Here is a 63,840-nt window from a genome sequence, read left to right on the forward strand (position 1 = left end):
ATAACAAATAGACATATGACTTGTAAACAAATTCAACTATATAGGTATGTAGTGTATATTTTATGCAATGATAACAGTGTGTGTATATATATATTCATATCTTTGCAATTTTAAAACATTATCTTGTAGTGACACAAATAAATATGGAAAGAAAAGGTGCAGTTTGTTGAGGGGCAGAATTTAGGGACCCCACCATTATTGGAAGTGACAAAGATTAAATAGAAGCAAGGATATGTTCTTAAAATCCCCACTTATTGGAAGATGGACCTTTACTTTGCTTGTCATTTTATATGCTAAATAGAATAAAACTTTTATATATATATATATATGTATATGTATGTATTGATGCTAATACTCTCATTACATGGTTTTGGATTAATGTACGTACCTTATTCATTGCCTGAAGATCCTGTACTAATCCAGCTTAATCAACACGGTGCTGATTTGACTGAGTGAGGATATATTATGCTGGTGATTAGTATATGCTTATACATATTTTAACATATGTTGTGTTATAAAATATTATATGCTAAGTTGTAATATGGTTCATAATAGTATCTTTAAAGATCCAACAATAAAGAGATTCTTGGGCGGTCATCAAGTTAAAAGAATGTTCTAATATCGAATTAGATGGCAAGGTTAGATGCTACAATACCCCCTAGAATAGTGGAAGGATCGGAAGCAGACGAATGAACGCTGTCTGTTTTGTAAAATATCTTAGTATATGTAAGATCATCTCCAATCTGAGTTTCGATAGGTTAACAGCAAAAATAAAAAATAAAGATTTTATTTAATTATTTTATATATAAATAATAAGAAATTAATTATTTTTAGATTCTTTTGGGTTTGTTTGCTTCTATTACAAATATATATATATATATATATACTCCTTCCATTCCAAATCAAATGGCTTATTTGATTTGGGATACTATTTTTAAGGTAAATGAGTTAATAATATTAAATTATGATATTATTTTATTATATTTTTATATGAATAATATTATTGGTAGTTTAAATATATATGATTAAAATAAATTTAGAATGCATATTTAAATATTTTAAATATTATATCTTAATAAAATATATGCAATATAATGTCATTTTATAGAGAATAAAATTTTAAATAATACATAATTAAAATAAAACTAATTTTATAAAAAAAATTAGAAGTTTTTAAATATAAATAAATATATTTGTTAGTTGAAAGATATAGAAATAAATGAGTTTTGAGTAGTCATACGTGATTGTGATTATGTTATATATTATTAAATTAATTAAGTTGATTTATATTTGTTAAGTATAAATATTTTCATTAAATTTTACAAAAAATAAAAACGTTTCAAAAGGACAAAAAAAAAAAAAAAATGAGGCAATTGAAATGAGGAGGAAGAGAGTACTATTTTTTTATAAAATACATTTAATAAAAATTTAAATTTAAATATAATCAAATGAATTTTAACATAAACATTTTAATATTATACATATATTTATAATATTTATTTTATATAAACATATTTTTTATTTTTTATTTTTTATCGAAAGGGCCTCTAAAGGGCCAAAAAAAATTTGGGGCCGACACTGTCTCCCCACAGTTGGTCATTCCAATTTATCGTGTAATTGTGTAGTTATCACTTTCTCATTTGAGAGGACGCTGTAGAATTCCCTTATTAAATTCTATCCGGGGACCCTCTCAATAAATAAATGTATTGTAAATCCTGCAAAACTGGTGATATGTTTAAGTAGAAAGAGGTTTCAACTATGAGGATGATGATGCATCCATTGTCTGGAATGAAACTAAGCTGCCTTTCATCAGCATCAGCAATGGAGAGATCTATTATCAGCAGTACTATCATAGTTCTAAGAGGATTTATTTTTACAAAGGATGGCAATGGATTTGAATAGATCCGAGACATCCAACCTATTTACTTGAAAACGGGTTTAATTATTCGGAGTTTTTGAAGTTCAAATGTAAATTATGTTCCACATTACCTATTTGTTTAAGTAGACTTAAACTATTTGTTTAAGATCGAGTTTAATTATTCAAGTATCGAGTCGGATATTGCATACTCTAATCAGGTTGAAGATGGATCTCAAGTTTCGTGGTAGATCTGACCCAGATCCGACCCAAATTATCGGGTTCGGATCCATTGGGTCTTATCGGGTATAACTCGGGTTAATTGGATCTGATTCGAATTTTAGTCTAATGTTGAACCCAACCCATTTCAATCCCATACATTTATGGCATAAATATTTGCTGTAGTCCCTATTGATTGATCTCCTCAAAGATCATTGAGACTTGGAAGCCCTGTCGATGTAGACGAATACTTCTAATGAATAATGATACCAAATGTAAAAAGGAAGTTTACCATTGGCAAGAGTATCAACTATCCTTTATTCTGCTATAAGTTCTTGACTCCTTTTGACATTTTTTTTATTCATATTCGATTCTTAATTTCCCCAAGATTTTGATGAAAAGGAGTTCTATCTACTTGGTCCCTTCCCCTCAAGGCCTCAACTATATCAATTATTATTAATTCCCTCTTCCCTCTTTATTCCATTTTGCAACTTTTTATTATGCCCTCAAGAGAATGACAGACATATAAGCTTCTTTATAGGTAATTATCATAAGATCATTTAGCAAATCAAACAAGACAACCATAATTTCTTACCAATTTACTTTCATGGACATTCTGATCAAAAAAATTAAGCATCTTGGGAGGGTTGAAGAACGAAAACAAAGGATAGATCCTTTCGGGTTTTCTAACATGTTATCACATAATCTCACCCCTTTTTCTAACATATACTGAAATACTAACATCATTAAAAATCCCGGGGTGCTTGGCAATTACCAGCCACAAGCGTAGCCGTTAATTTTTATTTCTAATGGTTAAGGTTGTGCACCATTGTGTCCCGTAATCATGCACAAACAACATGATTATAGAGACACTGCTTAAATCTGAACTGGTTATAAAACTGAATACTTGAAATATCTTCAAGATATCATATAGAAGCTACAACACATATAGGGAAGTGAAGTTTTACCAATCTAAGCTGATATTTCTTGATGTGTAGAGCCTGTCGATGTACTCGATCACTGGAGTTGAAGCATTGATGTATCTAACCATTTCCCTCTTAGCAGACTCACCTGTAACAAACAATAGCAATAGATACGACGAAATTACCAGAGACAATTCATACATTTTCAAGAATCATCAACAATTAATCCATTTAAAGAAATTGTGATTTCATGGATTTCAGCTTACTGGATTCGTTTAGCTTCAAAAGAAGTTGATCCCTCGTCGGAAGTGCATACATGCCGGCATAAGCTGCAGTCCTCACTGCCCATGTGTGGTATGGTGCACATGTTCTTCCGTATGCTTCTGAGGCTGCTTCCTTCAAACAGCTAACTCTGAAAGATGCGAGAACATGTTTTGAATCATGGAGAATCAGGGGATCAATTGAAGGAAAATCAGTGATTCCTACATACTCCGATGACAGGAAGTTGTGGAATAGAGCTCTGATTAGATCAAGGCCTTGCCTCACTCTTCGTAGATTACGAGTAAGACTTCCCTGCGTCTTCACCGAACCGTTCTGTAGATCACACTCGAGTATGCTGTTGAGCGTTTTGTACCTGTCTGATGCTTCTGCGAGATTACGCACCTGCAACGAATTGAAATGGTATGAACAGGTAATATGCTTCAGAAATTTTGAATCTATGAATATACATAAATGTATATTTGTAGAAACAGATCAGGTTGAATTCAAAAACCCTAGCAATTTGGGGAATTTTTTTTGGACAAAATTGCGACGAACCTTGTGTGAATACTCTAATTCGGCGAATTTGAAAGCGATTCCCAAACAACCGAAAAGAATTGAGACGAGAGAACACGCGTTGCAGAAGGTCTTCAAATCCAGATCGTAACCGTAACCGTTACTCTTCACCACTCTAGAAAGTTCCTCAAACGCGTCCGCAACCGCCGAGAGAGGCCTCAACTCACCCGCCGCCGTCGTCGCTTCCTCCTCCACAGAAATCTCCTTGCTCGTAGAAACTTTGGAAACCACAGAGGAGTCTTCGCTTCTCCTGAAAATCAACAACATGTTTGTTCTCATCCTCCATTGAACCAATCATCATGAAGACTCCTCCACCTCCTGAACCGCGGAAAAGTAATTGTGAAATTCGAATTAGACAGAGAAAAAATTCTTACTTTTCAGCGCAGGATCGTTCTGCTCGGGAAAAAAGCGAGTGGAATTTCATGGCCATGGATTGTCTTCTCGGCGGCGATCGTTGCGGGTTACCGGTTACCCTGCAACCAAATCAAATCGAAGAAAATTCTGGAGGAACCGATTCCTGCAACTACCTGTATCGATATTTATGCATTCAAATAATTCAAGCGGGGGACTTTTCGTGGAAACGTTTGTGGGACATTCGACCGATCGATCAATCGACTCGACGCTTCGTCTTTTATTGCTTTTCGGGCACACGTATTCTCTTCCAGATGTAAACTTCGTTCATATGTGTTTGGTTTATGTTTCGGTGGGAATTGAATAATCATATTTTTTTATTATATATATATATGAATGTAATAATTAAATTTAGGGTGTGTTTGTTCCGAACGATTTCGTCAAAAATTCACATCACTATCCATTCAATAATTTTTTTCCAAAACTTTTACATCAAACACTTATTTTTTATTTTTTATTATTTTAAATATTGATTTTACATTTGCATCAATACCTATTTATATCACATCATATAATTATTTTAATTCAAAAACTTTACTATTAAAATTTCAACTCAAAATTCAAACTTCCAAACAAATACACCCTTACCCTTGGAAGAAAAAAAATCTTAAAATTAGATAATCGCTTTTCTTTTGTTTACGAAATTCTTTTAGAAAATTATTTATTGTAATTTAAAATTAATTTCAAATTAAATATTTATTTAATTTTAATTTAAATAATATTTTGATATAATATTTATAAAATATAATACTCCCTCGATCCCAATAGAATAGTTTTATTTATCATTTTTGTCCGTCCCAAAAGAAAAATATCATTTTCATAAATAATCATATTATTATAAAATTATCCCTACTTTTTTATTATTATTATTATACAATTGCCACTATTTTTCACACTAATATACTAACAAAGGCAAAAAAATAATTTATTTTACTTTTTACCTATTACTACTATAATATTAATATTCTTTAAATATTTTAGAACGAAGAAGTAGAATATATATTTCTAAATTAAAAGTAATGTTTTTTATTTGTAATAAAAACAAAAACAAAAACAAACAAATAAATAAACAAATACTACTCCCTCTCCATCATGGGGCAATTTATAGTTAATATTATTTTTAAAAAATACAATTCAATACTAACATAAAATATTAATATATGAGTGAGTATATTCTATTTATTTATGAAAAAGAAAGTTAATAATTGATATTTTATATTATTGATATATTTTCTTATATTTAAAAAATACATCAAATTAAAAATACTTTAATAACAAGTTCCTACCAAAATAATTATTTAAAAATGAAGTGAGAACTAAATTATTGCTGACTATTACTCCCTCCGTCCACACGCAAAGTAAACAATTACTTTTGGTGCGATCTTTAAGAAATAATAGTATTTTAATTACAGTGGACAGTTAAAAGTAGTATAATGATATTTTTGTCCTTGTTTTTTGGTGTAAAAGTAATGATGTGACGTAATTTAAGAGTATTTGTGGAAAAAAATGAGGTATTTAATAAAATGTTTACTTTATAATTGGACATCCGAAAATAGAAATATATATCCTTTTTTAGTTGGACCGAAAAAGTATTTAATATAATAATAACTTAAAAAGATATTCACTGTGATATGAGAATCAAATGCTCCCTCCATCTTGATTTAAAATATTCATTCGATTTTTGTAATAAATTAAAAAATAGATAATATTTTATTGATTAGTCGATGTAATATAATTTTAACATTTTTCCTTTTCAATATTAGGTACAAACTAATTGTATATATAATACTCTTTCCGTCCCAAACACTCTGCAATATTTTTTTTTAATGTCCCAAACACCTTGCAACATTTCCAAAATAGGAAATAATTAATTATACTTAATATCTATCCCACACTTTATCCTCTCACATCATCCAAATAAAAAAAATAAAATATATATTTCTCTCTCCATCACATCACCTAATTTCTAAATTATCCTACTTAATACTATCCACCTAAAAACCCGTGCCAAAAGTAAATGTTGCACCTTGTTTGGGACTGAGGGAGTAATATATTTGTAATTTAAATAAAAAATAAAGATTATTTTAGTATTAGTACGTGATTATCTTATTATAATTTGTAAAAGATATTTTTTAGTTGAATAAAAGAAAATAGTAAAAAGTATAAGGAGTTGGACTAGAAGGAGTATTTGTTTGTTTTTATGTTTCAGTCATGTTTGAATGTACTAAATTTTGATACATTTGATTACAATTATATTTATTTTTTTTTTTTTTAAATGACATGAGAATCCGCAGCCGTTACAATTATATTTATTTTGCTAACATGTATTATTACTGTATGTTTAATATATTTTTTTACTGTATTGACCAGTGTTAAAATTTACAAATATACCGATGATGGTGATATATGTTCTCACTCCCGAATAAGGCCTCAAATGTAACTCTAATAGTCAACCAAAAATAAAGTGGAAGTTGTTGGTATGTTTCAGATGGATCAATTAGATCCGACCCGACATGATCCATCTTGAATAGTAACCGAGCCAATAAGCTCAGAGTTGAGATTAAAACCTCATCTTAAAAATCAAGTCGGACCTAATCTTTCCCCCTTTTTTAATGATCTTCACTTCTTCGACTCCATTCAAATTTGGTTTTATTTTTTATTCGTTATTCTTGCATTAGGTTGGTTGCTTTCCCTAGATTTAAATTATTTATCCAATCCATTTGTATATATATAGAGAGAAAGGTTGCGAACATGATGCTAATTCAATTAAATCAATATGAGTCTTGACATATATTATATCGTATCATAAATATATTATGATAGTATGTAATATATGTTCGATTATTTTTATCAGCATTATGTTGATTTTGATTGGGTCAGCTCTAACTAGAGCCAGCAATGGATTGACTCGTGTCGGGTTGGAGTTGACTCGTGTTGACCCGTATACATAATTAAGTATGTTAGTTTTTATTGGTTTAAGCGTAAATTAGATTTAATTATTTAAAATTGAATTTAATTTAAATTAATTTATGAAAAATTATTAAATTATAATTATTTTATATGTAATAAATATATTAATCAATATTAATATGTTATAATCAGATTGTCGTATCGGATTCGAGTTGAGAGTCTCAACCTTAACCGGACCCGTTTATTAGGATTCGAGTTGAGAGTCTCAACCTTAACCGGACCCGTTTATTACCGTGTCGAATTCGTGTCAACCCGTATACATAATCGGGTTGAAATCTTTGACCCAAACCCAATTATTTCGTGTCGGGTCAATTTTTGCCAGCTCCCGCGCTCGTATACATACATATATATTATAAACAAAAGTAAGAATAATCAGTCTTGTTTTCCAACTCAACTGCAAATCTCATTTGAAAGTTTGAAATGGCTTTTTACCAAGTCAAATGCAAGCTCAATCGAGCTGAATCTAATTTCATCTATTATATATTCACAGTATGAAGTATTTTTTCCGAGCCAAGATGTGAAGGAACTACTTATCCTTGAGAGTTGTCGTTCAAACCAAAACAGGCATAACTGGAGACAAATAAATCATCAATAATCAGTCCTTACCAAACATAAATCCTAGCTGATTGTTACCCGATCCCATCATCTTTCTATTCTGTCAGCAAATGGCATTTCCACCACAAACCGATTACTCGAGCTTACAGCCAACATTACATGAACTGCAGCACAATCAACCCCTACCTCCTTCGTAAGATTCAGATTGTCATCTTGACCATATGATAGTACGGGGAATTCTTATTAGCCTACAATCCCTATCCCTACTTACGGGACTGCTTTCAATTGGTCTAAAGATAAGGCAAGTTATACGACACATATGTCACTTTACTAATCGAATATCAGAGTAAAGGCTCTAAGCTTAAATGCTCTGAGATAGCAAATACTCTAATATTCCTCAATAGGGAAGAATCCTCGTAATTCATGCCCTAGTTCCAGACTTTCAAATTCTTCGTAGCTCGTTAAAGCACATAATGCTGCACCCAATGATTAGCAAGAAAGGAAGTAGTAAGTCAAGGCAGACGCTGAAATGTGATTTTAAGATGGATAATATAAACATCTAGTTGGATCTTGACATTAAATGGAAGCTAAAAAAAAAGGTAAAGTGCATTCTTAGTGCTATAAAATCCTCTGAAGTGGTGAAAAGGCTCACCATGTCCAAACAAGACAAGTCCAGTAATTAAAGAAGAGCACAGTCCAGGCAAGATAGGAAAGAACATATAATATTGTTCTAGGTTGAAGAAGCCTGAGGGGAAGAATTATCTTGAATTACTTCTTATTGTCCCTCCTCGAACTCGTGACCATGATCCAAGAGGTAGTTTGCTGCCAACTCCTCATTCTTGTTGCAAGCAAAGAACACCTCCAGCACGATAGATCGATCAAATCCCATTGCTTCGAGCTGATGAAGACGGGAGCAATGTCATTGCATGTTTACCATTTCATAATCAACGCTTACATTTATATATACGTATATAGAGGAGTAAAATTGCTTACTCTCTCAATGGCTTCCCGTTCCTCGACTGTAACTGTTAAGGTCTGTGGCATCCCCCCAGCAAGCTGCTCCAGTATGTTGCTGATGCATAGTTTAAACAGACGCAAGAAATTAGCACCCAATGTCTGTGAAAGGTAAATTACCGAAAAATAAAAAAATTAAAAAAAAAACTTTGATACCCTTCTCCTCCTTCAACAGGCTCATTAATGAGGCGAAGGAAATCCTCGTGATGATCCTGAATCATTCTCACCAATTGAGGGTTTTGTTTTCCTAGCTCCACAAGCATCGGCTGGCAACAGATACAAGCATAACACTCAGATCGTCATAATACAAATCATATATATGTGAGTTATATAAGACACGAGTGGCAATTACGATTATGGAAAAATACCTGCAGAATCTGTGGGTTGGCCTGTACCATCGCTCTTAATGCTTGGAACTGAAGCCAGAGGTTTAGAAAATAATTATTATTATTTTTTTCTGTTCAAATCTCATTATGTAGAAAGTAAAAGACAAGAAATAATATGAGAGGATGTGGTGAGGTGTACGCCTAGTCTGATTCATGAACTTTACCTGCGGACTGTTACGGAGGAAATCAAGGGGATTTGCACCACCAGCGTTTGAGCCAGGACTTGGAATCCCCTGGATGGGAACACCATATTTTCATCAGTGCAAGCTCTCTAAGGTGAGAGAAAAATTAAAAATAAGTTAATTGAGTACCTGTGGAAAAAGATCCAGGGGATTTGCATTTGGGCCACTAGAAGGTACAGATGCCGGTTGAGCAGGTTGCTGCGGCTGAGCTGCTGCAGTAGCAGCAGTCCCAGTTGGCACACTTTCAGACGCAGGTGGAGCTTCAGCTGATTCAGGGATGCCCTGAAGTGTATCAAAACGTTAATGGGGTTAGAGGAAATAACTGAAATTAATCACCAATTTATGAGAGTGATTATTGAAGCTCACAGTGTATAGATATTCAACTGCTCTCTCTGGATTGTTGTAAGCAGCGCGAAGGGCACGAACAACAGTGTCTCTATCCCAAGTTCCCCCACCCATATCAAGAATCTGCTGCACCGTTCCCTCAAGGTTGGTACCAGCAACAAGATTAGATGCCGCTTGGTCATAGACACCAGACCTGACGACAAAAAACAACCATCAAGAGAACAATGAGCCCCAAAGCTAATTTTCAGAAAGTAGATTTGTCAAAGTCAATGGATACTCACACATCAGCAGGAGCTGGAGCAGAAGCAGGAGCAGGAGTGGGTGCGGGTGCAGGCACAGGTGCAGGTGCAGCTGCCGCCCTGTAAACCCAAATAAAAGGGAGAAAAAATCATGCGAGTAAAGAAAAATTAATATCTGCATGTGTCATCACGCCCATGCACAGTAAGGGTGTGTTCGTTTGATGGATTTGGATTAAATTCCACTATTCATCCAAAATTTTCCCCCCAAAAACATCAAATCAAACACCTATTTTTCATTTTTTATATTATACTAAAAATCAATTTTACATTCAAAACATCACATCATCAACTATTTATATCACATCATACAACTATTCAAATTCAAAATTTTTACTATTCAAATCCCAACTCAAAATTCAAACCCCCAAACAAACACACCCTAAAGGAAAACATGGGCAAGGAGAAAGAACTAATATGTCATTAAGGCAAGCAGAAACTCACACTGAAGATGCCGGACTTGGCGCAGGTGAGACATTTGTTTGTGGGGCCTATAAGGAGCAACATCATTTAGATACATCTAATAATATTACAACATCATTTAGATACATCTAAACTTAATGTATAATTCACCATCAATAGACATAAACAGTCAACAGAACAAACAACAGGATTGCTCATTATTATATAAAACTTCATATCACACAGAAACCAATCGCATTAAGCCAGACATATACAAGTTATGCAATAGATCAATGATTTGATAGAATGAACAGACATAGTTAGAAGCTAGATACAAAATGGTAACATAATGGAAAAATGAGTAGCAAACCAACATCAGTGTTATCTTACCTTTACAGGAGGTGCACTTGATGTTGTCGAGCTTTCACCTGAAGATCCCTTATTCTGCAAGATACCATGGATAACTTTCTTAATATATATACAGATATAGAAGTAAATGAATAACAGAAAATACATGGTGAAGATGCATAATTTGCCACTAAAGTGACGGATGGATTTCAGCTTCTATGGGTTTATTTTGGCAATGTAAAGTCAATTACTTTAAAATGTCATTTCAACAACCTTCTGGTTGATGTTTTGTATGCTATAACAGTTCAAGATTTCGGAAGGTCAATATCATTCATGTTGAGGAACACTTAAATAATAAATAAATTTAATTAAAACAAGATGCATCTCCATAATCCCATCAATTATCATATTAAGCTTTTAGGGAGACATATATGTATATATGTATTCATATTTAATTAAAGTGCTTTTATAAAGAATTGAAATGAAACATGTCAGATCAGATAAAAAAGCCAATATGCGTAAATGGAATTAAGGTCTATTAAAGAGTTTCGAGAGGAGGGCATTACTGTGTTGAAGGGTACAGTAGATAGAATAGATGGGGAACAAGCTAAATGTATCCCATATTGAAATTTCTCTTAATAATTAAAGTCCAATATTTTTCGATAGTAGGGTTTAAAACAGTGGGGTATGAAAAGGATAAGAAAATAATACTAACTGTTGAGAGTAATTACAATATAAAGGATACAACTTTCATTATCTTTTCACACTTCTCACTACTGTCATTTCTTAAACAATAACACCATCAAACCTATACCCTAAATTCTATAATGCATCAGCCATAAACAATGTTTATTTAAGTTGGAAATATAATTAATTGAACACATAATCCGCAATAAGCAGTACACACCATTATGTACCTTTTCACAAATATCACAGTTATTAGAACATCAATATTTATTGTCTTATTCCATACAAGCGGCTATTCTCAAGGAAATTGAAAATGAAATCATCCGCTCATTGATCATAATGGAAACAATTCTCAAATAGAAATTAGATAAAAGGTATTAAGGTAAGGGATCCAAGAAAAAAAGAATGCAACAAAAGACGAGCAAATTACAAAATATATGAAAAGAAACTAGTTCTAGTCTCATATTACCCATAATTAAGTTATAAATATATAATTATAAGAATGGAAAACATATGAAACTGTTACCTTGGTCATCATCACAACAACAAAGCTATTATCGGCAACTTTATTTTCTTCTAGAGTTGTGCCATCTTTAAGAACTTTTCCTTGATGGATAAGCATCAGTTGAGCAGCAGGATAAATGTCGGTTCCCTGTGTACTCTCGATGGTTTTCTTCACATCTTCAACCTACCAAATTGTAAAAAGAATATATAGATGACAGTTTCCAGAATATCAATTTTGTTTCATCCACAGGAACAGGTGACTCAACTACACTAAATTTTATTCTAATCAAACATTTCACAACTAAGCATGTCCACCACATAATAATCATGCCTCTTTCTTCCAAACCTAAACCATTTTGGACTAACTCTCACATAGTTTTCCTTTACCATTAATAAATGTTTTCAGTTTGATTGAATATGTTCTTGTTTGCGCAGCATCCATCGACAAATTAACATCCAAACGATAGCATTTGTAGACACTAAATAGAAAACAATAACTACAAATAAAATCCTACACTCAAAATTACCAACAATTCTCAATCAAAATCATCCAACAAACTACAGCATAGCAATCTGAAAACCGCCATCGCAGAACAGAATCACAAAAAACAATCCGCACAATTGAATAAACGGCAAACCTATTAAAACGCCAGATATTACAGAGTCATGAGTCAACAAACTCACACTCTTGATCGAACGACGAAATCCCCCAAAATATAAAAACCCGACTGTAACCCGAAATTCACAAATTAAATCAAAAAAAAAAAACGCAGAATAAAAAAATCCAATTCAAAGAAACAAGCACCATCCCCCGCGGATTCGACAGGCAACAAGAATTCCCAATCGAAATTATGCAAACCAACCTTATCTTCGGGCTTCACTTCGATTTGAAAGTGTGTACCCTTAAGAGTCTTCACAGAAATCTTCATTTTTCTGCTTATTCCTCAGCTGAAATCAGCAACCACAATCTTCCCCAAAGATCTTGAAATTGGGATTATCAGCGAGAGAATTTTGAGAAGGCAGAAGAAGGGTACACAGAGCCCGGCGGAGCAAGTAAGGAATTATTCAATTTCCCTTTTCTAAAAATAAAAATATATTATATTTCCTGACGCGCTTTCACCTTCGTGAGAGTAACGCGCCTAATATGATTCGACCGTGAACTCCACGATCAGTAGGGCCAACCTAGAGTTTGGTAGGTGGCTAGAATAGATTTTTTGCTAGAATTTATCGTAAATTGTGGCAGCAGTTAAGCCCGGTATTTGTTCTTTTGGGCCGGCCCAAAATTAAAACTACATATAATTTAAGCCCAATACTTAGAAGCCCAAAACGTAAGCCAAAATTAAAAACCATTGGGCCGAAGAAAGTAATATTAAGCCCAATAGTAAGTTCATTAATTCCCTATGAGAATTATTTTTTCTTCCTCTAAAATTTCTAGTAAATAACTGTGTATTAGTATATAAAATATGAAATTTAAAATTTTCATTAATATTTATTATATTAATTCAAATTTTTTACTATTCTCTTCCTAATCTAAGATACCAAAATAGGAAATTTATTTAAAGATATACTTGTAAACAAATAAATAATACCATTTTGTTTGGGATAGAGGGAATATTAAATATAACCTTTGATTTGTTTTGATTTTGAATTGAAAATAATTTTTTATTTGAATTTTGATTCTAATAATATTTTTATATAATATTTTGTGAATAGATTTGTATGTTTAGTTGGAGAATTTTACTTAATTTTACTATTTTTTTTAACTGTATCAGATTAAATACTTTGTCCCTTTTCAAATGAGTTTATTGAGGTTTTGTAATATATTAAAAAATAATAATATTTTATTAGTCGGTAAAAGTGAAAGGTTTGACATTTTTACATTTTAATTTTATATATAAAATAAATAGTATGTGTAATAATATATTTGTAGTTTAAATAAAAATTTAAGGATATTTTGACACTAGTGTATGACTACCTTTTTAATAAAATAAATAGATATTTTTTAGCGGAACATACAAAAATAGTAAAAAAAATATTTTAAATTAGAACGAAGAGAGTATTTATTTTTTTATTATTATATTAAATAATAATTTTATATTTAAAATATTTCATTAACACGTATTTATATCATTATTCTACTTCCATTTTATTATTTTTACTTAAGAAGTATTTGGTACATAGAAACAAGAGATGTGAAAATGGAAATATCGATATTTCTCTTGTTTGATTGAAATAAAGAATCGAGAGTGATAAATTAATCATTTATCATTCTCTAGTTTTATTTTTCCCCATAGGAATAAAATTGAAAAAATGTAAGTGTGTTTTTTTTCCAATTTAAGTTTTAGAATTAAGTATGTATTTATTTACTTTCTTTTCCTATTATTTATTTTTTGCATTATTTCAATATCATAAAATATTACATCTAAATATTTATTAAAATAAAATATAAAACTAAAAAAAAATAATAATCAAATAAATACAATAATATTTCTCCTATCCAATTATTATTTTATAGTGATTGATTCATTTTGTATCTTTATACATATTGTTTTTAGTATTTCTCAGCTAAAATTTCTTGTTACAAAACAAGAGAATTCATTTTCTCTACTATATTATTATACTATGTCATCCATCTCAGCTAATTTGTCCCCTTTAGTTGGGACACATAGTATTAGATATTATGTAATCAGTAAGGACACATAGTATTAGATATTATGTAATCAGTAAGTAATTAAAAAGTGTATAAGTAAAAATAATTATGATAGAATAAAAATAATTATAGATTAAAATAACTAAATAGTTTAATTAAAATAAACAAATTATAAATTATAATTTTAAAATGTGATTAATATGTATAATTATATTTAGAAAATAATAATAATAATTTATATGAGATAAACAGATAAAAATAATAAACAAATTAAATGGAATAGAAAAAAATAATCATTTATTTATAATTTAATTCTCTATATCAAACTCATCCTTTGACACAATTTATAGCCAATAAAACTTTAGGTTGGATATGTTTGATTTTTGTATTATTAAATTATTTTTAAACTATCAAATTAAATAATTATTTTATATATATTAAAAGATAATTTTAAAACAAATATTATATCAATTATTGTTATTTATATCATTTCAAAAACTATATATTTAAATTTAGATTAAAATTTTAAATTTAAACCAAAATTCAAATACAAACAAGCAGACCATTGGATAATTTTTTAATTTAGTTTTACCCCATCTTTTGTTATGTTTTCCTAAACATTTTTGGAAGAAAATAAAAAATAAAAATGTATATATAAATCCAATTTTAAAATAAAAAATAAAAAATATATATGAATTTGGAGTTTAAATATGATTTCAAACAAAAATTATTAAAAAAATATAATAATTAAGTCAAAATAATTTTAAAAAACACATAAGAGGTATTATTTTGGACGATTTAAAATTATTATTCATTATTTTTTAAAATATACATATAAGTTAAATATTTATTTTTATTTTATATATTACCTAATAATTAATTTTATTTTTAAAATATTGTATCAATAATATTTATTTATATTGAATTATACCCACTATTTCCATTCAATAATATTCTTATTTAAATCTCAACTCCAAACCCCAAACATCACACTCGTGATTTACCGGAAGTTAAAAATATAAATTAAAAACACAAATATATTTCTTTATTCAAGAATATCTCTTTTCTTTTTTTTAATAAAAATGTCTCAATTTAGTTTTCAAATTACCTCTATGTTACACTATTTTATTACATATTTAATCTGTGTACAAAAATCAATTGAAAAATTTATTTTCAAATAAAAAAAATACTAATATATAAAAATCTATGAAAAAAAAAATATACTCTACTTAGCAGGAGAAGGAATTTATTTTCTTTACAAAAAGATCCAATGAATATTTTACTTTAGTTTATTTCTGTATTATAAGATATTTATTTTGAAATCAATATAATCCGTACGATTTCAATTCTAAAGATGTTAGAGAGAATCTACCAACACAAAATTTACCCACATCTATATATATATATATATATATATTTCCAATTGGGCTGTCTACTTCAAATAAAATAAAATAAACAAATAAACTATTAACAGTATTCCTCTTCTAAAGACTGAAAGTATCTGGCTAACATACATACGCACTACGCCGGCAAAGTTTCGGGCCTCGGCCCAACTCCACCGCCCGACCCGAATCCCATATCCGAATGATCAAACAACCCATCTAACGCCACGTATTCGCCGTTACCGCCGTTAGTAACCGTTTCCGTCTCCGTCACCCCAAAACCAAACCCGAAGGAGTCGTAGTCCGGGATCTCCCAGTACTCGCTTCCGAGTCCCGACGAGTCCGACTCAACTCGCTCCAAATCGTTCCTCAACTCACCGCTCGTCGGAGGCAGACCGAGCTCATCGTCGGACGCCTCCAGCAGGTACCCTAGATCCGGCCGAGAATCCGCAGATTCCGTCGCCGGATCCACCGCCTGGACAGAATCTCCGCCGCCACGGGGCGACGGCGATATCTCCTCTTCGAAGCTTTTCAACAACGAGTCGAGATCCTGACTCCCCGTGCAAAACTCCGCCTCGTCGTCCTCCAGCGTTTCCAGAAGATTCTCGCGCAACCGCTTCACCTCCGGCGAGTCGATCCCTAACTCCGACTCCGCCGATTCGTCTCGGCTCCTCTTCCGAGGCTCCACATCCGCCATCGCAATCGCACAACAATAATAACAACAACGAAACAGATCTAGAATCGAGAAATTTCAAAATCAGAGAGGAATAAAGACGCAAATTAGATGCGGATGGAGCGTGGAATGGTAGGGATTTGAAATTTATAGTGGTTGAAATGTGAAAGGAGGTGGAGGGTGGGGTAGGGTGGGGGCATGGGAAAAACATGGGGGCCAAATCACGGACGTCTCGGCAATTGTCGATCCTTTTCGAATGACGTGTCTGCTCATCCGCTGTCTCGTATTCTGTGTATTCTGTATCTTTTGTTTTTTATTTACTATTTTTTTAAAAAAAATTTGTGGAATTAAAAAAAATGGAAAAAAAAAAAGGATTAAATGAAATTGAATAAGAGTTTGGAGTCCGGGTCAGTGGAGTGGTCCCCACCTGACCGCATCATCGTCTATCACGACCCACGGCTGCTGTCGTTTCGTAATTATATATTTTTATTTTTATTTAATTTTAAATTTAGAAAAGTGGAAATTTCAAGTTGGCCCGTGGCCGTCGGCAACGCCGAGACCGGCTGTGACGGAGTTTATTACTCTATTCTTTTATTTTTAATGGTTGGAAGTTAGTATTAGGTTTGATGGTTTATTTTAGTATTTATTACTTTTTGTTATGTTAGGTTTCAATTTAAATATTTCTTCGAAATCTTAAAAGTTTGTTCAAAATTTTCTAGAGTGGATATTTTTAAAAATGTTGGGTTTTTTTAGTATTTTGATTTGAATTTTTTTTTTTTTTGTACGAAATATAGAAAATTGTATTTATAATATAAAAATAATATTTATATTAAATATTAATATTTTATAAAAATAAAATATAAGGTAAACTGTTTTTTTAGTCCCGTGACTGGACCCTTTATCATTTTAGTCTCGTAAGTGGAGTTTGTCGCAAACTAGTCCCATAAATGAAAAATTTTCGTTATTTTAGTCCTTCGGCGCCGGAGACGTCCGCGTGGCTCGCTGGAGGTAACGTGGATTTTTTATTTATTTTATTTTTTTAAAACTTTTTTTTAATTTATTTTTAATTTCATTTGTATTTTTTTAATTTTTTTATTTGGTCCAATTAAAAAAATTAAAAAAAAATAAAATAAATAAATAAAACCACGTGTTCGCCAGGTGTCGCTGATCCGGCGGGACACCTGGCGGACACGGTACCTCCGACGAGCCACGCGGGTATCTCCGGCGCCGGAGGATTAAAATAGCGAAAATTTTTCACTTATAGGACTAGTTTGCGATTTACTCCACTTACGGGACTAAAACGATGAGGGAGTCACTTACTAAACTGAAAAACAGTTTACCCTAAAATATATATATATATTTTTTGGATAAACAAACGGACTATTTTTGTTTGCCAAATATTTTTATTTTATTTTTTCTTCATTTGTTAACATCATTCTATTATTATATTTGATAAAATTAACAAATCAACGATTTTATTATTATTTTTTAATATTTATTTATAATAAATATCACTAATTTATTATATATATTTTTAATTTCTTGGTTTTTCGTGCATGACCGAAATGAACTATTTTTATAATAATATTAATTTACTTTTATACTTTTTTATAAAATTAATAATACTATCTTCGATTCCGGAAAAAATGGTACTCTCTCCGTATCATATCTATATATTCATTCGTTTTTTGCACGGAGTTTTATAAATATTAGGATAAAGTAGAAATAAAGGTAAAAAGACTAAATTAATCATATTAATATTGTATGATAGAAAGGTAATGACATTTGTATTCCCTCCGTCCCAGATACCGTGTCTGCTACACTGTAGACACGGTATTTTAGGAGGGGTGTAATTAGTAGATAATTAAGAATGTATTAGTGAAAATAATTATCCTATAATATAAATAATTATAAATTAAGATTAAGATAACTAATTAGTTTAATTAAAATTTAAAAAATAAAATTTAAAAATATAAAATGAGATTAAAATGTGTAATCATTTTCTAAAAAGGTAAAGTGACATGGTATGTGAGACGGACATAAACGGCAACGTGGACATGGTATCTGGGACGGAGGGAATATATTGTAAATTGAAAGGGTATTTGTAATGTTAGGTAGATAGTACAATTACTAAAAAAAAAATGAAATTGATACTTTGTTATGGGACGAACCAAAATGAAAAAATTGATAAATTATTATGGGACAGAAGGAGTATCATTTATTTTTTATATGTAGATTTTTTTAAATTTTAATATTATATTGATTTTTAGTAAAATAATAAAAATGTCATTATCAGTATTGTGTAATATAAAAGTAATGGTATTTGTATAATATTTTATATATTGTCAGAGTATTTATTATGTTAGGTAAGTAATACAATTATTAAATTAAAAAAATATTTTATTACAGATAAAAATAAAAAATAATATTCTTCTTACTGGAACGAGAAAATATGTAATTTTTGTATTAAAATAAAAAGTGTAAGAAATGTGTGAGATATGCCAATATTGTAAAAAGGATATATAAAAAAAAGTCTATATTCTATAAAAAGAAATACTCACACCCTCTTAAATATAACAATTTTTTTTACTTAGTGCACACTTTCAAGTAGCGACTGCGAATCTCCACGTTATAAAAAAAATATTATCTTGATAAAATTTACTTTTTTATCAAAAAAATAAATATTTTATAAAAACTAAGCGTGGTAATTTGATATTTATAGATAATTATTTTCATTATACTAGAACATTGATATTTTTTTTAGTAGGATAACATAAATTAGTAGAAAAAATTATATATATATATATATAAAAATATATTAGTAACAAGAGGTAGTGTTTGTGTTTTAATTTGATACTTATTTTTATAAAAGTTAATATAGTATAGTATAGTACTCTTTTGTCCGAAATATTGAAATTATTAAAAAAATAATAGTATTTTATTAATTAATGGAAGTATATAAGAATTTTTGATATTTTTATCATTTGATTTTATATATAGAGCATTTGTATATGTAATGATATATTTGTAATTTAAGTAAAAATTAAAATGTATTTTGATTTTAATGTATGATTATTATTTTTTTAAATAGAAAAGTGAATACTATAAAGTAAGTCAAACGAAAATAATAAAAGAATATTTTGAATTTGGACGGAGGGAGTATTCCATTGTCAGTGCAATTATGTCACATTTTTTTGTTTGTTAAACTTATGTTTAATTTATTTATAAGAAATCATTTTATTCAATTATAAATTTATTATACATAATTTAACTAATAATAACTAATTTATCCCTTCCTTTTCTATTATTCATATCACTAATTATTAAATTTTTAATAAATTTTTTATAATATCTCAACTTTACTTTTATCTACTTATTCTTATATTAAAATTTTATTATTTATTAGTTTTCTTTGCAAACAAAATAATAGAAGCATAATTAGCCTGAATAGATGTTCGGGTGTCTTTGTTTGGGGAATTGAATTTTAAATCTACTATTTATTCCATTTTTTCTTCCAAAAAAATCAAATCAAACACTTATTTTTATTTTTTATATTATATTAAAAATTAATTTTAAATTCAAAAAATCACATCAACACCTATTTATATTACATCATACATTTATTCAAATTCAAAATTTTTAGTATTCGAAGCCCAATTATAAATCCAAACCCCCAAACAAACACACCCTTCGATTTTAAAAATATTTTCTGAAAATATAAAAATTTTATAATAGTAAAATTTTAAAAATTGTTAAATGATGCACGGTACATATATGAAAGGAGTCATCCACCTTAAATAAAGTCACAATCAGTTTCAAAATATATTTGAATTTTTTTTTCGAAAGAAAAAAGATATTTTATTGATTTGAGGAAAAATAAAAAATTATTTGCCAGACAGAAATAAAGGAAAAATTCTAAACATCAACATCAATCAACATAAAATTTTATTTTTAATTATTTATATAGAATTGGATAATATAATGAACCACGCTTGACCCTTTTCATTTCCAATGTTAAAATATGTTTGTTCGGTGATGGGATTAGATTTTTACTATTTTTTTTTTTTTTTTATAAAAATATCAAATCAAACACCTATTTTTTATTTTTTATATAATATTAAAAATTAATTTTATATTCAAAACATCACATCAACATCTATTTATATCACATCATACAACTATTCAAATTCAAAATTTTTACTATTCAAATCCCAACTCAAAATCCAAACCTCCAAACAAACACACCCTACTTAAAATGTGTTAGACTGCGATTGGGTATAAGTGTTAAAAATTTTGAAAAATATTAAAAATAGTAAAAATTAAATACTTAGTATTTAATACTTTTTGTAAAAATATATATTTAATGCAGTATTTATTTTTTAAAAAATATCATTAATGAATAATATCAAAAAATAAATGGCAAAATAGCAAAAAATCTCCCTGTGATTTTTCGAATTCGTTGAAAACCGCGATTTTTAAAATTTCAAAAAAATCTACATGTGATTTACAAATTTTAGCGGATTTAAAATGAACAAAAAAAAAAGAATTGAGATTACACAAGAAGAAGAATAAGGAAGAAGAAGATGTCGTAAAAGTAGTCAGTCATCAGAGTATTTTAATAATTTTATATAAAAATATATCAGTGGACAAAAAATCGCATAGCATGCGCATAACATACAACCACCGTTAAATCATAACGGATGAGAGATTTTTTGCAATATTTTGAAAATCACAATGAGATTTTTTGGAGTTTTATAATCACATGGAAATTTTCAGCAAATTCGAAAAATTACATAGATTTTTTTTATTATTTTGCCAAAACAAATAAAAAAAAAACTATGTAAAGCAAAGTTTAAATTTTCATGTAAAAGTAGATAAATAAAAATATTAATTGAACGTTTCAAAAATGTTTTGTACTTGTTTCATTAAAAATATTCGTATTTATATTTCACACTACACAAAGAAACAAAAAAAAAAAAAAATCGATTATATATTATACATATTTATTATTTTTATATTATATACATAATTTTCTACAACATTCATTATTTTTAATATATATTTTAAAAAATATTGATAGTTTATTAAGAAGGATGTGATGAAATATTTAATTTTACACTTTAACGTTGTTAAATTAGTGAATTTGTGTGTCAATTTAGTTCTAAATAATAATATTGATATAATAATATTTTTAAAATAATGCTAATTTTACAATACTGTAAGGACCATGTGTACTTTTATACTAATTAGATAATATATTTTAAATAAAATGAAGATAGTAAAATAAAACCTCTCATACAGGACCAATGAAATATATAATATTAAATCTTGGTATAGACAATCTTAAATATTTTAATAATTGAGAGTTTATTTATTTTAGCTCATTATTTAATATCTATGGGTGTATTTATTTGATGATTATTATGTTTTTATTATTTTTAATAGTAGCTTTAGTACAATACTTTTTAAGAAAAAAAATATTTTTAATGTAAAATCACAATAATTGAATAATTAAAAAAAGGGTAAACTATTTTTTTAGTCCCGTAACTGACCCCCTTATCATTTTAGTCCTGTAAGTGGAGCCTATCGCAAATTAGCCCCATAAGTGGAAACTTTCGTTGTTTTAATCCTCCGGCGCCGGAGTTGTCCGCGTGGCTCGCCGGAGGTGACGTGTCCGCCAGGTCAGCGACACCTGACGGACACGTCACCTCCGATGAGCCACGCGGGCATCTCCGGTACCGGAAGACTAAAACAACGAAAATTTTTTACTTATGGGACTAGTTTACGACGTGTTCCACTTACGAGACTAAAATGATAAAGAGGTCTAGTTACGGGATTAAAAAAACAGTTTACCCTTAAAAATATATATATATAATTATCTAATAAGCATAGTCTATTTAGGGTGTGTTTGTTTGGAGGTTTGGATTTTGAGTTGGGATTTGAATAGTAAAAATTTTGAATTTGAATAGTTGTATGATGTGATATAAATAAGTGATGATGTGATATTTTGAATGTAAAATTGATTTTTGGTATAATATAAAAAATAAAAAATAAATGTTTGATTTGATATATTTGGAGGGAAAATTTTGGATGAATAGTGAAAATTTATCCAAATCCATCAAACGAACACACCCTTAAATACTCCTTTTGGCATCTTTATGCGACATTGTCCAAACAATAAAAATTTTAAAATAATAATATATTTATGTAAAAATATGTAGGTAAAAATTTCAAATCGTCTTACAAAATAAGTACTTTATAAAATTTTATAAATAACATAATAATAATAATAAATATGGGTAATATGTTAATTTTGTTTGAGATATGTATTTTTGGAAAATTATGTAAAAACACACTCTCAATTAGTTTAAATGTGATGTTTGATTCTAAATTCATACCTAATTATAGAAGTTTTATACAAATAAATAAAATAAAATAAAATATTTTAAATAATATTTTTTAATAAAATAAATAGCTAAATAATCTATCAACTATTCATTTAGTAGTTGTTTTAAGGATAAAGTGATATCTGATTTTTTTTTAAAATAAAAAAAATTAAATTATTAAATAAAAACTCAACCAATTATTTATTTATTTGTTTATTTATGTTATTTAAACAAAAGACTATTTAATATATTTTAGTTTTTTTTTTTATATATATAATTTACATAATTAGGTGTATATTTATAGCCAAATATAAACTCTGAATAAATAGGATATTTTGTACATATTTTAATTTTTAACAATTACACAATAAATAAAATACAAAATATTTTATACATTTAAACTAAAATATAAAAGAATATTATGCTATTCACCCAGTAAATTAAATTTTCTTTAAAAAAAAGGTGGAGGTGGATGGCGTTAGGTGCCCAATTTGGACTTTCGAGATGTTTGTATAATCAAACATGTAAAGCAATAAACGCAAAGTCATAAACAGGAAGAATAATAATAATAATAATAATAATAATAATAATAATAATAATAAATAAATAAATAAAATAAAAATGAACAATTGATGAATTAGTGGGCAATCTAGATGTATCCACCCATCCATGTAATGTTATGTTATGTAAGATGTAAGAATTGACTTAGATGTGGTCCGTATATCAAAGGATGAGCTGTCTATTTATTGTTTTCTCGATCTCACTTAATTTATCATTTTTTTTTATTTATTTCCGTCAATACTATATAATTTATTATCTTTTTAAAAAATATAATTATATATTTTAATTATATTTTAAAATCCATATTTTATACTCAGAGTTTTATTTACTTTTTGCATGTTAATTTTTTAATATTAATTATTATATAAAAATATAGTACAAATTAAAGAAAAATTAGAAAAATAATTCTATTAGTGTCTTATAATACTATTATAATGACATTTGTGTAAAAGCTATACAAATATAAGAATATTTTTAATGTTAAGTATAATGACGAAAAAGGTAAATGAGACTCTTAGAGCCGGACGAATAAAGTAATTTTTTATTTTAATTAAACTATTTAGTCATCTTAATCTTATCATATAATTATTTTTATTAAATTATAATTATTTTCATTAATATATTTTCTAATTACTTACTGATTACATAATTCGTAAAACATGTACTAATCTAGATGGGCATGGTACTAATCTAGATGGGATTGGGTGTGTTAGTTTGTTTGAGGGATTGATTTTTTTTTCACTATTCATCCAATTTTTTTTCCTAAAAAACATCAAATCAAATATCTATTTTCTATTTTTTATATTATACTAAAAATTAATTTTACATTCAAAATATCACATCAATACCTATTTATATCACATCATACAACGATTCAAATTCAAAATTTTTACTATTCAAATCCCAATTCAAAACCCAAACCTCAAAACAAACACAGTATTAGCATGTGCATATGTATGTAACGTATAAAAGTCAGAGTTGTACCAAATTAAAAACACGCAAGTACACAGTACGCCCACTTTCCTACAACTTTATTTATTTATACTTATTTTCTTTCTTGGAATTGTATTAGAACATGAAGCGCGTGTTTGTTTGTAATTTTTAAATATTTACTTTGAAGTATTTACTATAATTAAAAATATCACATCACCCCAATATATTTTTTTTATTACTGAAAATATTACAACAGCTAAAGTTTTAGTTTTTTATTTTAGTGTTTTTTTTTTTTTTTTTTTAACCAAGTGGTTTCTACTATTTTTTATTAAAAAAAAAAAAACAATTCCTCTATTGTCAGGTATTTTGGTTAGAGATATATTTCATCGGTCTAACTATAAAATATATATATTTTTATTTTGGGATATCTAATTATAAAGTAAATATTTCATTAAAAACTTTATATTTTTTTTACAAATACTCTTACGTTACATCACATCATTAATTTTACACCAAAAAACAAAAGCAAAAATATCATTACACTACTTTTAATTATCCACTATAATTAAAATCATATTATTTTATAAATACCGCACCAAAAGTAAATACTTACTTTGTATGTGGACGAATGAAGTATAGTTTTTACATAAAGTATAATTAGGTAAGTAAATACTTACTTTGTATGTGAACAAATGAAGTATAGTTTTTACATAAAGTATAATTAGGTAAGTAATATAATAACTCCATTCGTTGCAGTAATGGTATCAGAGGTACTGTAGACACGAAAATTTAGAAGGTATATGACTAGTAAATAATTAATAATGTATTAGTAAAATTAAATACAATATAAATAATTATAAATTAAAATTAAGATGACTAACTAGTTTCATAAAAATTTAAAAAATTATAAATTATAAACTTTAAAATATGATTAAATCGTAATATATTTTTTCCAAAAAAAAAAATGACATGATATATGGAACGAATGGAAAATGAAAGTGTGACATGATATATTGGACATGGGGAGTAATATTTTATATTGAATGTTGATTTTTTGTAAAATATAAAATATATATTATATGTATTGAGAGAAAAAAAGTTTCTTGAAAGAACAAACGCTAAATATATAGATTTTGAGTTTGTTTGTTTAGTCTGTTGATTTGAAGAATATTTTTTTTCGGTAAAATATATGGAATTGTGTCAATAATATAAAAATACTAATATTTTATATTGAATGTTAACTTTTGTTACCATACAAGTAATTGCATATTGAGAGTAAGATAATTAGGTAGTTTAATTAAAATAAATAAAATGATATATAAAAATAAAAATATTAAGGAATGGATGAATTGGATTAGTACAGTTGTAATAATCATTGAAATGAAAGAGTTTTATTTGTGTATTTTTGGAGAATACAATTAAGATGAATGATTTCGTGGCATGAGGTGAATTCGTGATTGAAACATTTTCTTGTATTGTTAGAAAAAAACAATTGTTAATCAATTTTAGATTAAAAAATATATATATATTATTTTATCTCATAAAATATTACTATATATTAAAATTATTGTTTTAAAAAAATTAAAATAAAAAATAGATGTTAAAGTCTAAAAGAATATAACCAAAATGATACTTGAATAGATTTTTCAGTTTTTAATGATATACTTCATTTGTCTTGATTATCGTGTTAGAGTTACTTTTAGACATAAAATTTTTTAAAAAATATAATTAATAAATAATTAAAATATATTAATAAAAATAATACTTTATAATAATAATTATAAATTAAGATTAAAATGATTAATTAATTTAATTAAATATTTGTAATAAAAAAATTTAAAGTAAAATTAAAATATATAAATTTTTTCAAAAAGAAGAAAGTAAGATAAAATATGGAATAAACAAAAATAACAATATAAACACAACAGATGAAACTTAATAAGAATATGTATTTGAGGGTAAATTGTTTTTTTAGTCCAGTAACTTGACCCCTTTATTATTTTAGTCTCATAAGTGGAGCATGTCGCAAACTAGTCTCATAAGTGGAAAAAAATTTCATTGTTTTAATCCTTCGGCGCTGGAAACGCCCGTGTGGCTCGCTGGAAGCCACGTGTCCGCCAGGTGTCCCACCAGGTCAGCAATACCTGGCGAACACGTGGATTTTATTTTATTTTTAATTTTATTTTTTATTTTGTTAATTGGACCAAATAATTTTTTTTTAAAAAAATAAAAAAAAATTAAAAAATCAAAATCGAAAAATAAAATCCAAGTGTCCGCAAGGTGTCGCTGACCTTGTGACCTAACGGACATGTGGCCTCCAGCGAGTCACGCGGGTGTCTCCGGCGCCGGAGGACTAAAACAACAAAAAATTTTCACTTATAAAATTAGTTTGCGACATGCTCCACTTACGAAACTAAAATAATAAAAGCTTCGCTTACAAAAAATTTTTGAAATGAGAGCTCAATAAAAATATACTCCACGTACATGTTATTTGGTCGTTAATAATATTATATGTATTCATATATAATTAATATTATTGGGATTGGACAACTCAATACTAGTATGTGTGGATTTTTTTTCCATCTTTGAATAAAGAACTTGATTTGCACCCAAACAAATATAAATTAATTAATTTTAAAAATATTTAATTATTAAATTAATACTCTCTCAATGCCAATACAATAGTCTTGTTTACTATTTTTGTCCGTTTTAAAACAATAATTTTATTTTCATAGATATTATATCACTATATAACTATCATTTACTCATTATTAATATAATATTAATATTTCTTAAATCTCGTGTCCAACACAATTTAAATTATAGTATAATATATGTTTTACTAATAAATATATTAAAGGAATACTCACTTTATTTAAAGTCACTGATACTGATGCATTCATCATTTTGAAGTCTCCTTATTAGTATATATATATATTTTAATTTAATAAATATATATATAATTAATACAATAAAAAATTATATTTCATTTAAATGATCAATTATACTTTTAAATAATTATTTTATAATTTTTCAATTATACTTTTAAATGAATTCAATTCAATACATTTTATACATTATCCACTACATATAAAAGATTAATAATTAGAAGGAAATAATTAATAGCCTAATATTTAAGAATTAGCTATGAAAGTTTATATTTTTCGTTTAAGTCGAATTTTACTATTTGATTGTTAATTTTTTTTGTATTTAACAAGTTTAAAAATAATATCTTAATAATTTATTTATTTTTATGACATTAATATCCGCAGCCGCTATCCGATAATGCGCATTGGGATAAAGAGTTTGTTTAATTTGTATTTTTGGATGGATTTTTTGAAAAAATATATATTAAGTATGAAAATTTAAATTAGTAGTATAAAAAAATAATATTTTATATTAAATTTTTATCCTTTGTGTGTGATAAAAATATATATACTCTTTCCGTCTCATTGAAAGGTTGTCACTTTTTATTTTCGTCCGTTCGAAAACAAAGTTACCGTTTTCTAATTTAGTAATTGTACTACCTATCTACCATAATGCATACCCTTCCAACTTATATTATATTATACAAATGTCATTACTTTTATATTACACAATACTAATAAGGATAATTTCGTCTTTTTCACTATAACCCATTATAATACTAATATTAAATTTACTTACAAAAGGTAAACGACAACCTTGTATCAAGACGGATGATGTATTATATGTATATTGTTTTAATATATTTATATTGTATTTTATAAATAATATTTATGAGAAATTATTACACTAAATAATTAAGTGAACAAAACTAGTTGAAAGTTTGGTTTTACATTTAAGTAAAATGTTATTGGTTATTGTAAGTTTAATAGTAATTACATATATGATTAAAAACTAAAATATATTTTGAATATTTTAAAACTTGAAATTTCATTAAAATATATTTAACATGAATCTTATGTTATAGGGACTAATATTTATACATACAAATAAATTTTAAAAAAAAGCTATGTATTTATATAGAATTAGCATAAACTAGTTCATAAAATATAGAAGCATATCAATTTATTTATAAGAAAAAATAAAAATAAGATATTACACGTAAATCGTTTCTCAGCATTTTTTTTTTAAAATTTCTTTTTACTAAGTACTCGCTCCGTCCCACTTACCATATCCATGTTGCCGTTTCTGTCTGTCTCATATCTCATGTCACTTTTTTTTTTATATATAAAATGATTATTCATTTTAATCTTCTTTTAAAATTTCAAATTTAATTTAATTTTTAATTTTAATTAAATTAATTAATTATATTAATCTTAATCTATAATAATTTATATTATATATTAATTATTTTTACTAATATATTCTTAATTATCTATATATTATACTTATTATAAATTTTCGTGTCCTACGATCAAGACACTCATTGTGGGACGGAGTGCTTTTATAATAATACTATAGGATCAAGTTGGGGATCAAGTTGGGTGCAATACAAAAACAAACGGCTTTACATTAGACGAAAAGGACATTATGAGATGAGATGGTTGGGTAAGACATAACATTACAGTACATGTTATGTTCTAGATCCTCTGCCTGCCTGTACGATCTATCCGCTTAATGAACACACAAAGTCAATTATTAATTAATTAATTAATCATTATTATTACTATAGATGAGTTGCGTGCCTTGGTTATATTTGATATCGCCGTATACCAACAAATATCTGACATTCTTCAAATCGCAACACACCCGGTTTCTGTAGATGCACCGTCCTAATAAAATAATAATTCTAAGTTTAAATTAAAATAAAATGAACATATAATATATATATATATATATATATTAAAATTTAATACTTCATCTGTCCTGCGCTGGAAGAAGGAGAAGAGCATCTTTGTATATATATATTAAAATTTAATACTTCATCTGTCCTGCGTTGGAAGAAGGAGAAGAGCATCTTTGTCTTTTGTACGTGAATTTTTAAATATTAGTATTATATTAATTTAAATAAAAAAATAAAAATATTTTTATTAGTATGGTATATTATAAAAGTGATAATATTTATATAATATATTGTAAGTTATAAGAATATTTATTATATTAAATAAGTAGTACAGTTAGTAAATTAAAAAATAATATTATTGTTTTGGACAGCAAAAAAATAAAAAATAATATCTTTTTATGAGAACATTTTTAAATAAAATAATGGTAGACATAAACAAGTACGTTGACAATATAAAATTTTGGAGTAATATTTTGCATATAATTAATGATTTTCGTGTATATGATTAAAATATATTTTCTGTTCTGAATAAATGAACTATTTGGTTATGGATATATTCTTATTATTTTATTATTTCTTTTATATAAGTAGTATGATAAGTATTTTAAATATTTTTACTATTATATTTCGATAAAATACAATATAAATATTATTTTGTAAATAATAAAATTTTATATAATTCAAAATAAATTAAAAATGTATTTATCTATTTATAATTAGCTTAAAAACTAATTTTACAAAAACAAAAAGTTTTTAATATAGTTTATTTGTTTATCGAAGAGAGTGATAAAAATAAAAAAAGTTTTTAATAGTTCCTATGCGTAAGATGTTATAAATTTAATTAAATGTATTTATATTTTATTAAGTATATTTTTAAGATAAATAAATTTATTAAAAATAAAAAGAGGTTATCTTTTATGAGATGAGAAAAAAGAAAATTATTGGATGAACATATTTTTTTTTTCTTTGTCTCGACTATCATATTTGGGTTACCGTAGACACACGAATTTAGAACAAGTATAATTAGTAAATAATTAAGAATATATTAAATAAAAATAATTATTTTATAATACAAATAATTATAAATTAAAATTAAAATAATTAATTATATAATCAATCTAATTAAAATTTAAAAATTATTTGTTTTAGTTGAAAAAAGATATATTGATCAATAATTCATAAATAAAATTGCATTTGCAGGTAAGTCACTGGGTGTATTTGTTTTGTGAGACTGTTGGAAATAAAAAAATAAATAAATTATGTAAGATATAAAAAAATTATGTAAAAAATATAACAATAATAAATATGCGCAGTGTATTGATTTTTTTTAAAAAAAAAACATAAAAATAAAAAATAAAAAGAACAAACCTGACTATTCAATACACATGCCTCAACTAATATTCTTTCTTCACGTCCATGAAAAAGTATATTTGTATGAATTGAACATGAATTTTAATTAGTATAAATTATATTATTTAATTGTGATACAAAATATGAGTATTTAAAACAAAAAAATTATGAGTGAATTAATGATATAAGAAATAATACTTGATAAATTAATTACGTAAATAATTGTGACATAATTTTCAATAAGTATAATATTGTTTAATTAAAGAGGGCTTGTTTGCTTTTGCAAAAAAATAAAAAACTCCACGCATTTTCCTAAAATATTATCATATTACATATATTCATTATTTTTATATTATCTACACAATTCTCATTTTACATAATAAAATATTTATTAAAATAATTTTACAAAAAAAAAAATATACCCAGAGTATTCAAGAGTTTTATATAAATATATATATATATAATACATATCTTGCCCAAAAAAAAAAAAAAAAAAAACCAAAAATATGGAGTATAAAGAATTTTGTTTGATTATGATTTGAAATTGACACCGTGTTTAGTGAAATGAATAATGTATTTTTATTGAAAATAATACAAAATAATTAATGTTAATTTGATTTAAAATACTAAAAGAACAAACATTATATAGTGTATTTGTTTTCAATTACCATTATATTCAATATGTATAATGTTTAATAAAAATATTTAAAAATCAAATATTTTAACAGTATATTCACATTTTTCTAATAAATAATAACAAAACGTTCAATAAAATTGAAATACTACAAGAATACAACCTATATAAATGGTTGGTTTACTTTATATTATTGGATGTATTTATTATTTTTATATTAGGTATTAGAAATTGTATAAGCTATATAAAAAATATTAGTATTTTATTTTGAAAAATTGATTTTTGTGAGTGAATAAAAAATATATATACTATTAAACTCCATATATCTCATTTCAAATAGTTCAATTTTGCAATATGATATTTAAAATAATAAAATCTAATTAATTAATAATTATGAATTTATGATATTATTTTATTATATTTTTATATAAGTATTATTATTGATAGTTTTAAATATAAAGTAATATATATTATTAAAATAAATATAAAATATATTTTTAAATATTTAAATATAATATTTTAATGAAATATAAACTAATTATATATATATATATATAAAAGTTATAGATTATAAACAATGATTTGGAGACCCGTCACATATATATTTATATTTTTTTTTTTTAATTTTTTGCCGTCCCAATGATCTCTTTTTTTTTAAAGTAAATTTATTCAATTTAGACGTAGTTAATAAATATAATTTAATTCAATTAAATTTCTAATATTTCATAAGTAAGAATCATTTAAAGTTCTTTTAGTTTTATATTTTTTCATCAAGAAATAAATATTTTTATATACATTATAATTTTTTTTATTTTTTATAAAACTAATTCAAGTTAATTATAGATAAATAAATTATATATTTTTTATTTGTATTATATAAAATTTTATTATATATAAAATAATATTCATATTGTACTTATAATTTATTGAGATATAATGCTAAAAATATTTAAATAAATATTTTTTAATAAAAATAATTATACTCTAATATCAAAATATCCTTAATATTTATTTAAATTACATATATATAACTACTCATATAATTGCTATATACATAAAATAAAATGACAAAATATTCAAAATCTATTACATACTACCACTAATTAATAAAATATTACTCCCTATGTCCAGCAAGAAGAACATCGTTTACTTTTTGCATGTATATTTTTTAATATTAGTATTATATTAGTTTGTAGTAAAAAAGACGACAATGTCCTTATTAGTATGGTGTGTTATAAAAGTGATGACATTTGTGTAATATACTCCCTCCGTCCCAGTAGAGTTATTTTGTTTTTTCATTTTCGTCCGTTCCAAAACAATAATCTTATTTCTTTATATAGTAATCGTGATCTCAATTTTATAACAAAATTATTAATAATTTTTCAAACTACCCATAATTATTACTTTAACCCACTTTTTAAAATCATTCAAAAAGCAAAAATATTTTAGTCTTTTACTTTTTACTTTATACTCACTTTCAAATAAATACTACTATTATTCCTTAATTTCGATACTAACTCCCAATAAGACTTCTTTTCTGGGACGAAGAAAGTATTATAAATTGTAAAAATATCTATTATTATATTAGATAGACAGTACAGTTATTAAATTAAAAAATAATATCTTTATTTTAAAATAAATAAAAATAAAAAATAATATATTTTTTATAAAACAAAAAATATTATTTTTTAATTTACTATACAACTAACCAACTGCTTTTAATAGAATAAATACTCGAAATTATTATGATATGGTAAATACTTCGGGCAGAGATCCGTCACGTCATTGCGTATGCAATTATTTTGTGGATTTATTTGACTGTACTTTTGAAGTTCAATTATTTAAATATTTTCTATTAATAGGCAGACGGCAGAATTTTGATGAATTCTATGGGCGTCTTCTTGAGTTCGTAGAAAGATTATTTTAGGGTGTGTTTGTTTTGGGATTTAGATTTTGAATCGAGATTTGAATAGGAAAAATTTTGAATTTGAATAGTTGTATGATGTGATATAAATAGGTGTTAATGTGATGTTTTGAATGTAAAATTGATTTTTAATATAATATAAAAAATAAAAAATAGATATTTTATTTGATATTTTTAAGAAAATAAATTAGATGAATAGTATAAATCCAATCCAATCCCCAAGCAAAAACACCGTAAAGTTCATTAGAAAAGAAAAAGTTATACTTCATCTGCCAATCTAAACGTATAACAAATTTTAATTTAGAATATTCAATTACAAAATAAATATTTTATTTTTTATTTTATAAATATATTTATTTTATATCACATTCTTCCCAACTAATTTGGTCATTTTAGTTTAGTTGAGGGACAAAATTTTAAATATTATATGGTAATTAGTAAGTAATTAAAAAATATATTAAATAAAATGAATTATGATGTAATAAAATAATTATAAATTAAGATTAATATGACTAAATAGTTTATTAAAATTATGAATTTTAAAATGAAATTAAAATATATAATTATATATATATTTTTAAAAAAGACAAATTGTGTAGAATTGCAAAAATAAAAATAGTAAAAAAATTAGGTGGAACGGATAGGAGTATTACATTTATGAAAATAAATGATTGATATATACTCCTTCTGTCCCGGCTATGGTGTCTCATTTATTGTAGGCATAAGAATATAAAAATAGTATAATTAGTAAATAATTAAGAATATATAAATAAAAGTAATTATTATATAATAAAAATAATTTTAAATTAATATTAAGACAATTAATTAATTTAATTAAAATAAAAAAATATATAAATTTTAAAAATTTAAAATGAGAATAAAGTATATAATTTTTTTCAAAAAAAAAAAGTAACGAAATAAGTGGGACAAACAAAAATAAAAAGTTGACACTGTAAGTGAGACGAAAAGAGTATTATTTATTTTCCAAATTTAATTTTACATTCAAAACATAAAACTAAAACCTCTCAAGTAAATACACCCTATATATTTTTACTACATAAAATGTTCATATTTTATATTTCGTTTCGTCCCACATAATTTTTTTTTTCTTTTTGAAAATATGATTATACATTTTAATAACATTTTATAATTTTTTAATCTTAAATAAATTATTTAGTTATCTTAACATTAATTTATAGTAATTATTTTTATTATACAATAATTATTTTTATTAATATTTTTTTAATTACTCACTAATTATACTTTACATAAATTTTTGTATCTACAACAACTTGAACATATTATTCGGGACGAATGAAGTAATATCCATCGAGAATCATGTCAGTTTTCTTTTTCTTTTTTTTTTTTAAATAAAAAACCTTAATAGTGTGTTTTTTGAATTTCCTAGTTTTGCTTGATTTTAATATATTACTTTATAAAAGTAAATATATATATATTGTTTTTATATAGAAAATTGTACTCCATTTGTCTTGTATTATATGCCCAAGTTACCGTGGACACGAAAATTTTGAATAAATATAATTAGTAGATAAATTAAAAATATATTAGTGAAAATAATTATCTTATAATATAAATAATTATATATTAAAATAAATATAACTACTTTAATTAAAAAATTAAATTAAAAAAATTAAAATGAGATGTGAAATGAATATAAAGGTAATGTAAATATGATAAGTGAGACGGAATGAGTACTAGTTAGTATATAATAAAAAATAAAATTAAACTACAAATAAACGATTACGCAAACTTATTTCTAAAATAAAGTGTTGATTTAAGAGAAATATAATATTATCTCCGTCCCATTAAAAATGTGGCATTTACTTTTTGCATTTAGTTTTTTTAATATTTGTATTATATTGAGTTGTTATAAAAAAATTAAAAATACTCCTATTAGTATTGTGTAATATAAGAGTAATGAAATTTTTATAATATATTAGGTAGATAATACAATTATTAAATTAGAAAATGATAATCTTATTTTAAGACGAACAAAAATAAAAAATAATAACATTTCAATTAGATATAAAAAATATATTTTTATTAGAAACCGTATAAAGTAAATAATACTTATTTTAAAAGTTAAAAATAATATATTGAAAAAAATTATGTAATATCACAATTACTTAAAAGTTAAAATTAGTGCAATAATATAATTATTATAATATGAATATGGTGTATATACCCTTTATTTACAAAATAGTGTGTTCATTTTTATTTTGGAGTGAATATATTTTTTATATTAAATGTTAAAAGAATGATATCGATAATATTAAAAAAATATTATTTTATATTAAACTAATAGTTTTTTATTAATAAATAGAGTATAAATATTATATATAATTATCTTATAAGAGCATGCATATATTGTATTTTTTAAGAATATTTAATCAACAATTATGTGAAAAGAAAGGGTGTTTACTTGTAAAAATATTATTTTGAATTTTATTTTAAATAATAAAATTTTAAATAAAAATAGGTGTTTAATACTAATATAAATATATATTGGTGTAATATTTTAAATGTAAAATCATATTTTAAAATAATATAATAAATAAAAAATTATTTAATTTAGTATTTTTTTAAAAAAATAATTTTATAATAATATAATCAATTTCAAATTCTCACATGTAAAACACACCAAAAGTATTGGGTGTACACATTTAAATATAAATAAAAAGTATCAAATCTAAGAAAAAAAATAAAATTTGAATTGGGAATGAAAATGTAACTTAGTAACGAAGCTCTCAATCTTTGACCATATGTTGAAAGTTTCCCGTCCCGGCTAATTTTTCTATTTTAATTTAGCCACGAAATTTTAGTATTGTGTAATTAGTAAATAATTTAAAAAGTATTGTGTAATTAATAAGTAATTAAAAAGTGTATTAATAAAAATAATTATAATTAAATTTAAAAAATTAAATATTAAGATTAATATTACTATATAGTTTAATTAAAAATATATATAAATTAAAAATTTTAAAAATGTGATTAAATATATAATTATATTTTCAAAAAAAAATTAATAAATTATATGTTACGGTCGAAAATAGAAAGACTGGACAAATTCAATGGGACGAAAATAGTATTTTCATCAATTTATTACTACTGTTTTTCTATTTATCTCATCATATTTTATTAAATTTTTAATAATAATTCTAATTTATTTCTTTTTTATTTATATAACTTTAATATTAAAATATTACTATTATTTTTTAAATATATATATTTCTCAAACTTCAAATTTTTTATTTCACAAAACATTCTATTATATTACCTTCTTTTGTTAGTAAACTTCTCATTTGACTTTTGCAGGCGAATTCAAATAAATTAGTATTTTATAAATATATAATGTAATAAAATTTTGCAATATCTATTTTAGCATTGACATTAAAGTAAAAATAATGTGAAAAATAAAAAATAGAAGTACTTAGTGTTCAATTCAATTTATTTTTATTTTTTTAAAAAAATTAACTTGAACAAACTAGAATGATAAAAATAAAAAATTTATTATTGAACGAAAAAAATAAATTTAATACTAAATTCAAACCAAAGTATACAAAACCTCATAAAAAAATACACACATTTTGATGGGCATAAATCATTCCGTCCCACATAAAGTGCTCAGGTTCCAGTAAACACGAAAATTTAGGTAAAATATAATTAGTAAGTAATTAAAAAATATATTTGTAAAAAATAATTATTATATAATAAAATTAATTATAAATTAAAATTAAAATAACTAATAGTTTAATTAAGATTAAAAAATCATAAATTATAAAATTTAAAATATAATTAAAGAGGAAAATAGAATTTTTAAAGAAAACGATAAATTACGTGGCACAAACGGAAATAGAAAAAAAAATAGACACTTGATGTGGAAATGAAAAAAATACTCATTTCGTCCCATATAATATGGGCATATTACTGTAGATGTGAGAATTTAGGTAAAATATAATTAGTTAGTAATTAAGAAATGTATTAGTAAAAATAATTATAAAAATAATTTAAAGTGATTAAAAATAATAATTATATATTAAGATTAAGATAACTAAATAGTTTAATTATAATTAAAAATATTACTCTCTCCGTCTCAATACAATAGTCTTATTTACTAGTATTTTTGTTCGTCCCAAAACAATAATCTTATTTCCATAAATAACCATATCACTATATAACTACCCTTACTCTTTCATTATTATTACACAATTGCCACTATCTATTACACTAATACATTCACAAAGGTAAAAATGTCTTTTACTTATAGTTTTTATCCAAAATCTCATGCCCAACACAACCAAAACTATAGTTCCGGAACGGAGAGAGTATAAAATTTAAAATTTAAAATGTGATTAAAATGTATAATTATATTTCTAAAAAAAAAACAAATTAAATAGGACAGACAAAAATATGTACAAATTACGTGAAAACGATTGATTAGTAAATAACTGTATCGTTAATTTTTTTTTTTTTTTTAAAAAAGGAAAGCAAAGGTTACGTCAAGCACGCTACGCGAGGAAAGCAAGAGCACATCAGCGAAGCGAACTGTAGAATATGTAGTGTAGGCACGGAATCAACGCTTTCCATGGCATTGCTGTGGTTGAGGCAACATAGACGTAGACACAGAGACAATATTGTATGTAATCTAATCAATGTCCTATCAACGTCAAAGTCACGTGACACTAAGGCATCAATGAGTCCCACGAGGTACAGTGCGCTTCCCTTTGTCGGCCCACCCACTACGTGTGGACGCACATCCCGGACCGCTTCCCACGTGCCGGTTCAACCGGATTATCGCCCAACCCTACTCCACGTCAATTATTACTAATTCCTCCGCTCCACTGTACATACTTTTATTGTGGATTTGGAAATAAAAAATTATATTTATAAGTGTTAAAAAATTAATTAATTATTTAATCGATAAAATTTAATTTTTAATTAAATTCGTAATTTTTGAAATCATTTATTTCATAAATTAAACTGCATGTAAATTTGTATGATAGTTATTAACAGTGGTAGTGGATAAATTTGAATTATAACTGGCGGTTACCAATCATTAAACCTTAGCCTCTTAACACAACTCTTTGTCTCTTCATTTCATTTTGTCTGGACTCCAAAATATTAAAGTGCCACAGAGTTTAACATTATTCATCTTTGGAAACATCGCACTTATATTTGCGGAGAGAAGTTCTATTTTGACTCGACGTGATTATCAAATTTATTTTGATAAATTATTATTGATATCGAATTTATTTCGATAAATTAAATTGATTATTTAATTTTATTTTTTACATATTTTTATATTCTCGCGATATAATTAATTTTATAACAATCACAAAATTGAATAGTTTGATATATTGCGATAGTATTGTTGCTCGATCAAATTGCCAATATCATGGATGTTGTTGACAATTCAAGTGTAAGCTAAGACGACATCAACGTTCTTGTTGTGTCGACGTATCCTGGTCAGACTGAATAAAGTACGGTTTAGATAACGACATGTCAATATTAATGACTTAAATATACAGAAAAGTTGAATAGTTCAATGCATTACGCGACTAAGCCACTAGTGCATTGATAATTCAAAATAATAACATATTTACTGCTTGATAAAATTGTGTATTTCTTGAAATTTTATGTGAATCATCACAATATCTGATCTATGACATACTTTATTGATTTATTTCGCTTGATATGATTCAATGCCTGCACGTAGAGATTATTGATGTTCTTGATTTAAAAAATTAGAAATTGACTAAGTGTGAAAGAGAAGCGAGGGTGCGCCCAGTTGTAGCAAGCGATGCTTTTTTTGAACTATTAAATGCCAGACGTCCATTACTAACAAGCGAAATCCTGAAGTTACCCAAAATGACTAAGTGTTGATCTTCCAGCGGTCAAGTCATTCAGATACCGGCCAAGGATGATAAAACCACTTTAGTTATGTTGATGACCTCTGTGCAAGTCAGACAAACGAAAAAGATTTGTGCCCGAACAATGTCACACCAACCAAGCGACCAAGGTGAGAGTTAGAGCAGTTCCAATCGATCAACCCCCAACTGTCTAACTATCCGGTGGTTGTAACAATATATCAACCGCCCCCAACTGCTACTCTGCAATTACTCTAATTATTGCTGACTTTCGATCAAAAAAATTTATAAATTGAACCAGATTTGTTTTGTAAAAATATATTACATCTACCAGCTTTTACCTTGTTCAACTTCCAAGAGCTCCAATCCTGTAAAAAAAATTTTCGGTTGATTAGAACATAATATGATGGATTAGGGCATAATCAGGAAGTTAACCACCACCGTTTTACAGGATATATGTTTAATTGTTTGGAGGATAGTGTGATTATTTGAATTTCAAACATGTTTAAATATGTTATGAAAGAGTTTGAAATTATAATGTTAAAATATATTTCTAATTTAATATCTTTAGTAAGAAAATAAATTAAATATGTAAAAGATAGTAATTTTTAAAAATATATCTTACTAAAATCTAATTAATATGTATGCTATTTCGTAAAGAATAAAATTTGATATAATACAAAACAGATAAAAATAAAACAAATTACTAACACGATTTAATTCAAAACAAATAAAGTATAATAAATAAATATGTATATTCATATTCATATCAATAAAGATACACTGACTTTGTTTGGTTGTGTTTTCTTCCATGTATTTTCACCCTTGTCTATAATAGTTTATTTTATTTTTTCCCTTTAAACTATTACATCATATATTTATTTTTTATTTGATATATTTTATGATATATATTTTTATCTAAATTATTATAACAAATAATTATTATAATTCAAATATTTATCATTCCAGAAATAAGGATGAAAATAGGGCAGGCCAGGCCTTTGGCTAAATAGGTCTGGCCTGTTTTAAATATTTGCTCTAAGCCTAGCCTTTAAGTCTGAAATTATTTTTCTAAAAACCTGAGCTGGACAGGCCTATTTAAAAAACTATATAATATTTTTATTTATTTATTTATTTATTTGCAGATTTAGTTAGAAATAAAAAATAAATAAAGTATAAACAATTATTTAATATATACAAAAGTTAAAAAATTCTATTTTTTATAATAAATTTATAATTAAAATTATTTAATAAATATTATTATTAGATCTAGCTATTTTTAATATATAATTATAAAAAATAATTTTTATAAAAAATAATAATATTAAATAGGCTGGCTTGTTAATTAAAAATATATATATATATTTTTTAAGCTTAAATTTGTTCTATTTAAATAAAAAAATTTTCAAAAATTTTTTGATATAGCTTTTTTAATAAATAGATCAGGTCAGACTATGTTTTATATAAATCAGGTCGTAAACTCATGACAGGCGGCCTAGTCTATTTCCATCCTCTCCAAAAATATAGTGACACAAACTCTTAATAAAATGTAAGTCCCCATCAATGTGAAAGACTTTCACCAAAAAAAGCCTACACACATTTCAACCTTAATAAAACACTTATTAGATACTCCCTCCGTCCAAGATATCGTGTCTGCTACACTAATTTTAGAAGGGATGTAATTAGTAAATAATTAAGAATGTATTAGTGAAAATAATTATCCTATAATATAAATAATTATAAATTAAGATTAAGATAACTAATTAGTTTAATTAAAATTTTAAAAAAATAAAATTAAAAAATTTAAAATGAGATTAAAGTGTGTAATTATTTTCCAAAAAAGAAAAGTGACATGGTATGTGGAACGGACAGAAATGGCAACGTGGACATGATATTTGAGACGGAGAGAATATCTTTTCTTGGTAACAATATTAAAATTTGATATAATTTTGTGCTGATATCACATGAATTATTATCTATCTAACAAAATATAACGTATAAATTAACAGTATAAGTCATATGCTTGTATACTATAAATTCAATATATGACTACTAATATATGATAATAATTCTATATATTATTATTGATTGCAAAATATATTACAACAATTTATATATTATATATATTGCATTAATGTACAGACAATCTATTTATTTATATGAATAAAGAGAGTCTTTGGTCTTCCACTAGGGATGGGAATAGGCCGAGATGCCTGTCAGGGGCCTACGGTTTGGTCTACATAAGGCTAGCTTGGTCTGATCTATTTACTAAAAAGGTCAGATAAAAAAAATTTAAAGTCTTTTTATTTAAATAGAACATACTTAAGCTTAAAAAAATCTTTTTGATTAACATGCCAACCTACTTAATAATATATATTTTTTTTTATAAAAATACTTTTTATAATTATATATTAAAAATAATTTTATATCTAATAATAATATTTATTAAATACTTTTAATTATAAATTTATTATAAAAAATAAAAAATTTTAACTTTTGTATATATTAAATAATTGTTTATAATTTATTTATTTTTTATTTATAACCAAATTTGCAAATAAATAAATAAATAAAAATGTTATATAGTTTTTAAATAAGCTTGTAGGTCAGGTCAGACAGACTTTTAAAAATGCCAAATTTTTTAAAAAAAATTTCAGACTTACAATCCAGGCTTAGGCCAGATATATGGCCTGACCTATTTCCATCCCTATCTTCCACTAATGATCATTTGAGCATATTTTAATTGCCAAGAAAGAGAAAAAGGCAAGAAAAAGCTAGGGTGGATATGCAAGATAAATAATAAAAGGGAAAATAAATAATATTTAGATTAAAAGCAAAAGGATAAATAAATGAGATTGTGATGGTAAATTAGAATACTACCTTTCTTCCATTAAATAATTAAATAATAAAAATTATAAAATTTAAAATTAATATATATAATTATTTTTTAACAAATAAAAGTGACAAATTATGAAAAAAAAATATAAAAAAAAATAAATATAAAAATTTTATGTTGAATTGAAGTGATAATTAGTAAAATTTAATTAATAATTGGATAGAATATTTGATAGGATTAGGGAGCATGACGTGCCATGAAAGTGGAAACATGTTTCTCGTTAAAGTTAATGGAAGAATAATATATCAGACAACAGTCCTGTCAACCTCTGCGTATCTCAATATTAATTTCACATTTATTTATATATTTATTTAAAGGTGGATAATAGTAATAATAATGATAATAATAATAATAATAATACACAACCAATAATGCTGCAACTGCCAACTTGCAAACAATAGCGATCACACAAGAAGAAGAAGAATAATAATAATAATAATGCGTAAAGTATGATGCTACTTTTGATTACGTAGTTAGTTTATTTCGAGTTGTTGAATTTATGCTATTATTAATAATAATAGTCATCTCGTGTTCGATTTTGGTGGAGTCATGGCATTTTCGGTTCCGATGGAGTCATATCATTTTCGGCTCCGGTGGAGTCATCTCTTTTTTTTGCTCCGGTAGAATCATCTCGTTTTTTGTTCATGTGAAGAGTCATCTCATTTTCAACTCCGGTGAAGAGTCATCTCATTTTCAGCTCCGGTGGAGAGTCATCTCATTTTCGGCCCCGATGGAGTCATCTCGTTTTCGGCTCCGGTGGAGTCATATCGTTTTTTGCTTCGGGGTGGAAAGTCATCTCGTTTCCGGTTCCAATGAAAAGTGAACTATTATTTTTATTTATGTTTTTTTTTTTTGCGTTTATATTCAAATTTCTTATCAAACTCAAGTTGATTTCTGTTATACCACTTGAGTTTGAGAGGGGATGTTGAGATATTTTTAATATTCAGTTTTAGATTTAGTAGATTTATATCTAGATTTGATCTTATTCATAGATTAGACTTAGATTTGAGTCTATCGAGACTGTTTTGTATTGCCTATATATAGGCTCCTTATTTTGATGATCAATAAGACAATTTCATTATTCTCCCCCAAAATTTCTAACGTCTACTTTTCTCATGTCGTAGATATAACCAACCCGCGTTTCTCCGGGTACATTCAACCTGGGATGTACCCGGAGATCTCCCAATTTTGAAATTTTTTCTATAGTTTCTAGCCCCTTTTTTTTTTTTTTTTTTTTTTTCTGATTTTGATTTTATCTTGAGTCCTGATTCTGTCTGCGATCTGTCATATGTCCGCTGCTTGTCTGTTGCCTGCGTGCGCGATCTGTTTGGTGTTGCAATCTATCTATTTTCGGCTCCGGTGGAGTCATCTCCTTTTCGGCTCCGGTGGACTCATCTCATTTTAGGCTATGGTGGAGAGTTATCTCGAATTTGACTCTAGTGAAGAGTCATCTCGTTTTTTGCTCCGATGGAATCATCTCACTTTCGGCTCCGGTGGAGTGCTGTCGTTTTCGGCTCCGGTGGTGGAGTCACGTCGTTTTCAGCTCCGGTGGAGTCATCTCGTTTTCGCCTCCAGTGGAGTTATGTGGTTTTTTGCTCCGGTGGAGTCATGTGGTTTTCGGTTCAAGTGGAGTCATGTCGTTTTCGACGGCTCCGGTAGAGTCATGTCGTTTTCGGCTCCAGTTGAGTCATGTCGTTTTCGGCTCCAGTTGAGTCATCTCGTTTTCGACTCCAGTTGAGTCATCTCGTTTTCGGCTCCGGTGGAGAGTCATCTCGTGTTCGGCTTCGGTGGAGTCATGTCGTTTTCGGTTCCGGTGGAGTCATATTGTTTTCAGCTTCGGTGGAGTCATCTCGTTTTTTGCTCCGGTAGAGAGTCATTTCGTTTCATATCGTTTTCGACCTTGGTGAGAGTCATCTCATTTTTTGCTCCGGTGCGTGGAGAGTCAACTGCTAGTTTTATTTATGTTTTCTTTTTGCGTTTATATTCAAATTTTTCATCAAACTCAAGTTGGTTTTTGTTATACCACTTGAGTTTGAGGGGGGATGTTGAGATATTTTTGATATTCAGTTTTAAATTTAGTAGATTTATATCTAGATTTGATCTTATTTATAGATTAGATTACTTAGATTTGAGTCTATCGAGCCTGTTTTGTATTGTCTATATATAAGCTCCTTATTTTGATGATCAATAAGACAATCTCATTATTTTCCTCCAAAATTTTTAACATGGTATCAGAGCCTACTTTTCTTATGCCGTAGATATAACCAACCCGCGATTATCCGGGTACATTCAACCTAGGATATACCCGGAGATCTCCCAATTTTGAAATTTTTTCTATAGTTTCTAGCCTTTTTTTTTTTTTTTTCTTTTTCTGATTTTGATTTTATCTTAAGTCCTGATTCTGTCTATGATATGTTATATGTCTGTTGCGTGCGATCTATTTGATGTTTGATAATAATAATATTATTATCATCATTATGTTTGTCAGTTATATATATTTTTTTTGTCGAAGTCAAAAGTATCTATTTGATTTTTATATGTAAATTTAGATATATCAGTATTTTATAAATATATATTGTAATAGTATAGTGTAAAGTTTATTTCACTCATGGGCATTAGTGAGACTAAAAGAATAAAAACAATAAAGTAATGTGTATTTTAATATTTAATTTGAAAATATTTTTACTAAAAAAAATAGATACATTTAATTTGGACAAGCGAAATTGACAAAATAGATAATTTTCAACTCAGACAGAGATGATATTTAGGAGGTGTTTGACAAATAACTTTTTAAAGAGCTTTTAGCTGTTTGATCAGTCAAAAAGCTAATTTAGGTATTTGGTAAATTAGCCTTTTGGAATAGCTTTTTGGACCCAAAAAGCTAATTTCTGAAAAGCTAACTTACCAAGCGTTTTGAAATAGCTTTCTCTGTAAATTTTTTTTTTTATTCCTTATATGCCCTTAAAAATTTATTATACATTTTACACAAATAAATATATTTTGATTATTTATTAATTATATTAGAATATTTTATTATATTATAATTTTATTTTTATAAATTTAAAATAATTAATTTTTATATAAAAATTATTTTAATTTTAAATATATAAATTTATTAAAATCAACATAAAATAAAAAATATAAATATTAATAATTTATTTTTTTATTAAAATTATATTATATAAATTTTATACTAAAAATAAATTAAATTTATTAAAAATTACAAATATAATGAACTAATCGATAACTAACATAATAAATATATACACAAAAAATTTATTATTTTATATTTTACATCATTTTCAATGAAAAAAAACTATTTATATATTTTAATAAAAATATATTATTTTTTAAATCTAACTGTAATAAAAATAAATACATTTATAACACTTTTACAAGTTTCAATAACTAATAACAAAAAAATTTAAATATTCTAAACTCAAAAGAATATAATTGAATATATTAAAAACAATAATAAAATAGAAATGTCTTTAATTATAATTTTACGTATAAAAAGCTAATATCAAACAGTTGTTTTACCAAACATTTTTAATACAAACAGCTAATCGAATCAGCTAGTCAAACCAGCTAATTGAATCAACTAACAGCTATCAGCTAATTGAATCAGCTAACAGCTAATTGCCAAGCACGCCCTAAATAGATACTTTTGTCTCAACTTAATATTCATATACTTTTTAAATAAAAAAAATAATATTTTATTTGTTAATGAAAATGTGTAAAATAATTTTGATATTTTGAGTTTGTTTATAATTTATATTTGTTTACAATTTCATATACAAATTTACACTATTCACTTCATATGATTTTTAAAAAACAATAATTATAATTTTTATAAATTATCAAATCAAAATAAATTTAAATAAAATATTAAATCAACACTCTATTTCAAATTAATTTCAATATACAGTCAAACAAATTGTTTATAAAAACACGACTCTTCCTATCAAATAATTAAAAAAATGTAATTATTCATTCGTCGTCCAAATTTATAATTATTATTTTTTTATGTTATCAAAAATATCATCTGCTCTTTTTTTTTATAAAAGAAAAACAAAAAGCTAGATTACATTACTTTCTTGTAATTTTTTATTATAAAAAAACAGAAATTATAATTATTACTCCCTCCGTCCCAGTACCATATTCATATTGTCGTTTCTGTCTGTCCCATATACTATGTCAATTTCTTTTTTTGGAAAATAATTACACATTTTAATCTCATTTTAAACTTTTTAATTTTATTTTTTAAAAATTTTTAATTAAACTAATTAGTTATCTTAATCTTAATTTATAATTATTTATATTATAAGATAATTATTTTCACTAATACATTTTTAATTATTTACTAATTATACCTCTCATAAAATACTGTGTCTACAATGTCACGGTACGTGAGTGGGTCGGAGGGAGAACTATTATTTTAATATTTTTTTCTAATAATATCGAAATTAATTTAATTATATTGATAGTTGGATTGGAGGTGTGGACCAAACCAAACTAGAGTAGAATGGCGTTACACGACATTTTAATAATTGCGGACCAACACGTAAGCTAACGTGTTAATTAATTATATTCTCTATGTTATACGTAAAATATTTATATTTTTAATTTCGGTCTATTTTATTTAATTTATTATTATTTTTTTTTAAAAAAAATATGATTATATATTTTAATTATATTTTAAAATTTATAATTATTTAAATTTAATTAAATTATTTAATTATTTTAATTTTAATTTATAATTATTTTTATTATACAATAATTATTTTTATTAATATTTTTTTAATTAAGTATTAATTAGATTTTACCTAAATTCTCGTATCTATATATAATTATTATTGACACAAAATTGGGACAGAAACAGTATTAATATAGGATGTGTTTCTTTTCAAATTGAATTGTGTTAAAAAATTTTAATTTTAATTAATATTTGATATGATCTTGAATATTAAATATGCTAACAATAATGGATATATATATATATATATATGAAAATTATGAAGTAATGTTTTGTAAAAATATACTCCATCCGTCCACTTACAAAATTTATATTTACTTTTGGCGCGGTGTTTAAGAAATAATAATATTTTAATTATAGTGAGTAGTTAAATGTAGTGTAATGATATTTTTGCCCTTATTTTTCTTTTTGTGTAAAAGTAATGATGTGATGTAAAGTAAGGGTATTTTGTGAAAAAAAAATAGGGTATTTAATAAAATGTTAACTTTGTAATTGAACGTACCAAAATAGAAATACGTAAATATTGTAAGTGAACGGAGGGAGTATATATTATAAAAAATTATAAAAAATATAGAGTTTAGATAATAAAAATGAGGAAAGATACTCAAAAGTTAAATTTGATTTTGATTTAAAAATTTTAAATAACACATTTTTATTGAAAACTATATTTATTAAATAATATTATTTCTTAATAATGTGCCACCCCACCCCCCACGTCGCTACGTAATGTAACTAATAATTTCATTTAAAATTTATAGTTAGGTTAGGTACGTATGTATATTGAAGGCCCGTTTTCAACAAGGTGAAAGGGCCCTATGTATAATATATGGCTCTAATATTTTTATTTTTCAAAACTTTTATTATATAATCCTTGTTATTTCCATTTAAATATGTTATTTTTGTTTATAAATTATTATATTAAATTGTTATTTAAATAGATAATTGAAGGTTTTGTTTATTTGGCAAAAGTTTATTAACCGTTTGAATTTTGCATTTTTTTAAATATATACTTATATATTTTTATTTTACAAAATATTTTATCAAATACTATTTTAATATCAAACTAAAATCAAATTTTCTCAAATAAAAAAAAAAAACAACCAAACAAACAAACACAATTTTCACAAAATATTACACAACACACTACAAATTGTTCATGATATATAAATATATTATTTTCTTCATAAATATTTGAAAAGTTAATAAAATAAACATTTTAATAATATTTTCATATTTTTTAAGAACTAACAACCAAAACTTTTAAAATGCCTACACATGGGAATTTGATTTCTTTATTTAAATAATAACTTAAGTGCATATTTATAAAAAAAAAAATTTCTCGGTTCGTCAATTTTATGTCCATAATCCAAAATTATACAACCAAAACAACAACAATAATAATAATAATAATAATAATAATAATAATAAAAGAATAAACCTTATGGGTGTGTTTTGGTTTGTGTTTATAGTAATTTGATACTCTTTTCGTTCCGTTACAAAATAAAGTATACATATTTTTATTTGAATGGTTCAATTACAAAGTAATTATTTCAAAAATATCTCATTATATATAAATATTAATATTTTATTATCACATTATTACTTTTACGGACATAGATCAGTTGTTGATCCGGTTAAGTCAACATAGTACCGATTTGACCGGATCAACATAAGTTACAAAGAATGACCAGCTTATATTTATACATATTTCATAGATTTATAATACAATATACATTATATTATAACTCAACATGTGTTATCTTATAACACAACACATGTCGATATATGTATAAACATATGTTGATTGCTCATATAGCATATGCTGACATGTCAGATCAGCACCATGTTGACTTGGCCGGATCGACACAGAATACAAGAATTTGGTAACCTAGTTTGATCACAATGATTTATGTCTGGAAGCGCTGCCAAGCCAGGAATTTTACTATAAAGTACGCAAATACATGTTAAAGTGAGAACATATGGATATTTATAGCCTAAGTCTATGCCAATAGTATCAAAATCCTATCTCTAAAATTTAGAATATAATATCCAAATTATATCCCTAAATTTTAGGATATAATCAGGCTTCATATCTCAACAATCTCTCACTTGAAGACTGATTACATCTTCAACTTCAACATTTTACTTCATTTGCAATGACAACGCCAAACCTCATTCTTCACTCATCGAGGCCCATTGAGGTTGAACACAACCTCAATTCATCTAAAGTCACCACCTTAGATTGTCTATCAGGATTGCTCATAAATCGGCTCACTACTCCCACTGCACGTGCTTTCCACCTCCTAAATATATCAAAAGCATCATAATTACACTTAAGAAAATATACTCATACTTCCCTTGTAACGTCGTCAATGACCACGGGGTAGTACTGTGAGCTTCAAAGGGTCGATACAAAAGTTGGTTCCCGCAGGTCCGTATGAAGCAACTCCAACATTTCCTTTTCCAAGTCTTTCTCACCCTTTGAGAACGCCACATTTCGTTGCTTCCTAAAGATACAGTCCTCGCACACTCCAATATTGACGGACTTGACTCCTGACAATCTTCCATTTGACATGAGCTTCCCTATCCCCTTATCGCTCATGTGTCCGAGACGAGAATGCCATAAATTTATGTCATTATTTATGGCCACGGAACTGGTTCCGTCTTGCATGCTTTTCGTCATGTAAAGAGTTCTATCTCTTCTCCCTTGGGCCACCACAATGGATCATTGAGTTACCTGCCACGACTTAGTTTCAAAAACTGTCGAGTAACCTACCTCATCCAATTGTCCCACGGAAATCAGATTCCGTTTTAGACCCATGACATGTCTCACGTCATTCAGTCTCCACTCCCGACCATTTGGTGTTCCGATTCGAACCATCCATTTACCTACAACTTTAAGTGTCTCATCATCTGCAAGATAAACAACACCAAAATTACCTGCAGTATAGGATTTCATGATTACCGAATCACTGCATAAGTGGAATGACGCTGCTGAGAGCAAAATCCATAACTCCATTGGACTGCTGACGCTCAGAATCAGCGTATTGGATATCTCATCCGCCGCGATTGCTGAACCCTGATCTTTTTCCAGTGCCCTTCGCAGTTCCAATATACCACATGACTAGTTCGATCACAATGATCTAAAATACGCAGGCCTATCAAAAAAGGACCCGCTGCCTGACCACCTCAATCGGGACCGACCCAACACCGCCAGGAGACTTTCGACCGAGGGCGAGCCCATCCCTCCCTGTACCGCCTATCACAAAAGGACCCGCTGCCTGACCACCTCAATCGGGACCGACCCAACACCGCCAGGAGACTTTCGACCGAGGGCGAGCCCACCACCACCACAACCAATGTCCAATGCCACCCAGTCCACTCCACCATCTAACCGGGCTCTAATACCACTGTTGGGACTGGGCCAACTCAACACTAGTATGATATTGTCCGCTTTGGGCTGAGCCCGCACAGATTTGTTTTTGGATATTCTACAAAATGCCTCATACTAGTGGAGTTTACTTGAGACTTATATGATGTGTAATTTTTTTCACAACTTCCAATGTGGGACTTGGGTTTCTACTCCAACAAATTAAAATATCATTATTTTTAAAATTATAATCGAAAAATAAACATATATTTCTATATTTTGATGGAGGTAATATAATATTTTGTGAGAAATAATATATTTTTTAAAGTATTGAAAGTTCATAATAATAAAATACAAAAAGAGCTGCTAAAGAAAATGTTTCTATATTTTAAAATTCATTATTATATTTTATTTATTTATTTTATAACTGAAAATTAAGAATATTATATTATCTTAATTTCAGTTATTATTATTATTATTAATTCAAAATATCTCAAATTTATATTTAATTTTTCTTTTTTGTCCCTCTAAATTTAATTTATAAAATTATTTTAAAAATAAATAAAATAGAAAAAAATTAAAATTATACTATCTGAAAAAATATAATAAAATCAAATATAGCAAAAATTTTGAGATAGATAAATTATATATTCCTCCGTCGAGAGTTATATTTATATTTTGCTTCTTCTACTTAATATTATAAATATTTTTATATTTATATAATTTTTTATATTGTTATATTAGTATTATAAGAGATTAATGTAGATATTTTATCTATTTTTTTATTTGTTTTCTATTTTGATATAATATTTTGTATAGTAATTTCATTTGATATTTTATAAGAAAACAACAGTTTTATTTTATTTTTCTGGTTTGAGACAATCAAGAATGATTGACGTACATGTTATATTGAGGAGTCGGAAGTTTGAATTTATGATTTTTTGACTTTACACTCACAAATTTATTTTATACAAAAGTCATTCTTTATTAGATAAGTTAAAATAAAAAATAAAAAAATAATATTATATGTATTATGCATAGTGTTATCAGTTGAATAATTGATACTCTCTCCGTCTCGATTACGGTGTTCTATTTACTATAAATACGATAACTTATGAGGAGTATAATTAATAAATAATTATGAATGTATTATTAAAAATAATTATCTTATAATAAAATAATTTTAAATTAAGATAAAAAATTATTTATAATTAAAAAAATTATAATTTAAATTTTTAATATGTGATTAAAGTGTATAATTCTTTTCCAAAAAAAGAGTGACAAAATAAGTGAGACATACGAAAATAGAAATGTGAACACGATAAATGAGATGGATGAAGTATTTTAATACAATAGTTTCATAAATCAAAATAATACTACCTTCGTTCGGCTCTAAGGGTCTCATTTATTTTTTGCGTGTTGATATTTGAATATTAATTATTATATCAAAACGTGGTATAAATTAAGAAAAAATTGCAAAAATACTTTCATTGGTATCTTATAATACTAATAGAATGACGTTTATACAAAAACAAATTATAAAAGTATATTGATTTTTTTCATGTTAATACAATGATGCAAAAGTAAATTTGACCCTTATAGAGGGAGAGAGTATACTTTTATTAAAACTCAAGTGATATTATTTTTTATTTTAAATAAAAAACAGACACAACCAAATTAATATATCTATTACACCAATTTAAATAGAAACAGAAAATTATAGATACTATTTAATTATTATTTTAACAAAATAATTTTAGAGAAATACGCAAATAGTGACATATACTATCCATTTAAGGTTGTGTTTGTTTTAAGGATTTGTGTGAATTTCTACTATTCACACAAATTTTTTCCCCTAAAAATATCAAATCAAACACCCATTTTTTATTTTTTTTATATTATATTAAAAATCAATTTTACTAAAAAATATACATATATATATATATTATTTTAGATGTAAAATTAAATAGTAAAAACCAGTGTAAAAATTTAAAACGGCCAAACCACATTTATCATAAAATTTATATTTCTGAAAGTAGTAATGTTTGGTACACCTGAAATTTGATTTCCTCTAATTACATAATAATACATATTTGTTACACGCAGTACATGTGTTAATAGAAAGTTGGCACTTTTATGGTTTGTTTGTTTTTGCCAAAAAAAAAAAAAAAAAAAAACTAACATTTTATATTGTCTATACAATTTCTCAATATTACAAGTAAAAATTATTTTTTAAAACTATTTCACAAAACAAACACATCCTTAATCTTCTTCGGAATTTATGGAATTGTTTACAACTGATATTAAAGTAGTGCACTCAAATTAAAAGTGAGATTGTACATTGGAAATAGATTTGTTAAAAGTGCTGAGCGATTTCGAGTATCGGTTATTCAAGCTGGATTCGAACTTGTTAACAGTATAGGCTCAGCACGGCTTGTTAAGAGTTCGACCATAATAGTGGCTCGAATTCAGCTTGAATTTTATATAATAATTTTTTATATTTTTAATATATAAAGGAAATATATTTAATTTTATTCATAATTTATTATATAAAACATTCAAACTTTATTAATAAATATTAATTTTGATATAAAAAATATATATTTTCACTAAAAAGCTCAATTAAACTACCCATATGCCAAGCTCGAGCTCGGATCATTTACAGAAAGAATAATTTTAGCCGAATCAAGTTGTTAACGAGCTTAGTTCGTAGCCTATTTGATTCGTGTATTGGGTTTAATTGAAAATCAATTTGAAAATACAATAGAATTAATCTATTTCTCAATATTATAATCACTTCAAAGACGTGATTAATTAAATTCATATGCTAAAACTTATTTTTGAGCAAACTAAATTAGTCAAGAAAATGCTTAAAACCATAATTAACAACAGAACAGTTTAAAATCTTTTACTTTTGCATTTTTTTTAACCAATTCAAAATCACCCTAAAACAATATTAAACTTTAAAACATGAACAAAAATTTTCTATGTCGTTTTGAATTTTATTTTATTTTATTTAAATTAAAAGATAAAATAAAGAAAAAAAAAAGACATTGGATAGAAATCTAAAAAATAAATTAAAATAAAATAAAAGTACAAGCGAGCCAAAACTTGTCATCAGGCTTAAGCAGGCCCAAAGGACCCAAAGATATTAAATAATTCAGAAGCCCAAAAAATTATCAATCGACCCATTAGGGTTCATAAAAATTATTTCACAGTAGTCCAGAAGAACTTCAAAATTTAAATCTAAACCCATTAATATTCCAACAGTATATTCTTCGTTCATGGCTTCAGTCCAAGCGTGAAAACCCAAAAAATCTCCCCACAAAACTGCCCAAATCCTACAAGCTCCGGGACTTCAGAACCCACAGTCCATCGCACGGCAGAACCGACTCAATCAACGGTGTAAACGTCCCAGGTCACGAAGCCCAGGACCTCGTAATGATAAAAATGCTTTAAATAACCACAGAAGTCACTGTCACTCTGCTCATTTCACGCACTGCAAAAAACTGTAAATTTATATTAATATTTTATATTTATATTTATTATTCCGAAATTGGTTTTGTTCGTCTCTATCCAATTAAACGATTTTTGTGTCGATCGAATCGATTCTCTCTCTCTCTTGTTGATGGAAATTCCGGCGAAGAAATTGAGGATTTCGTACTCCGATCCGGACGCTACAGACTCATCTTCCGACGAATCCGACGCGGAGAGGAAGGAGCCGAAGAGGATAGTCCACGAGGTGTTTTTGCAGAAATTTGGGAAGAATTCGGTGCGGCGGAGGTTCGTCGGCGTGCGGCGGCGGAAGTACGGCAAGTACGCGGCGGAGATTAGAGATCCGTTCGAGAAGAGGCGTGTTTGGCTGGGGACTTTTACGACGGCGGAGGAGGCCTCGAATGCGTACCTTTTGAAGAAGTTTGAAATTGGGGAGAAGATGAAGGCCAAACACGGCTTACCGGAGAAGTCATCGTCCAGACGAGATTCTCCGTCGTCGGTGCTTGAAATTGGCGCCCTGGAGTTTTCCGATGAGTCCGGCGGCGGTGGTGGTTCGGGTAAGGCACCGGAATCGTGCGGTGAGTCTGGATGATTCTAGATGGTGGACACGTGTCGGCTTGCTATTGAAGCGTCGTTTGTGTGTTGATTTGTGTTGTACCGTACTAGTTTCAGGTTCTTCTTTTCTGTATATTATTAAGAAAATGTAACACTGACTTTGGTACATAATCATAATGTAAATATTTGTAGAACCAAAACATTGACAACAAAATACTTTCTAAATTAATTATCAAAATTGGTTAAAATACACTACACACCAACTGCTTTGTATGTTTGGTACGGAGTGGAGAACATAAATGAAAATGTTTTCATTTTATTTTTTTGTTTAAGTCAAATGAAATTAAGATTTAAATATAAATGATTTTTTCTCTGATTTCACATGTGTTTGGCATAGGAAAAATGAAAACATTTTTATATAATTTTTATTTCGGAGGAGTATATATTTTAATGTCTGAATTATAGAATTGAAATTTGAAAAGGAAATAATTTTTATTTATTTTATTTTTACATTTTTTAAATGTACTATTGAAATATTATAAAATTTATATTAAAGTTATTATGTTTTAAAATAATATTTCATCTGCCGGCAATACTAATGATATTTTTAATATTAATATAATAATGCAAAATATAAATATAATTTTAAATTAATAAAAAAATTTAAGAATTCTCGTTTTAATGAATTTTTTCTTATTTGTTTCATTTTCCCTAATTTATTCAATTTTTTTTATTATTATTGAAACCTTTTCAAATATACACCCTCGTATTGAAACCCGTGTCTAAAAGTTTTGAACATATTTTTAGGTGGCGAAAGGGGAGTAATATTTATATTTTTTAGAGTTGATCCAAAATTGAATAAAATATGGGCTTGCATATGATTATGATACTTGGGCCTCAGAAATGTAGCTTAATGGGCCGAGGGATTGTTTATTGGGCTTAAAGCATTGTCCAATGAACTTAGAGTGAAAAGTTTAGAGAAAGCCATTAACTTGGGTTAGGTGTAATCAATTTAGAGTAAATAGTTTTTTAGTCTCGACCTCTTTTATTATTTTAAAATTTTAAATGAATTCTATTTGAAAATAGTTTCGTAAATAAATTTTTTTTTGTTAAAATAATTATCTAATGTCAGACTTATCACACTGATTAGCCATTGCTGACATGGCACCAGTAGACATGTCATCACCCCGCATGCAGTGACACATGTAAATTTTCAACAAACAATCACACCATAAATTTACTTTACTACATTTGCTCTTGAGTATATCCTATATGAGGTAACATTTTATATCCCACGGGTTCACGTTGTTATTTCTCTCTGTCACACATTTTATATCACTTTTATTTTCTAAAAAATATTAAATATTTTAATTTTATTTTAAATTTTTTAATTTAAATTTTAATTAAATTTATCTTAATGTTAATTTATAATTATTTATATTATAAAATAATTATTTTTAATTATGTACTCGTTAGGCGTCTCCACTAACACAGACTTTCAATCCAGGGAAAGTGGGAGTATTATTTTCAATTATTGTTCATAACTAATTAATTAATTAAATATTGATAACCTCCGGAATATGAACCGGATAGTTATCAATGCAATCGGCCCATGGTCCCTCGACCGGAATTGTGACCGTCCGATTGCAGATCCAGACGGCGCTGTTGCACTTAAACCCGCTCCCGAATGCAATCTGCCACACTCGATCCCCGCCCTTCATCCTCCCCTTCGACTCAATATAGCTCAACTCGTACCACACCGAAGACGACGACGTATTGCCAAATCGGTGCAGCGTCGACCTCGACGCCTCCACGTTCTCCGCCGTCAGATCCATCTTCTTCTGCAGCGAATCGATCACCGCTCTCCCGCCGGCGTGGATGCAGAAATGGTCGAACGCCTTTTTGAAGTCCGGCGAGTATACCTTCGCATTCGCGGTTGCGAATTTGTGCAAAATTAGGGATTGAGCGTACCGGAGCTTCTCCGAGAACGGGAGGACGAGCGGAGCGAGGCGAGTAATGTTCGATTTCAGCGCGTCGCCGGCGACTTTCATCAGATCTAGGTTGAGTTTTATTCCGGCGTAGCCTTGGGGATCCTCTTCGTACGATATGCATCCGTAGGATCTGTCGTCGGCGCCTCTGTGCGTTCGGACGAGGTGGAGGAGCTTGTACTTGGCGCGGCGGCGTTCGGAAGGTTTGTTGGAGAGCAGCACGGCAGCGCCGCCCATTCGGAATAAGGTGTTCGGGAGGAGCATCGATCGTTCCTTACCTAGATAGAACGAATTGCTGAGAATCTCTGTGCTGATTACCACCGCATTTGAATTTGGATTTGTGCGGAGGAGGTCGTTCGCGAGATCTATGGATATGAGTCCGGCGCTGCATCCCATCCCCGAGAGGTTGAAGCTCTTGACGTTGCTTCTGAGCTTGTATTTGTTGATAACCATGGCGGTTATGGACGGCACGGGGCAGTAGAGGCTGCAATTGGCGATGAGTATATCGATTTCTCTCGGATGGATCTGCGTCTTCCGGAGGAGCGATTCGACGCAGGAGAAGACGATGAGCTCTGCTTCTTCTCCGGCTAATCGGAGGCTAGGGCGCGGCGGAATGTACCAGATCGACGGCGGAACACAGGTCTGTTCGCCTATGCCGGAGCGGGAAAGTAGCTTCAACTGGAACTTCGCCGGCTCCGGTTCGTCGGCGAATAGGAGTTTTGCGTGCTCCACGACGGTTGCGAAGGGGACGCGGAGGTGCTGAGGAGGATTGAAGAGCGCGTAATCGACGAGGTAGGTCGCCGGCGACCTGCACCTGGTTAGGAAATTCGCGGCGAGGACAACCATGAGCAGGTAGCAAATCGATTCGAAATAGGAGAAATTCCAGGGAATTGAATCGAGGGAGAGGAAGGCGGTGGCTATGGTGATCGGAATGAGGAGGAGGAAGAAGTAGAAACGGTTGAGGTATTGATCGAGTGCTTTGGCGCGGTTAGGGCTTGGGGATTGTGGTAAGCCTTCTTCCGCCATTGATGAGTGATGAAGGTCGGGAAGCCATGCAGCTGTATTTATACACGGCCTAGTTGCAAAATTTTAAATTTTTAAAAAATAATAAAATATTTTATATTTAATAAAAATATATTTTTTAAAAAATAATCGAATTATCAACAGACCCTTCAAACACGTTAAAAATGACTCCCAGACTCACTCCACCTCATATAAGAGGAGGTATACTATTGATTAACATTTCATTTTTTTTATTTTAGTATGTTTCATAATAAAATATTTTTTATTTTTAATAATTGTACTATCTATCTAATATTACAAATATTTTTATAATTTATAATATATTACGTAAATTATTACATTTATATCACATAATACTAACAAAATTATTTTAATCATTTTTATTTTATTTCTATTATATTATAATATAATACTAATATTTTTAAAACTCTGTGCAAAAAGCAAATGAATATCTAAATATGGAATTGAGGGAGTACTTTATTTTTCTAATAAAATATATTTTTTTATTATTATTATTTTTCTCTTATTTTAAAAAATATTAATTTTATTATAATAAAATTAATTTATATATTAATATTTTTATTTTTATAAATATATTTTTCTTAATTGTAAAAATAAAAATATCAAAAATATCTATCTTATATGTTTTTATTAATTAATAAAATATTACTTCATCCGTCCTTAACAATCTATCTATTTTTTCATTTTTGTTCGTCTCATAACAAAACATCGATTTCATTTTTTAGTAATTGTACTTTCTATCTAACATTACAAATATCCTTTCAATTTATAATATATTATACAAATATCATTATCTTTATATTATACAATACTAATAGGGTTAATTTAATCTTTTTATTTTTATTTTTATTTTATCTCAATATAATATTATTATTTCTAAAACTCTGTGCAAAAATCAAATGAATATATAGATATGGGACGGGGAGAGTACTATTTTTTAATTTAGTACAGAAAAAAATATATTTCCTCATTCTCTTAACAATCAATCAATTTTTTTATTTTGGTATGTCCCGTAACAAAATATTCATTTATTTTTTTAGTAACTATAATTTCTACAAACATTAAATATATTTTTAAAACTTACAATATATTACACAAATATCATTATATTTATATCACACGGTACTGATAAAGTTATTATAATATTTTCGATTTTATTTATACTATATCTCAATATAATATTAATATTCTTAAAATTTGTGTAAAAAACAAAGGAATAAATAAATAAGGGTAGGAGAGAGTATATTAAATTGGGACACACGTAATAATATAAAAACAATTTATGTAAATAGAGTCTGTATGTTAAAATTGATCAGTATGATATACTCCCTCCCTCCCACATAATTTGTCCATATTTTCTATTTTCGTCCGTTCCGCATAATTTGTCATTTCTATTTTTGAAAATATAATTATGGACTTTAATCGCATTTTAAATTTTAAATTTTAAATTTTTTTAATTTTAATTAAATTATTTACTTATCTTAATTTTAATCTATAATTATTTTTACTAAATAATAATTATTTTTACTAATACACTTCTTAATTACTTACTAATTATATTTTACCTAAATTTTCGTGTCTACAGTAATACACCCATATTCCATTGGACGGAGGGAGTACAAAGCTAACACTGATATAAATTTTAGCTCTATATGTTTATATATTTGAGTTATTGTATATCTATTTTGCCAAGATTTTGATCATATTCGTTTACATTTTGATTTTTTTTCACTTAATTTTTTTTTTTTTTGAAAAAAATCTTGATGAAGTTAGTCGAGATACTAAAAAAAATGTTTAATGAGTTTAGCTCAAATAAATTATTTATTCTTTTTCTTAAAACACTAATATTTCCTCCGTCCCTTAACAATCTATCCATTTTTTCATTTTGGTTCGTCCCATAACAAAGTATCCGTTTTTTTTTTTTAGTAATTGTACTATCTACCTAACATTACAAATACCCTTCTAATTTACAATATATTACACAAATGTCATCACCTTTATATCATGCAATACTAATAGGGTTAATTTAGTCTTTTTACCTTTATTTCTACTAATACTAATATTTCTAAAACTTCGTGCAAAAAAACAAATTGATATATAGATATGGGACGGAGAGTATAATATAGTCCAATTTATAAATGGAAAGTAAATTCAGTTTGGCTTATCAAGTTTAAGAAAATACTTTAATTAATTAATAAATAATATGTTACTTTTAGTTTAAAATCATGATTAACTAAAACCAGAAATAAATGTGGTAACTAATGACATACTTAAAAAAAGTAAAATTAAAGACGAGTTATTAATAATCGGAGTCTTGAGTGAAGATAGAAAACAAAAATAGCACAGTGCTCTGGGGGTGTGTTTGTTTGGGGGAATGAATTAGATTTTTACTATTTTATCCCATTTTTTTAAAAAAAAAATATCAAATCAAACACCTATTTTTTATTTTTTATATTATACTAAAAATCAATTTTACATTCAAAACATCACATCAACACCTATTTATATCACATCGTACTACTATTCAAATTCAAAAATTTTACTATTAAAATCCCAACTTAAAATCCAAACCCCCAAACAAACACAGCCTAATAGATAGATATTTCTTTTTATTTAGACGGGAAATTTTACATGCCGATTAATTAGTAAATAGTTAAGAAATATATTAGTAAAAATAATGATAAATTAAAATTAAAATGATTAAATAATTTACTTCAAACAAAAAATTTATACATCATGAAATTTAAAATATATAGTTATATTTGCAAAACAATAAAATAACAAATGATGCGGAATGAACAGAAATAGAAAGAGTTGATAGATTAAATATTATAGAGTGAGTAATATTTTATGAAATATTTTATATAAAAAAAAATACTTCTTTCATTCGATTCTAAAGATGTTATTTACTTTTTGTGTTATTTTACTTAATATTAAAAATATCTTTATATTTGTTATAATTATTATTTATTTTTTACTATGTAAATCTTTACTATTCCAGTAAAATATAGAACTATTATTTTTCACTCAAAAAATATTACATTTAAATTAGTGTTAAAAACAAAATACAAAATCAAAGGAAACCTCCACTAAACAAATATTTCTTCCGTCCCTTACTCATCTATTAATTTTTTTATTTTGGTCCGTCTTATAACAAAATATTCATTTCATTTTTAGCAATTGTACCATCTATCTAACAATACAAATATCCTTCAAATTTATAATATATTACATTATCTTTATATCATACAATACTAATAGAGGTAATTTAGTCTTTTTACCTTTATTTCTATTTTATTCCAATATAATATTAATATTTCTAAAACTTGCAAAAAGCAAATTGCTATATAGATATGAGACGGATGAAGTATATATTTGTTTTGTGTTCTTTTATACTCATTGTCCATTTTTTAATCCATTATTTTTATTTATGTTTGTTATATTTTATTTATCTTTATTTTATAGAAAAAAATAATTATACATTCTGATTATATTTTAAATTTTATAATTAATATTTTTTTAGTATTAATTAAATTAATTTTAAATTTTAAATTTTAATTTATAATTATTTATATTATATAACAATTATTTTTATTAATATGTTTTTAATTATTCACTAATTGTATTTTACCTAAATTCTCATATCTACGTAAAAGGAAAATAGACAAAAAAAAATGGGATAAAAGAAATACTCCTTCTGTCCTAATATAATAGTCTTTGTTTACCATTTTTGTCCGTTCCTAAACAGTAGTCTTATTTTCATAAATAACAATATCACCATAAAACTATCCCTAATTTTTTATTTTTATTACACAATTGCCACTGTTTTTTACACTAATACTTTTACAAGGGCAAAAAAGTCTTTTATCCACGTTTTTTTACCAACTACTAATATAATATCAATATTCCTTAAATTTCGTATCCAATCCAATTAAGACTATAATTTTGGGACGAAGGGAGTATTACTTTAGTAAACAATTTTTCTTTACTAATTTATTTTGAAGTTGTTGAGATATACTTAAATTTTAATAGTAAAATTTTGAATATTTTTAATAACTAGCTTGGTGATGAACTAATTAATCAAAACACAGTGAAGTATTTTATTATAATTAATTTTTTTGGTCCCAACAAATAGTATAATTGTTTGTGATGAATTAATTAGTTGTTTTTTCGAAATTTTTAATTTGATGTAATATAAATAAAAATTGATTTAATCTTTTAAATATAAAATTAATTTTTAATGTAATATAAAAATAAAATTTTAATTTAATACGTATGTGTTAAAAAAAATTATGAATAGTAAAAATTAAATAAAATTATCGTAAAATATAGTACTCCCTCAATCATTCAAATCTATTGTAATCCAAATTTATTTCCGTTTTCTTTTTTAGTAAAAAAATACCACTTTTTTTTATCAAAAAAAGTAAAAATTTTTATTTTTACATATTTTTCTTAAAACTCGTGTCCGGTGAAATGATCACACAATTGAACGACGGAGGAAGTAATACTTATTTTTGGTTAGGTCACAATTTGAATCGAATTGAATGTACAAAATTGATATGCTATATTGGGTGGACAATTTACTTGTACGGTCTATCATCTAAATGATACAATTATACATAGTGTGTTTAATAACATTATATCCTTGCCTTCTTATTTTCAATATATATTACTACACAAATAAATAAAACCAAAATTATTAAATAATAATAATAATAATAATAAACCGAAAGTAGAAAAGAGGAACATAATTGATCAAGAAATTTGGCAAAATCAACTCTAAATAGTCATAGTACATAATAAATAAATAGGTTTGGCAAATCCTACTATGCCACCTCCCCTATACTACATACATAATATGTATATATTTTTTCGAATAATATTAAGCCATAAATCCGGAATGTGTATTGTAATAAATATTAGCAACCACCTATTGTAATAATATCAAATCGTGCGAAAATATCGCAATCCTACAAAGTAAACGCAAAAGGTTTTGGGCATTGCCAAATAATACGGTTTTCGCGCCCAAAAAACGACAATGCACCAACCTTCGAATAACCATTTCTCATTATTGTGGCTGAGTTTTCAGACAACATATATATATATAACTATGGTGCTTAATTACATGATAGTCGAGGCTCAATGTCGCGGAGGGCCGAGTTGATCGTACGGCCCCCAGGATCGGGGAATGTATACGTCGCCGTAAGGACCTGGACCGGGACCTGAAACCGGGACTGGATACAGTGTTTCGGGGCTTCTATTAGCCATTGGATACCCGCCAACACCTGCATAAATGTGTAAAGATTTTTTTTTTTTTTTTTATGATATATATAATATCTCATATTTTATTTATATATGAAACACCTTGTATTAAATTGAAATAGTATGTAAAAAAGCACGTAAAAACAAATCTAATTATATAAGTAGAAATGGTAAAATAACTTAAATAGTATTTTTTTTTTCAATAAAATAAATAACTAACTACTTTATAAACCACTCATTTAATAGTTTTTTTTAGACTAACAATTATTTAATCTTTACAAAGAATTTACAAAATGAAAGATTAATTAATTAATTAATTAGTTTATTCGAATAATGTTATTTAAAACATTTTACTTCTTTTATTACTTTAAAACTTGCATAATTAAGTCTGTCTTCGCAACCAAATATCATTGAAAATAGTGTTTTGTAAATAGTGTTTTGTGTATACTTTAATTTTTATAAAAATATTTCATGCAATAAATAAAATGCGTGCATTTATACTTAAACACACTGGGTATCATGCAATTTACCCAAATGAAAAAGCGAGAAAATTGCGTACCCCGGGCCCTTGAGTCAGCACTGATCAATCCAGACCGTAACTTTTCGAGTTCTCGAGCCATGGCAACGATGGTATTCTCCAGTTGTCGATTCTGCTCCACGATCTCTTCATTCCCTTTCTTCTCATATTCGAAGACTCTCCTTAAAGTGTGGACGAAATTGTCAATGGCTTTATCAGAAATATGATTGATTTTTTCACTATTAATTCATACCTGGCGTCGAGGAGCTCTTTACTGTTCTTATCAATGTCACTTTTCAAAGAAGCAATAATCTTGTTCTCAGTTTGCAGCTTACTGATGTCCTTACCGAGATTTTGAACCTGCGACGACAATTCCTGCCTTTGCGACTTCAGATTCTGAGCTTCCGCGCGTAATTGGACGGCGTCGGATCTCAAAGCATCCATAGCCCGAAGGTCAGCCTCGAGTTTCAGCGTTCTATCCATAAGCTCCCTCTTGTGCGCCTCTCTGTCGGCGTGCATTTTAGGAATCGCTTGATTTAGTCGGTGGATTTCGTCTTTCACGGCAGTCAAGTTCCTCTGAAGCATCACATTGTCGTCAATTACGTGTCTGTTGTCAGCAAGAAGTCTCTGAATGTCCCTTTGCTGGAGTTCGAGTTCTTCCTCTAGTGCTCGGGGGTAGGGTGGGTGGGGCATTGGTGCCCTAATCAGACGCGGATCTTCATGGACAGTTCGATAATTATCAGGACGGCGGGGCATCCGATTTCTCCCAGCCATTGGTACAAGCCTGTTTGTGTTCTAATAAGAAATCATTTCAGTACAGCAAATGAAAAATGATCTCAATCGAATCACAAAATTTTGGACATTGAATATGGATCAA

The 63,840-nt window shown here is 26.8% G+C and overlaps 6 protein-coding genes across 8 annotated transcripts in view; 1 reads left to right on the plus strand and 5 right to left on the minus strand.

The window, feature by feature from the left end:
• Nucleotides 1–2,633: 2,633 nt before the first annotated feature.
• Nucleotides 2,634–4,537, minus strand: LOC127264148 (ACD11 homolog protein-like). Of its 2 annotated transcripts, none has more exons than XM_051293573.1 (5): nucleotides 4,206–4,537; nucleotides 3,814–4,081; nucleotides 3,539–3,660; nucleotides 3,264–3,409; nucleotides 2,634–3,145 (listed from the first exon to the last, which is right to left on the minus strand). In XM_051293573.1, the coding sequence occupies exons 1-5, from the start codon at nucleotides 4,259–4,261 to the stop codon at nucleotides 3,039–3,041; spliced, it is 699 nt and encodes a 232-aa protein (XP_051149530.1). In that variant the 5' UTR covers nucleotides 4,262–4,537; the 3' UTR covers nucleotides 2,634–3,038. The 2 variants fall into 2 exon arrangements, with proteins under 2 accessions (XP_051149530.1, XP_051149529.1); XM_051293572.1 differs by having other exon boundaries at nucleotides 2,650–3,145; nucleotides 3,488–3,660; nucleotides 4,206–4,534.
• A 3,762-nt stretch (nucleotides 4,538–8,299) lies between these two features.
• On the minus strand, nucleotides 8,300–12,985 carry LOC127263842 (ubiquitin receptor RAD23c-like). Its single transcript, XM_051293095.1, has 12 exons — nucleotides 12,795–12,985; nucleotides 11,954–12,115; nucleotides 10,783–10,836; nucleotides 10,435–10,481; nucleotides 9,976–10,053; nucleotides 9,716–9,887; nucleotides 9,479–9,631; nucleotides 9,332–9,400; nucleotides 9,150–9,197; nucleotides 8,938–9,047; nucleotides 8,761–8,839; nucleotides 8,300–8,665 (listed from the first exon to the last, which is right to left on the minus strand). The coding sequence occupies exons 1-12, from the start codon at nucleotides 12,858–12,860 to the stop codon at nucleotides 8,543–8,545; spliced, it is 1,161 nt and encodes a 386-aa protein (XP_051149052.1). The 5' UTR covers nucleotides 12,861–12,985; the 3' UTR covers nucleotides 8,300–8,542.
• A 2,965-nt stretch (nucleotides 12,986–15,950) lies between these two features.
• LOC127263318 (uncharacterized) lies at nucleotides 15,951–16,768 on the minus strand. Its single transcript, XM_051292288.1, has one exon. The coding sequence runs from the start codon at nucleotides 16,658–16,660 to the stop codon at nucleotides 16,103–16,105; it is 558 nt and encodes a 185-aa protein (XP_051148245.1). The 5' UTR covers nucleotides 16,661–16,768; the 3' UTR covers nucleotides 15,951–16,102.
• A 36,882-nt stretch (nucleotides 16,769–53,650) lies between these two features.
• On the plus strand, nucleotides 53,651–54,377 carry LOC127263761 (ethylene-responsive transcription factor CRF3-like). Its single transcript, XM_051292964.1, has one exon. The coding sequence runs from the start codon at nucleotides 53,731–53,733 to the stop codon at nucleotides 54,187–54,189; it is 459 nt and encodes a 152-aa protein (XP_051148921.1). The 5' UTR covers nucleotides 53,651–53,730; the 3' UTR covers nucleotides 54,190–54,377.
• Nucleotides 54,378–55,590: 1,213 nt separating this feature from the next.
• Nucleotides 55,591–57,221, minus strand: LOC127263379 (3-ketoacyl-CoA synthase 6-like). Its single transcript, XM_051292370.1, has one exon. It carries the CDS (start codon nucleotides 57,164–57,166, stop codon nucleotides 55,709–55,711), a length of 1,458 nt encoding a protein of 485 aa, XP_051148327.1. The 5' UTR covers nucleotides 57,167–57,221; the 3' UTR covers nucleotides 55,591–55,708.
• Nucleotides 57,222–62,233: 5,012 nt separating this feature from the next.
• Nucleotides 62,234–63,840, minus strand: part of LOC127264169 (protein FLX-like 3) — a 3,263-nt gene continuing 1,656 nt past the window's right edge. Inside the window, exons 2-4 of one of the 2 annotated variants that reach the window (XM_051293596.1) lie at nucleotides 63,217–63,747; nucleotides 63,006–63,145; nucleotides 62,234–62,469 (exon numbers count right to left, since the gene is read on the minus strand). In XM_051293596.1, the coding sequence (XP_051149553.1) occupies nucleotides 62,324–62,469; nucleotides 63,006–63,145; nucleotides 63,217–63,737 (807 nt within the window). In that variant the 5' untranslated portion in view covers nucleotides 63,738–63,747 and the 3' untranslated portion in view covers nucleotides 62,234–62,323. Of the gene's footprint in view, nucleotides 62,470–63,005; nucleotides 63,146–63,216; nucleotides 63,759–63,840 lie in introns of both variants that reach the window. The other variant, XM_051293595.1, reaches the window with a different exon arrangement.

This window comes from Andrographis paniculata, unplaced genomic scaffold (assembly GCF_009805555.1).
Source record: "Andrographis paniculata isolate CXL003 unplaced genomic scaffold, ASM980555v1 Contig69END, whole genome shotgun sequence".
NCBI classification, from domain to species: domain Eukaryota; kingdom Viridiplantae; phylum Streptophyta; class Magnoliopsida; order Lamiales; family Acanthaceae; genus Andrographis; species Andrographis paniculata.

Excerpts from the sequence above, each read along its gene's own strand:
- LOC127264148 (XM_051293572.1), bottom strand. The coding sequence starts at position 4,261 with ATGGCCATGAAATTCCACTCGCTTTTTTCCCGAGCAGAACGATCCTGC. Across the intron at positions 4,082-4,205 it reads GAACGATCCTGCGCTGAAAA|GAGAAGCGAAGACTCCTCTG; the intron begins GTAAGAATTTTT and ends GTTGATTTTCAG. Across the intron at positions 3,146-3,263 it reads TTTGAAGCTAAACGAATCCA|GTGAGTCTGCTAAGAGGGAA; the intron begins GTAAGCTGAAAT and ends TGTTTGTTACAG.
- LOC127263842 (XM_051293095.1), bottom strand. The coding sequence starts at position 12,860 with ATGAAGATTTCTGTGAAGACTCTTAAGGGTACACACTTTCAAATCGAA. Across the intron at positions 10,054-10,434 it reads CCAAGTCCGGCATCTTCAGT|GGCGGCAGCTGCACCTGCAC; the intron begins GTGAGTTTCTGC and ends TTGGGTTTACAG. Across the intron at positions 9,048-9,149 it reads CCAACCCACAGATTCTGCAG|CCGATGCTTGTGGAGCTAGG; the intron begins GTATTTTTCCAT and ends ATCTGTTGCCAG.
- LOC127263318 (XM_051292288.1), bottom strand. The coding sequence starts at position 16,660 with ATGGCGGATGTGGAGCCTCGGAAGAGGAGCCGAGACGAATCGGCGGAG.
- LOC127263761 (XM_051292964.1), top strand. The coding sequence starts at position 53,731 with ATGGAAATTCCGGCGAAGAAATTGAGGATTTCGTACTCCGATCCGGAC.
- LOC127263379 (XM_051292370.1), bottom strand. The coding sequence starts at position 57,166 with ATGGCGGAAGAAGGCTTACCACAATCCCCAAGCCCTAACCGCGCCAAA.